Source organism: Lepisma saccharinum, chromosome 18 (assembly GCF_977018435.1).
Source record: "Lepisma saccharinum chromosome 18, izLepSacc3.1, whole genome shotgun sequence".
Classification (NCBI taxonomy): Eukaryota; Metazoa; Arthropoda; class Insecta; order Zygentoma; family Lepismatidae; genus Lepisma; species Lepisma saccharinum.
Window position 1 is genome coordinate 38,001,553 of NC_139246.1, and position 72,089 is coordinate 38,073,641.

At 39.5% G+C, this 72,089-nt stretch overlaps 1 protein-coding gene and 1 long non-coding RNA gene across 3 annotated transcripts; one reads left to right on the top strand and one right to left on the bottom strand.

Moving 5' to 3' along the window:
* Positions 1-1,630: 1,630 nt before the first annotated feature.
* Positions 1,631-22,472, bottom strand: LOC146001996 (uncharacterized). 2 transcript variants are annotated; one of them, XM_083139701.1, is made up of 3 exons: positions 22,459-22,472; positions 7,545-7,619; positions 1,631-5,458 (listed from the first exon to the last, which is right to left on the bottom strand). In XM_083139701.1, the coding sequence occupies exons 2-3, from the start codon at positions 7,596-7,598 to the stop codon at positions 4,919-4,921; spliced, it is 594 nt and encodes a 197-aa protein (XP_082995827.1). In that variant the 5' UTR covers positions 7,599-7,619; positions 22,459-22,472; the 3' UTR covers positions 1,631-4,918. The 2 variants fall into 2 exon arrangements, with proteins under 2 accessions (XP_082995827.1, XP_082995826.1); XM_083139700.1 differs by lacking the exon at positions 22,459-22,472 and adding an exon at positions 14,133-14,220.
* Positions 22,473-40,499: 18,027 nt separating this feature from the next.
* On the top strand, positions 40,500-43,405 carry LOC146001998 (uncharacterized). The gene is made up of 3 exons (XR_014443661.1): positions 40,500-40,536; positions 42,442-42,511; positions 43,088-43,405. It is a non-coding gene; the product is annotated as an uncharacterized LOC146001998 (long non-coding RNA).
* Positions 43,406-72,089: the final 28,684 nt, after the last annotated feature.

The following is a 72,089-nucleotide window of genomic DNA, read 5'->3' on the forward strand; positions in this document are numbered from 1 at the left end:
CCTCATAAGATTCTTGAGACTTGTGTCTCTAAGTAACCAAACCGTGTGCGTGTTTGCATCTCAGCACACCAATTCCTACATAACTTGTCTTATTTTACGCATTTTGCTCGCACTATAGGCTAATCGCGACGATGAGGAGGAATGACGAAATTGATGATGTTAGAGTGACACGCACATGCCGAGAGCGAGAGTCGAACTCGTCGGATTCTCCGTTGGTAGCGTGAGTGGAAGGCAACGCGTTCAGCCACCAAGGCCAAAAAACACAACAGAGCAAATATCGAATAAAGCTAAAGGGTTGCGATCACGTGACTCTTCTCTCCCACTGTGTATTCATACTCGATTCACCTTCTTACTTGTTCCTTAACCCTCTGGTGAAATGCATATTGTTGGATGTATTGGTGATAAAAATCGTAACACATAAGAGATGGTATTTTTACTTGTGATCCACTCCACACGTTTCACAACGAAAACCTTCGTTATTACTTCGTGGTTGCAACTTAAGCACCCCAAACCCCTTGCAATCCAAGGATCCCGAGTTCGATACCCGGTGGAGGCACATTTCACAGTGGTCCTGATCCCACTTTAAATTTTAGGTCCAGTACCGATTAGCCTTTCTGTGCATAAAGTGGACTTGAAACAACAATTCCAATCCAAGCACGCCAATTTTTTATGTATTAATACTTAAAACAGCCAGGAAGCCGGTTTATAAATTAAGGTGTTTTTAGTATACTTAGTACTTGTCTGAATTTGCTAATATTTTACATTTTATGCTCACATAACTCTATTTTCTGTGTAAATCAGTAATCTACAAATCGACCCCGACTTAGCAGCCATTTAAGCAGAGCATTTGAGTCATAATCATCTTACAGGAGGTGCCAACTTCCCTGACGAAAGGGTTAACACAGAGCCCTTCAACGCCAGACATCAAGGGTTCGAATCCCAATCTGACTGTCCCTTCATACTCATCACTCACACTCAACATGGAAATTAGCCAAAAATGGCAGAAAAGCGACGTCAAAGAACAAAAATTAAATTCAAACGTGTCAGGAAATACACATTTCAAAGATGAACAATACCCCCATGTCTTTGAACTAACCTCATATTTCTTTAAAACAGAAAAGTATTTCCCTGTGTTACATTCTAAAACAATAGATTATTAATGCGTTATAACCTGAAACTAGAATTTTCTTTTCATTCAAAAAACATTATATTTCTCTCTTCTTATGTTCTTTCTTTTTAAAACAAATGTAATTTTCTTGATTTGATAGTTACCTATATTATGTGTAGATAAATTTTGTGTTATAAATTACTACTATAATTATATAGCATAACACTTTGACGAATGTAGGGCACAAAATTGTTGTTTTTACAGTTAGAAAATCAGTATAAAGTACGTTCTAACATTAACTATAACCATTTTGTAAATAAAAATAATACATATATATATATAATTAATAAATGTCTTAATTTTTTTAATACGAAAGCAATCCATAATGCTTTTAGTTCGTGTGTGCGCTTAGATTTGTAAATCATTACATAAAGCTTATTCTAAATGGATAAATTAGAATTAAAATCCAAAGATTGTGTGATATATTTAGGAACATTTTTATTTACAATATCTATACAGGATTCATATGTTTGTCTTTAATATCTAGAGGTAATAACTAAGTAATTCCTTGGAACAATGTGTTCTGAAGTAAGAATATTTGTAACAAACATTTCTTCAATGTTTCTTTTCCTGGAAACTCAGTGATCATGTATACACCAGAAATTTCTTGCAAAACAGTTATTTGTACTGTAATACGTAGTTTCAAATATGTACGAGTATTATGAGAATTTATTGTCATTAGTTTATTATATCATCTTTAATCAGCATGCTTTCAGGTAATATCTTATTTTCCTATTAAGTTCTATTTATCATATTTTCGTTAAGATTTATAGTCAACGAATTTTTAATAGCATATTTTTAAAATGTTTGTAAAAGTTACGTTCAAATATTTAAATTCCGGCATTGATTTCGAATCGCATGTAGCATGGCCAGTACACTTTCTACTGCACTTAATCTGCCTTGTCATTTGCTTCAAACTGAATCAAAGAAGCAGAGAACAGATTCATTAAATATCATTCAGCAAACCTACTCTCTCCTACATTAAATTGGTCATTATTTTTTTACTAAGGCCTGTAACACTTTTCTCTAACGTGTTCTACAATTCACACATGTTTTCACTTGTTTTCTTGGAAAATTGACTTCATCCTCAGTTCGCTGACGTAACAAGCATTGAGGTTGTTCCTAAAGCACAAGTGTGTACCTGTAGAATGTATATTTTAAGTCCACTTGAACAAGACTTCTGGGAAATTATAGTAGAAGTCCTGATTCGAACGCCTCTTTACTTCAAAGAAAGTTCCGAAAGATCAGTTCCCTCTGTTACAGGCGTAAACAACCATCTGCCACGTCCGCGTTGAGCCCAAGTATATTCTCCCCTCAAACCTTTCCCACCAATAGCGTCCGTTTTAGGAACTGACAGCTCTTGTCAACTCCACGTGGAGTAAATGAGATGTTGCCATATCAGTTTGTTTAGAGATTTCTGAACGTGAGGTTCCGGATGCGTTATCTTTGCTAGGTTATGTTATTGCATTGTGCAATTTCCTTATACAATGTGAAGACCTTGGAAGTATAACGTCGCAGTGAATGAATGGATTTCTAAACGTAAAAGTGACAACAGCACTTTTCGGAGAAACAGGTGCTGGCTCGAAACAAGATCCTCTCCCGCTGTGACAAAGATGTCGAACTGGGGTTCGAAACAGGACTTCAACTATACCTTCCAGTTATCTTTAAGAACATACATTAGGCACTAATAAAGAAGTAAGTAAGAGTTGATTTTTTTTTTCTACGTTTGCCATCTTGAGATACGAGCACACATCACCATAGTCTGCACTGCACGCGTTTGACCGCAAAAATATTTTCAAACTGCGCTCGCTTTCCAACGTGGTCTTGTCATTGGTTCTAAGTTGAGAACACACTGTGCAACTTAGCGAGTGAACTAGAAACTGTGTGAGTTAACAAGGATACACCGCTTTTGGAACGTCTGCTGTGGTACACAAGAAACACTTCAGAAAATAAGAACGCACACGCAACAAAACAGTTGACATCCCCCAAAAGTTTCCCTGGGCATTCTCTACCTCCATTCCTCCTCCAGACAATTGGCGCCCACATTACTGTACGACCGAGATGACTCACCTAGTGGACGAATCTAATCCGATAGGAGAAGTTCGTGAGAAGCAACATGGGTGCAACATGTTGGTTTCGGATCATCATTTCTTTTATAAGCGTTTCCTGCTTGCCGTTGTTCGTTTTCTTGTATAGAAAACCCTTTGATGTGAAACAATGACGCTGTTAACGGAATCTTGTCTAGCCGTCACCCCCTATATTCTCATTGGATTCGTCCAATTAGCGCATGCGCGCTTGCGTTGATGGTATGCTTCTGAGTGTTTACCTGGTATCGTTCCCGCCATAGTTGGGCTGGAAGACATATCACGGAAGTGTTAAGCTCTGGCGTTTGATCTCTGCCAGACAGAACTCCGCGCTTCAGTGTTCGAAAGTGTTCTAATTCTTCTCTACAAAATGACTTGGAGCATTGTTTCGACATTCAGAGTGGGAGGTAATGTAAGTGTGATAAACGGTTTAAACTGCAACGCAAACGGACTGTGGCAACTATGTGTGAACTGGCTGTTATTTTAATTCCCCAATTCGCGGAAAGTATAAGAAAGGAATTTCAGATTATATGTTCTGCGAGTGAATCCATATTAGATCATAACACTGGATTCCCTTACACGTGCTCCACATTCGTTCAATTGTCTTCCAACGTTAACATATTTTATTTCGTACAAAAATAGTCTTACTTGGGGGCGAATGACAATGAAAGAATTTCGACTGACGTCAGAAGGCGAAGGGCGAGTTGTTGGTTGAGGCTTGTATTATGAGTGAAACCCGTATTCGTGACCATGGGTGCAAGTGCGCATGCGCTGACTGGACGAGTCCAGTGGTAAAATAGGGGTGAAAGGATGAGATAAACGGCTTCCTTGAAATTCGTCGTCTTCTGAAACATTGAAGTTTCACACATAGTAACGCTGCCGGCAGAATACCTTGAGGGGGGAATGTTACAAGTTAAAACAGCCAATATAAATACAACAATGAGGGAGCAATAATAAACAAAACAATGAAACACATACAAGATTGATTGATTCATTGAATTGGTGTCCACTTTATGCACAGTTAGGCTAATTTGGACTGGACCTACAGTTTAAAGTGGGATCCGAACCACTATATGTGCCTCCACTGATTATCGAACCCTTGGGCTCGACCCTGTGGCCGAGTGGTTAGCACATTGCGCTGCGACGCCAAGGGTCCCGGGTTCGAATCCCGGTCGGGCTTGGTTGTTCGTGAATGTCCATTTATCAATTTCATCATTTCATCACTCATCCCCATCTTCGCAAATTAGCCAAAAGGCACAAAACGCGAAGTAAATAAATTAAATCAATCAATCAATGATTATCGAACCCGGGACCACTTGATTACAAGGCGACGACGCTACCACTGTGCAATCGGGGAGGCCCTAAACACATACAAGATAATCACTGATCTGAAACCAACAGCGTTGTTTCGCTCATGTCTCTACCGATCCCCCCTTTCGTATGTAGACTCGTCTTGTCAAGTTAGTCTCGTCTTTAGCCTCGGGCACAGTGACGTACCCAGGATTTTCGTAAAGGGAAGTTACGGGGAGGTTGCATGTACATTTTTAAGTAGTCACTCCTCATCTTTTGCCATCTTTTCATGCCTTTTATGTTCTTTCTTTTAGAAATACATGACCACCTTTGGGCACGCCACTGGTTGGACAGTACAAGATCCTTGAGAAACGTGTCATTCTTCCTTGTCTAAATCTACTGGCGCCTCCTTCTCCAATTCTTCTGCCAGTTTTCCCTCTGGGTCTTCTAGCCACTTCAGAATCCTTGCTGCTTTGTTCTTCAAAGGCTTCGGAACACCCTCATCCTCCCCAACACCTTTTGCGTAATACTCTATCTGCTCCTTTAGGCTGGAGAACTTCTTGTCCTCAAGTTCCTTCCTTCCTCTCCTGTTATTCTTGATCCTTTTGAGGAAGCCGCCGAACCTTTGGTCCCCAGGGATAGGACCACCGTAACATGGTGGCTCCTCGTAGTCGTAAGAGTCGTAGGGAAGGTAATCGTAGTAGTCGTAATAGTAGGGATAGTCGTAGTAGAGCGGCTTCTGTTCTGCAGATTGTCTGTAGGGTGGTCTTCTGTAGTGTGGATATCTCTGCCCCTGCCTGTATCCGTTCGTTATGTGGTTGTACACAACGGTCTCCTTTCCGTCATCTTCGTTTTCTGCTTTGCTGTTCATGTAGGAGTAGAGAAAAGGTAGGAAGAACGTTGGCTTGGCGAATACCTGAAAAGGAGGGTGCGAGATTTTCTTACTCGAAATTGCGAATCGCTCGTTGGCATTGCTGGGTTTGAAAGGGTCTGTCTGTCTGCCTTCAGCCCCACCATGTCACCAATAATATGTATACATTGATTTGTTGATTCTAAGGGATTGGGTGAGAATTAAAATTTGAACGTTGTATGCAAGATCAGGATAGCTCGAGGATTCAGTTGATGAGAAAGGGCAAACATTTGGTGGAAAGGGTGTGCCCAAGAGTGAGGAGTGGAAATGTATATATTGAAAAATGAAGGATGTTGCTTACAATGTACAATAATATATATCTAGAAAGTAAAAATAATACTGTGACACTAAGTTATATTGAATCATTCTATGTTTACATTATCATAGAAGACATCCTCTGATGGGTAAGGCCTACCACTGGGTGACGTGTTGGTCAGAGTATCGTCGCATCGAAGCTGTTTCCTGCCTTTGGAGATCCGCTACTTTTTCCTTTCAAGTAGCTCTACAATTTTCCTCACGATGCTGAGTCAAAACCAAAACCTTTTGGGCCTCCATCGGGAGTCGAACCCGAAACTGATCGCACCTAGGACAAGAGCTCTAAACATTTGGAAGTTAAAAATAATATCCCAATAATGAAACTGTAAATGCAATTAATTTTCTCCCTCTAAATTCACTAATAAGGACATGTATTTTCTATTCTTCTTTGTGTCTTAACATAATTTGAAGTAACTCTGGAGGAAAGTTCAATTCTATGTGATACACAATGTCAAATGACCAAAAGATGTCAGACCTTTACCATTACAACAACCCCACTGCCTGTATATACCAGGTCCCTGTTAGTATCAATGACACGGACCTGGTATATTGAACGCCAGATTGGATGGCGGTTGGACGTTCTGCCATGCGTTTGAAGAAAGAGCGCTCTGTCGCCAAACAGAACGCCACGGGAAGTGCTGAATTTTGTTGTCTGCCACATTATGTGTATTTCACTGGCCAAATCCGGACTGGCAGCTGATATATCACAACACAAACTCAAACTAGCCAAAAACTGTGGAATCTTTATTTTCCCTCTTTCCCACCTCCCTCGCCAGAAACACAAATGAATATTAGAAGAAACGACTTGGGAGCTGTTCGTTGGATTCTCGCGCGCTTAACAAGAACCTTTCTGCTAACACAGTGGTTCTCAAACTGTGGTACGCATACCCCCAAATGATCGTGAACGTCTTCAGGAGGGTATGCGATCAGCTCGGAAGAGAAATCTCGAGAATACCCAAACGACAACATTTTTGCTGCAGGTTCGTAGAGCAGACTTCATAGCTTTAACAGTCAACAGGAAAAAAAGGCTGATTTTGTCACTGACACTTTTATCTATGTTTCAACGAAATACGCGTTCGAAATCTATAATAGACTAAATTTTGAGCCGTATCTCCACTTGAAAGTTTCAAGTGCACAAGCAGACATCAAGAAACTGTGTCAGGCTATGCAGGAGAATCCTTCTCACTAGAAACTCTGAGGGTTTACAATAAAAGCTCCAAAATTGTGCTTGACAATTTGTTTACAAACTTATATTTGTTCTTTACTTTCTTTTTCAACAACTCTGGGGAAAATATTTGAAAATTAAAGTATTTTATATACCTCCTAGAATGCATGTATTTCGTATTTTTATTCTGGTAACTAATCAAAAAGATTGTAAATTTAGGAACACTCAATATAGTAATAAACATACCATTCTAATGTATATTTGTTTACCATCTTTCCGCATATGGCCCGAATGCCATTTTGCTATGTTGCAGATACATATCAGAAACTCCGCATCAATCAGGCAGGCAAAATTCCCAAAACCCACTATTTGGAGAAAACCTACATAGACTTTAGTTTCGACTAAAGGGTACAATGAGAAAAAAGTTTGAGAACCACTAGTTGGCGTTTCTGTAGGCTCGTATTATGCCACCAGTTTGAAAAGATCACACCTCTGGAAATCACTTACAACTACTTACCGCAGAACAATTATGATGTAGGTAATAATGCAAGTCACACGGTAAAGTTTAATTAAACTATATCTCTTGTCTCATTGTTAGGGATTGTTACCTACCTTTGTTGCAGATAGAGTTATAATAAGGCAGCAGTATATGAGTCTCCACTTCATGTTAGGTTCTTCTTAAAATATCTGAAAGAAATTGAAGCAAATTTGTTTATAATGTGTGACATAATACATGAATTACACAATGATCAAATCCATCGATTCACCAAACAAGAACTGAGTGTGGTCCTAATAAAATTATATAAAAATCCCATTCAATTAGAAACATAGTACTAGGGACATTCCATTAACATTTTTGATATTAAAGTAACTATTCTACTGATACCGTAGTTAAGCAACATTTTTCTTGCAGTTTCTGTGCAATGAAATATGAAACTTAACACTGTTGATTAAACATAACTACCCTTAAAGTACTTTCCCAGATTTGTAGCTGTTATCACTGCCCCTTTACTCAATAAGAAATTTATTTAAATTTCTGTGAATTGTCAAATGATGAAAAATAAATTATTTTTGAATCATTTATAAATGATCTTTGAATATTCTAGTGGAGTTGAGGGGGAAATGTAACAGATAAAGGAGAAATTAATTGTTTTTCGTGTCACTGGTGGGACACAATAGGAAACAAAACCAAATCAAAAAGTTAAGATAAACGAACAATATGCAAAATGCCTTCTACCTTCTAACTTAATTACGTATAATACTTGAAATTTTATGGAAATAGCATTTTCGACTGAGTACTCACAATATAGAATAAATTTATTGATTCATTCATTGATTTACTATATTTATTTTAATTCGCTTTGGTGCCACTTTTGGCTAATTTGCGAAGATGGGGATGAGTGATGATATGATGAAATTGATAAACGAACACTCACAAATATCCATGCCCGGGCCAGGTTTCGAACGCGGGCCCCTGGCGTCGTAGCGCGATGTGCTATCCACTCCGCCACGAGAGCCGGCGATAGGATAGAGATACAGCATTGCATTTAATTTTTAAAATTGAGATTCAGGACACTTTTATGGAATTCCACAGTACTAATGTTTTTGAAAAATCTAAATTAACATATTTAAAAGTTCTTTAGGTTTTTCGTCGTCGCATTTCTGCTACTTTCAGCTAATCGAGACGATGAGTATGAGTGATGAATGGATGATATTGGTGAAGGGACACTCAGAAAGAACACCCATACCAATACCACAACTGGAATGCCGGAATTTTGTGATTTTATCGAGCGTCGATAGCTTAACTCGCGGGTCACCGAATCGGCACACACCGTCTTTAGGTGGATAAACAAAAATGTTATACTAGCTTCTCTGCCATATGTGCTGCCTCACTTTACGGCAACTGCAGAACTCTCTATAAAAACTTGTTATAGGGTAACTTAGGGTGAATCGGGTCAAAAAATCAAACAATGTAAATATTCCCGATAATTGTAATCAAATTTAAAAGTATCGGGAATATGGTAATAAAGGGAACCCCATAACTACAATTTTCACTAATTATTAATTTGTTAAGTTACCTTATTTTTTTGCCCGTAACATTTAGACTTCAACTCTAAATGACCCTATTCACCCTTAAGAGTTCGAGTGAATCGGATCACATCTGAGAGTGATCCTACATTGAAATATGCAGTATCAGTCTTTAATTTCCAATACAAACCTTATGTTTAGAGTGTAGGACCTTGTATATTTGCTCGCATATCTTCCACAAATAAACGTTACTCTCCCTTGTGCAGTAGCACATTTCTTGTGATAACCATCTTTAGACTTTCTTGCAACTGTAAACAATCAACCAATTTCACAGAAACATGGTCGTTGTATTAGTACTTCACATTGCAGAACCCACAAACAGTATTGTTTACTTCACCACTGACGTTTTCCGAATCTGAATATGATGATGATGATGATGTGAGGGCGACTTGGCGCAACCTTTCATCACCCATGGGTTCGAGTCAAAACCCACACGAACATAATTTTCGTAACTGCGAAACCAGTTCATCCTTCTGCTTCAAGGTCAAAGTAGCTTACCCCCTTTTTTATCAGGAAAATGTCCTGGCAAGTCTGTAGTGTCGTTCGTTCCTACGTTCCCTAAACGTCTTAATCGCTTTCTACATGTCCTCCTGATTCTACTACGTTGACCAATTATGTAGGAGACAAGTTAATTTATAACTCTCTTTAAGGGCAAATAGGCATATTATGTGTTGACCCTATACGTCAGATTTTCGTGACCCTATTCGCCAAAAAGTGCAACATTACCTTGTTCATCAGTTGGATACACTGTAGCAACGACAATGACGGCGGTAAATCTTATAATCTCTTCCACGACAACTAAATACCATGTTAGGCACAAATGGTCTTTAAAATGTCGCACGTAGTACAGTACAACAGTAATACATACACATAGCCATTTTTAAAACAGAGTTTTTTCTTCGTCTACTTACATTTAACACGAGTATTATCGTTTTTTGGCAGCTCCAAATACATTACTTCTTCTAGCTAATATGTTTAACTGATACTACAAGTTCCAAAAAACACTGCTAAAGAACACATGCATGTTTCATTTTTTCTTTATTTTCAACATCTCACCCCCTAAATTTGATTCGGCACCCCCTCGACACCCCTAGATGATTGATCCTGGCGCCGCCGCTGGTCTAGAGTGTCCCATAAGTCTGTAAAATAACTGGTTTCTCCAGTTTCATGAGCCCAGTTATCTTCATTGAATTCGTTCGTTTTTCAGTTTTTAAAACTAACTCATTCAATCATTGCTTAACACGAGCTAAAACTACGTATACTGTATCTGAGGACTAAAATATTTTTACCTATTAAAAGCTGAGGCTGCAAAGGAGCACTCGGCACACATAAGGACAAACCCAGGACAACACAACCCTATGGAGGATTATACTGGCCGTAGCTCCTGACGCCAGAGCCTCGTTGCCCTGAAACATAGCATTACTGTTCGACCAGCGATCAGAGAGTTCTCGAGTTTTCTGCACATGACCGAAGTAGCCGAGGCCATTCGTAAATGGATTCCATTAGTGGTGACGTCACAAGCAGACGACGAGCTGGAACTGAGTCTTCACAACGAGGGAACGTGTTCTCTTCCTATTCAATTCAATGTTATTTTCCTTCGGAAGGGGTAGCTTTAATTATTGGGACAGCAGTTATGAAACAAAATTATGATGCGTATCGTACATCAATGTAAAGATGAGATTTCGGAGAATACGACTATATATCACACATACCTTACAGAGAATAAGGTAAAGAATAACCGGAGTAAGAAAATCATGCATTTTCATAACATTCCAGTTCCGAGCACAGCCGAAGCCGACCCGAACTCACCCGATCCCAAGTCGGCTACGCTGCCGCCATGGATGATGGAAAACCAGTAGCCTCAGGCGATTGAACCAACGGCGCCCATTGGCTGACATTTCATTTGGAGCATTTGCTTTACTCGATTTCCTACTTCATTTATTCTTTACATTCTCATCTGCAAGGTACATGTTATATATAGACGTATTCTCCGAAATCTCATCTTTACATTGATGTACGATGCACATCTTAATTTTCTTTCATAACTGTTGTCCCAATAATTAAATCTACCCCTTCCGAAGGAAAATAACATTGAATTGAATAGGAAGAAACCACGTTCTCTCGTTGTGAAGACTCAGCTCCAGCTTGTGACGTCACACTATTGGACTTCATTGGGGTAGTTCGCGGAACCGCTTCTCTGAAGAGTGAGTGTCACGTGGGGAAAGAGAGCAATGTTGCCAACCGGAGAATATTGACACAAGATATTGGAAGTGCTCTGGCCATGGGCGGCGTGTTTGCAACAAAACGCGGAAAGACGTGAAGTTGGTTCGCGCGCGTGTGTGTAGTGTGTTTGTGCGGAGTTCTGTATGTGCTTTTGTAATGATGGAGGTAGTAACGTCACAACGTTCTGGCGTTAAACAGATGGTGCAAAATGTGCTTGCATTCTGCGACAAAGAAGCGTTGGAATTCCACCCTGATTCAAATATCGCCGGCTAAAATACGTGCGAGTGCAATAGCTGGCTTGTCGGAGGCGACTGTGAAGAGAATTCGCAGTGAAGAAAATGGCGAAGATAACCAGCAATTTCGATCACCCCTAAAACGCCAGAGAAAGACCATTATTGAGAATGTCGCTTTGGGTGATTTTGAGACTGACGTAATAAGAAGAGAGGTACATGAATTTTACGTGGTCGAGAAAACTGTGCCAATAATTCGTAAATTGCTTCCTGTGTTGGAAGAACGCATTGGGTTTCGTCGGAAATGTGAAACCTTAAGGAAAATTCTACACGAGATCGGTTTTTGTTTCAAATGGTCACAGAACAAAATAAAGTTTATCAAGGAACGAAATGACATAGTTGAAATGACGAGTGAATTATTTTCACACAAGGTATGCTATTTCACATTTTCTCACATAATCTTCTGAACAACGTCATTCAAATGTTTCTGTTTTTCTGTATGCTTAGACGGTCTATGTGTTGCACATCTTCTTTAAGAACATTTCACTTGCGACACGAGTTTATTTTGTTGGAATGAAATTTTGATCTTTCTGTTTTAATTCTTGCTAAAATCTTGGAGAGGATGAGACCCCTCGATCCCCATTTTAACGATGCCACTATAAGTGAAACTACAATTCTTTCCCCTACTATCCTTCTATTTTAAATTGGACGAAGAACAAACGGCATGGTTGTGATTAAAAAAACAAGTCCTTATCACAATCCTTTACTTCTGTGCATGTCCCTCAGTTTTCGTTAGTTACGTTCTGGTGGATAAGCATCCTCGCAGATTGGTAACACTGTTCAACGTGCAACTGTGAACGGCGTCCCCCCACCTACCTTCCCCTCAAAACCTTCCACTTTTCCTTGGCAATTTGCCGACGGGAGCTCTCCGATCCCTGGTCAAACAGTGCAGGGTGCATTACATTGACTTTTGAGTGACTTACCAGGTCACCCCTTACACCGCTCTTGAGAAGGTCGCCCATTGCACCCCGAGAACTCTTTGCCCACCCTCGTACAGTCCAACCAGGGAAGACAAAACTAGCTGGAAAAGTCTATTCTAAATGCGAGAGGGGAAGCAGGTAGAAGCACCAGCCAAACTACACTGTGATATTTAGTTTATATAGATTCCCTTGCTTTTATTTTCATTCTGAACCTTCCATAATTTGAAACATATCTCTATTCGGAAAGTATGTACCGAAAGGATGTACAAAATAAAGTAAAATAGTTTCGAACCTTTTTTTATTTGCATTGCATTCTACAGACCATAAACTATTTTCTACGTAGTTTCCGCCATTGTTCAAGCATTTGTCGTAGCGTGGCACTAGTTTTTGTATCCCATCATCATAGAATGTTCCTGTTATGAAAGCTATCTATCATTCACGAATTTCTGTGTCGACCGCACGCACCAAATCCTCGGTCACAACAGATGGCCGACCGCTCCTTGGTTCATCGTGAACTGTCTAACGACCTTCTTTAAACATCGAGACCCATTCCCGTACCATCCCTTCACTCATTGCACCCTCCCCATAGACGGGGGATGTCTACCCGTTTCACGTTTCTTGCATTGAAAAAACGAATCACAGACTGGACTTCACAGTCGGCGGGCAGATTGATTTTCTTGAACATTTCCAATCTTCAGAAAACTACGAAGAAAAAGCATGACCTGCTCCCCCGCGTGCCTGTGGCTTACTAATGGATGAAGGACGTCAGAGAGAACTCACACGGTCGCGACTGCAGCGCTACAGCGGCAATATTTGCCAACGGTACTTACTTTACGAATACGCCTCGTACTTCATTGATGTTCCCACAGCAAACGATTTTCATGGAACCCCTTTCTTCTCAAAATGTCATTGCTGCCACAGACCTCCAGGTACCAGACCGGCAATGTGAGCCTTTTAACATGTGTCAACTTTAAGCCAAAAATTTCGTATCGTGGCGGCGAGCATACCTTCATATTTCTACTTGCGACAACTAATTTGAAGATTGTGAGTCATTGCACCACACAACATTGTAAGACAAAATTGAGAAAGACGACACATTTTCTGTCCTAAATAACTTACCGGTTTAAATTTTTGTTTTAGCCATTGGAGTAAGATGAAATTCTATGCTCTCGTGTTAAAGTGTTGAACATTTCGCGTTATATTGCAAGTCAACTCTTACCACATACCCTTTGAGTTTTTGTTTCAAGTCACTTGATGCACAGATAAGATAATAGATCTACAGTTTAAAGTGGGTTCTGAACCACTATTTACCCAGCGGGTATCGACCCCAGGACCTCTTAATTACAAGGCGGCTATGTCACTACCAAGCCATCGAGGAGGCTCTTGACTAGATATCCTGAAGCTTATTTACATTTTTGGTAATACTATACCCTGTCTCAGTTATCTCTGGAGCAAGGCCTTGCATAGCGACAAAAAGGAGAGGAAATCGAGAGGGCAGAGCGAAGGCTGGTAACTGCAGTCGCTCCCTCCTCCCCCTCCACGCAATACTGTTCCCTCGCACGTGTTCATTGGTGGAGCTGTCTCGCACCATTACTTGCGCAGTTACTTGTTTCTGTTCGTTTTCTCCAGAGATTTGCTGGGACGGGGTATAGAATGCGTTTTCAACAGTAAACGTTCACCTATAAACACTGTGTTACGTGTAAGTCTTCGTCTGGAACTGCTGGGGTAAAATCCATTGCACCTCTTGTAGCAATATACTGAGGCGGATGAACGCTGCCAATCTTGGGAAAGTAAATAGGAAACTAAGGAACTATTGGGGGATATTGCAGGCATTGGCTGCCATATCTGAGGTGCGTGACTGATCTGTTAACATTGGGAACAAGCTTGATAAGTTGTGTCAAGGCGTTGGGACCTACATGCAGAATTGTAATCTTTGTTGTGTGCCTGGCAATTGCCTTTGAACCGGTCGAGGCTTGTCCGGTCTCGTTGAACGGGTTTCAATCTGTGTTAGTCGCTGTTGTTAAGATTGCGTGATATTGTAAAACTAGGCCTCTGTACGGTGGCTAGTCTTCTTACTAAGTCTTTAACGGGTTTCAGGTGATATCTAACACTGTGGTCCAAAATGTGTGGGATTTGTGTACATTGTAAAGACGGTTATATTTATGTGGGGTCTGGGTGACCAGAACAAGGATGCTGAAACATTACGATGTATCTCAGTCCAGATACTGGTACGCTATTTTTGCTTTCCGGTACCTAGTTCCGGTTCTCGGTTCGAGTCTAGATATCCAATTTTATATTCAGGATCAGGGGATTGGTTCTCCGTTCTGTCAGCCCGTCATTCGCTTCTGAGTATCAAATTTTCTGTTTTTAATTCGGGTACCCAGTTCTCGATTCACGATCTGGTACCGATTCTCGACCAGGATCCAAGTACAGTAAGACATCGTCAATCCGGACGAATGGGGGAGGATAAGTTGACCGGTTTAATGAAAGTCCGGATTAACTGAAATAACCTCAAGGAGCATTGGAAGTGCATTAAAACTCCATTTATAGCAACAAAACACGTTTACTATGGTGTATTTAAAGGGCATAGACATAAATACACTATACAGTACAAAATCTTCGGGAAAGAGAATTTCATCAGTGGTTAACTGCCTTTTCTTTGGGATGTTCTCTTGTCGACTTATAGCCACATTTAAAAGCTTGCATCTCCTCCTTTTTTTTTTTTTTTGCCTGTGCAGATTAAGTGAAGTCCCGCTTATCGGGGTACGGATTAACGAGGTTTTACTGTACTCGGTTCTGGGTGTGGATACCCGGTTTCTGGTATCGGGTACAGCAACGCGTCTTTGGGTTCCGGGTATCCGTTTCTCACTGGATCTGGATATTTTAATGGATACGATTTTTTAGCATCCATATTTTTAGCTTATTTCAGATAACGTGTCAGTACTTAAATGTTAAATCTATTTTCATCTGGTTTAAAGTTTACCTCCAACTTTCAACTAGTGTGTTATTCATTCTTACACCGAACGATATTATATAGCTATTAATAATAATAATAATAATAATAATCCTTTGCCCAACAGCCTTCGCGTACCTACCGACAGCCGGTCTCCCTCTCACGCTTTCCTTCGTCACCTCTAAGCGTGGAGATCTTCAACCAGTATTGGAATAGTCGGGGGGGGGTCAGCCCGACGTATTCCCAGCCGTTATAGTAGGTCGTCTCGACCGGATTACGCTCACTCACTCGGAGCTCCCCAATTTCCTCACGATGGTGGGTTGCCACCGGCCCTATACGTAGGCCGAATAAATTCCGACCAGAGCCGGATTCGAACCTACGCCCTCCCGCAGCGAACGATCTCAAGACGAGTGAACGCCTTAACCCGCTTTTTTTTTTTTTAAAGGAAATACCCCCTACACGGAGGTATCCCTCACCATTCACACTTATTTCACTTTTTACACTTTTCAATTCTTACAGTTTCTCAGTTTCTTTTCATCAGGACAAACACAAATACCCATGCCTTAGCCGGGACTCGAACCCAGAACCCCTGGCGTTGTTGCGCGCTCTGATAACCACTTCGCCACGGAGGTCGACATCCGCTCCGCAACGGAGGAGGACTTATATAGCTATTAGCATCTTATTAATTTGTACATTACATAAATTTAGATGAACACTTCATTCAAATTAACGTTTCATGCCAGTATTAAGTTTAATTACCGATGGTATTTTGAGCCCACTGAGTGGCTGAACACTTTAGGTATTCTACTTAAGGAGTCTCGGCTCGGATATGGATGATCTTTGCGAGTGCCTCTTCATCATTTCAATCTAATCATCACTTATCGTCATTGTAGCTATTTACCAGAATAACCAAAAATGGAAATACAATGACATTGACCTCCGTGGCGGAGTTGTCAGCGCAACAGGCTATGAAGCCAGAGGTTGTGTTGTGTTTGTTGCATCGGTTCATCATTTATTCTTATTCTTATTAACCAAAAAGATCGTAAAGCGACGTTAAATATCAGAAATAGAAAGAATGTTTAAGATGGAGTAGTAATTACAAGTAAGATTTACGTAGCTACTTTAAACTGAAGTACCTTTACAAAAGCTGAAGTACAGATTTGCGTCGTCCTTCACTATAGCTCCTTTCCACTCTTACGGCGGCCGGTCCTAGTTCTGGCAAGGGAAGTTGGTAGCGGGAATTACCCCGCAAACCAACCAGACAACAGCAGTGGCGCCGAGAGACACGACGCGGCGGGAAGAAGTACTACGTGAACCTAGTTCTACTGGCTGCTGCGTCTCTTATCGTGCTGGATTGGTCGCTTCCTCGCTCTCCACTTCCCTTACCAGCATTAGGATCGGCCGCCGTAACAGTAGAAAAGACTGTTCTGGAGTTCCTATGCTAAAAGCAATAGAGTATGGTTTAGTTGTACCACGATAGAAGCAGAGCAGCGTCCCTCACAATTACACCCTATCAAAACAAATCACTATTGCTGCTGCTTCACCAACGAAAGAAACACATGAAGGGAGCAGCCCAGCTTCGTTCCGGCCGTGACTCCAATGTTTGCTGGGATAGGGTATAGTTCTGTTCAAATTTTTAGCCAATTTTATAGCCACGCCCCCTTGGCCAAATTTCAGCCAACCAGAAATTAGCCACGCCTACGACAAAATGAGTAAAACAGCAAAATGAGCATTCTCAAGCCTTCAGTTATACTCGTACCTGCTACAGGCAGTGTTTAATAACAAAGATGTACTATTGGGTGCAGACTTCCTTTACACCTATTATTATACATAAAAACTATTTGAGTTTGTCTCTCCCATTATGTAGGGTCTCTCCGATGGCATAGTGGTAACGTCGTCTCCTTGTAATCAAGGGATCCCGGGATTGATACCCGGTGTAGGCACATAGTGGTTCGGATTCCCCTTTAAACCGTAGGTCCAGTCCCGATTAGGATTTCGGTGCATAAAGTGGACTTAAACCAAAAACTCGAACACAAACTCTCCAATTATGTAAATGTTGAAGGCAATAAATGCAGTAGCCAGCCCCCGCGGCGGAATGGTTAGCACATCGCGCTACAACGTCAGGGATCCCGGGTTCGAATCCTGGTCTGGGCATGGATGTTTGTGAATGTCCATTCATCAATTTCATCATCATCACTCATCCACATCTTTGCAAATTAGCCGAAAGTGGTAGAAAAAGCGAAGTAAAATAAAGCAAATCAATCAATCAATCAATCAATCAATGCAGTGCTTCAGACATACAATGTTTTCGTCTTCAGAAGTTATTTCCAGGACACCCTGTATAAAGGTATTCTCTCTAGAGTAAGTTCAATAGTGAAGTTAACAGACGTTTCTTAACAAAGACAAATTAGGACAAGAAACGAATTTGCAAACAATTATACAAATAACAATATTCTGAAGGTGACGCAAAGTCGTAAAGAAGTGTATGAAAGCCTGTTAGAAAGATTTTTTAAAACTGAATAAATTCACGTACATTTGATAATGATTGGAGAGGAAGACAAAATATGAAATAATGTTATACTGACAGTCGCAATAGTCACAATCGCTTCACAGGTTGGCCGAAAGTATGAGATTTCACCACAATCTTTAACCATCATATTTAGTAACAATTCGTTGAGATGACTTATTCCTGCAGTATAGAAGAGGCAGAAATTATGTTTAATACGGCATAATCTTTCTGTTGCGAGAAGACGAGCTCAAAGCATTAACACTGACAACTTCTCTTAATAATATTCAACTCCTTGAAACGTGGTTTCGACTAGGGATGGCCAGATCCGGATCCTGACGGATCCGGATCTTAAAATTTTTCGGATCCGGAATTTTCAGACCCGGATCCAAAACTTTCGGATCCGGATGCAGTTCTTTCCGTTTTGCTATCCCACATGCGCTTCTTTGCAAAGTAAGAATGTGTTTATAACATATTGTTACCTACTAATATACATATATATAATACACATACATACACATCCAATATATATAAAGCCCCAATCCCACCACTGACTGACTGACTCACTGACATAAATGTTCTCCATGAAGGAAGCCCCGGAGGCGAAAAACGCCCGATTACGACCCCCCATGAAATCGTCCCGAAAGGCCGAGAAAATTAAGAAATCGCTCACTTTGCCCTTCCTTAAGGGTGAAAATGCCATTTTTTCACGTCCTTAGCTACCGTCTCCACGGGCATTTCTTGCAGCACACATTGTTTCCTTCAATTCTTAATTGTCGAGATACATTATATTTCTCACAGATCTACAACACACAGATGAATCAACTCCTGGCTATGAAAAGGTGGCTTAAACAAGAGTGACATCTACATAATAAGGAGTTTCAGCCCACACAGGCTACAATTACGTATATATTGTTATACTCAAAGCGTTAATATCTACATCGTGCTTGTTTTAACTAAATGTTTATTGGGTATAAAGACATGCAATTCCATCGAGCTTGCCGTGCTTGTTGTCCATGGGAACGGACGTTGCTAGGGATCTTAAAGAAAGTTTATTTTCACCCCGAAAACTACTGTAAGTGAATTATACTAGACATTTCGTATTTCAAAATACGAGCGTCAGAATTTATTACAGAGGCAAGGTGGAATTTGAGTGGAATGAAGGAAAACAATTATTATCCAATTACGTTTAAAAATGTGAAAATGACAAAATACGCAAATATTGCATTTACAATTTAGAATCGCTATTGAATTCATTTTGGCAACACATCCAACTAATTTTCTTCAAAGGGTTATAACTTACTCACTTTATTATTAAGAAGTTAGACAATACTATTTTGAATATTTGTACCTTATTAGAGCCTATACATACATAAAGTTACTTTCTAAACTTTTCAAATTAGCGAACTTATACACTTGTTCCCCTTCATCCAGACGTTTTACCCTATCTATAATATGATTACGCCCACAACGTGGCCGAAGGTCACGCATGCGAGCGTACATGACGTGGCCTAAGGCCACGTCGAAAGTACGCGAGTATACTATATATAGTGTGTGTGTGCGCGCGTGCGCGATTTGTAATTAATTAATCCACTTACAAGGGAGGTCTAAGTCTCCCCCTCCGATTTCCATGAAACTTGGCAGGAGTATAGAGGGGCCCAAAGAAGAAATACATGTTTTGGTGTTTCAGCTAAAAAAAACTGTTTTAGGGGGCAAAACCCCCCTCAAAGGAAGGAATTTCTCCTCATCTTGACATTTGAGGAGATTTTGCCCCCTAAAACAGTTTTTAGCTGAAACAGAAAAACACGTATTTCTTCCTTTGGGCCCCTCTATACACCTGCCACATTTCATGAAAAATCGGAGTGGAACATAGGGGTCAGATCCCCACTTCAATTTGTCCTCATCTTGACATTTGAGGGGAGGTTGCCCCCCTAGAACAGATTTTTAGCCGAGACAAAAAACACGTATTTCTTCCTTTTGGCCACTCTATAAATTTGCCAAGTTTCATGGAAATCGGAGGGGGACACAGGGGTCAAGTGCCCACTTAAATTTGTCCTCATCTTGACATTTGAGGGGGGTTGCCCCCTAAAACAGTTTTTTAGCCGAAACAATAAAACACGTATTTCTTCCTTTGGGCTCGTTTATACACACACCTGCCAAGTTTCATGGAAATCGGAGGGGGACACAGGGGTCAGATCCCCACTTCAATTTGTCCTCATCTTGACATTTGAGTGGGTTTTGCCGCGTAAAACCGTTTTTTAGCTGAAACAAAAAAACACGTATTTCTTCCTTTGGGCTCCACTATACACCTGCCAAGTTTCATGGAAATCGGAGGGGGACACAGAGGTCAAATGCCCACTTAAATTTGTCCTCATATTGACATTTGAGGGGGGTTGCCCCCTAAAACAGTTTTTTAGCCGAGACAAAAAAAACACGTATTTCTTCCTTTGGGCGATTCTATAAATCTGCCAAGTTTCAATGAAATCGGAGGGGGACACTTAGATAACCTCCCTTGTTAGTCTTACACTTTGTAATTATATAACACTTCATATATTATAATGTTTTATTTTAATTTGTAAAACTGTAACTGTAGAAGAATTGTATAATTTTTGTATAACATTTCTATATTTTTATATGTGTTAAAGGTTTCATCCTGGAATGGAATGTCTCACATTTATGTGTGTTTCCATTTCCAACACATTCGAATGAATACATATTCGTTTCAATGGCATTTACAAAATCACCTCTGACATTTTATGTTAAACAAGTAAAATTATTTTTGTGCACGAGTGTGTTAGCCGATGCGTAGCAAAGTATTTTAGGAACAACAATTGAAAAAAAATCCTTGTAGGACTAACTAATGAAAAATTTCTTTGTAATCGAAGATCATAATATCTTTTAAGGTGTGGTAATATTATAATGGGATTGAGATACGAAACTCTCGGATCCGGATTTTTCGGATCCGGATCCGTTTGGCCATCCCTAGTTTCGACGCTACGACCCACTGCTTATTTCATTCTGTTTCTTTACAATGACGCAGTACAAATTCAAGGTTGCCATGGACATTTATTTTTTTTTTGTCAGAAAACGTAAAAATCGGCAGTATAGCTACCATGGAAATGGCATTATCCTATGTAACACGGCCTCTGAGGTTCATTTTGTTCCAGGTAGAAATAGGCAATACATTTCCCCCCAAAACAATGCTACTCTCTCAAGTAACACTGTCCGTGATTACATATCGCGACATACTGATGTAAATTCTGTCCATATTATGTGTATTGTTCACGCAGAACAATTATTTCTGTTCCTAAAGCACCTGTTACTTCACCGTATAAAATGTTTTGAGTTTCTACACGTAATAAAGTAACTCTGAGTGTATACCAAGTAACGTATCGCTCTCTATAACCTCGCATATTTTCTCGGAGACCCTGTATTATTCGCAGCTGTATACATCATGATATAATGTCCCACAATCCATTATAGGCTTTTATGGCACCATCACACGCACTATATTACTGGGCACAGCTGCTATCCGAACAGCCAATAGGATTTCTGAGAAGCCACGTGTATTTGTTGACATTGATTTCGTTGTTATCAGAGGGGCCAATAGCTTGTTTACCTCATGATGATGAAACGACGGCAGTGGCGGCGATTGGGTAGGGCGAGGGGGGTCCTTTTTGTTACTTTTGCCACCGCACTATGCTAAACCTTATCTACCTGTCCTTGCCCCCAGTTTAAGCACCCCCCCCCCCAGTTTGAAGCCAATCGCCGCCCCAGAACGACGGTAAGACGTGAATCGAATCGAATTGCAAATCTATGGGCTAGTATTGCAATATGCAGACAGGAAAAAATATGTCAGAAACAACATACGAAATCGAGCACACGAATGCACATTTCCTGATGTACGATGCTTTCTCTTTTGTAAGCTATAAACCCATGTACAGTTTATGGCTTGAGATAAAATGAATATACTGACAGATAGCTACTTATTATAGGGCATCCCCGATGGCATAGTGGTAACGTCGTCGTCTTGTAATCAAGGTGTCCAAGGTTCGATACCCGGTGGAGGCACATAGCGGTTCGGATCCCACTATAAACTGTAGGTCCAGTCCCGATTAGCCTATCTGTGCATAATGTGGACTTCAAACATCAAATCAAGCAAATCTACTTATGATGCATAATGTGCATTAAAAACTATTGCCCGATGTTCAAAACGAGCGATAACATTTTTTATTCTGTTTGAATATGTTATAATGTTAACACAACACCCTACAATGAAATTTGATGAAGTCTAGTAAGTATGTGGGTTTCTTGAGCCGCGGCCTATGGCTTTGCAACTTCAAGTTCCGGTCTATGGTAAAACTTCTTACAGAAAGATTGTTCTTGTTCCGGTGTTTAATGTCTGTATATTGCAACACTGTCGTTCCATACTTCACACGGCTTCACATTCATGGATACGGTTACGATTTTTTTTCCGGACACCGTGATTCTCGCATAGTAAAGCATTGTTGTTTTCGGGCAAAGAACATGTCTGGTGAATACTAACCTCAACTCCTTAAGGCTCCCTAAGTGCACACTGACTCACAACCTTGCCACCATGTCCAGCACTAGCGTTACAGAGGACAACACTCCCACAGAACTTTTGCACCAGCTTTAAATGCTTGTTTCGTTGTGTTTCGCAAGGGAAACAAAATCTTTGTAATCGAACGTGGAACACTTTCACCAACAAGGCCGTTGTTCTGTAATTTCCTGGTTCCCTGAAAAGTTGATAACAGTAGAAGACTGCACGTGCGAGTGGATAATGTCGTGTGCACTATCGCCGCTGTTATATGGAATTATTATATGTTCTTTTACTTCCGACCTTTGCGAGCGATAACGAAATTACAAAATTACATGGTTCTTATTTGATATTGGTCGAAAGCGGAAAAAGGCTGTTTTGCTACGAAGGGATTTCCTATGGTGGTGAAATAAGGTCGTTCAAGCTACTTTGCAAGATGTGTTCCTCTGTTGCAATCGTCCCCAGGGAGGCTGTTTGAAGAGTGAATATAATGTCCCCTATAGCCTATATGCACGGCGATGAAATTAGGCGGGTGGTAGAAGTTCGCGCTGTTGCCACGTTCGAGCACAACTCAGTGTGTTCGGAGGTTTAAGAGAATGAAAGATCTCGTTGTAAAGTTGGTCTTTGTAATCCATATGGAACAAACTGACAGTATTTGCTCGAAAGGCCAGGGATGACACAAAAGTGCCCCGGAGAGAGGTCGGTCTGACGCTCGAACTAGGGAACACAGCCTGGTTGACGTTGCCACACAGTGCGCGCGAACAAGATACACTCTTGTTCCGCTCTCGTTTTGCATGTCACATATGTGGCACCAGCGCAGTTCTGCCCCGCCGCCTATTTTCATGGCTGTGTGTATAGACTTCGAGACATGGGGTGCGGTGTTTGGCAAATTTTGCACTCTTGCCAGATTGACCTGTTCATAATTGGGTTTGTTCTGTGGTTTGCGTCAATGTATGTTCCTGTTCCGTGATTGAATGCCATCGGCATTGATTGGAAAGAACAAACAGGTAACCCCTTCTTATTTTTTACTTTCTTTTTTCTCTCTTTCTGCCTCCCCTACCCCCCGTTTTCCTAGCTCTTTCTTCGTTTCTGAATTTCTTTGTTACTTTTCTTTATGTTCTTCGTCCTCTCTTTCCAACGATTTGTTCTTTCTTTCTGTCCGAGGAAGGGTTGACGCTTGGATTAGGCAACACTGCATGGCGAACGTTGCCAGAACCAGGGATTCTTGATCCTCGTTCGCTTAAAACCGATTATATTCATGCTTTAAGGCATAGACGCCCGCAGGATATCTTCTATGGAGAAGCAGAGAAATATTTCATATACAGTAAAACTTCTCCTAACGGACAACTCTGAATAGCGAACACCTCTAAATTACGGACATTTTTAAATTTCCCGCCAGAAATAAATGGGGTTTAACGCAAATATAACTTCTCAATAACGGACGGGACACTGAAAACTCACTCCCCAACGCAAATAAAACTTCTTAATAACGAACAGCCTGAAAGAAAACGGTCGCAATTCCTGGAATTCGATACAACAATGGCCAGTATTTCGAACTAGCGCGCATTGTTTCATGTTACACCGAACGTATTTCTTTCTAAAAGTGCAGACAGCAGACACTATTCTTTGTGGTTATCTTGAGAAGTGTGTGCCACTTCTGCTACGATGTCGCAGAAACGCAAACTTTAGTAATATTACTCCGTAATAGTGCCCCTTCAAAAAACACCACTTGAGTTTAAAATTATCACGTTCCTTCATCCCCATTATAATAATTGATGTAAATTACTGTGACCGAGATCAATTTATATGTCTGAAATAATATATACTTTTAGGTTAACATTCATTTTCCGGAAAGGGGGCGAGTGCCGGCCGTCGTACTTACCCCTAGAGGCACAAAAGCGATGTAAAATAACCAGAATAGAAATAGATTTTGGTTTGTGATAAAATACAACCATCTAAAAATAGTAATGTAACAATAGCAATAATAATAATTTTAATTATTATTATTATTATTATTATTATTATGTCCCAACACAATTGAGTAGCGTCTGGTATAATTTGACAGTTCAAAAAGCACTTTTCATGGCTGAGTGGAGTTCCACGTACTCCATTCTACGTCTCCCCTTATTCACATCAAAATGCCCATGTAAGATGAGCAGGAAACGCGTTTTTGAGCAGGCCCTTGGTGGTTCCATAGCAATGGTTTAATAAAGAAATCTCTCGAGAAATCAGTAAGCCTGGCAACACTGACTCGGACTGAGCTGAAGTCTCCTCCCCGCTGCCCTCCCCCATACCCGCGAGGGCTGTGCTGTACTGCGAAAGTCTTTTTCCCTGTGGTTCCAGTCTAAATACTACGGGGAAAAAAATAAGAGAACATAATAAATTATTAGTTACTGGAAATTATAGTTAAAGAATCACTTTATTACCATATCATGCAAGGCTTCTGTTATCGTCATCCTTACGTTATGTCCTTACACAAAAATTAGAAGGTAGTGAAGTTTGTTAGGAAGATTATATATTTACAAATCATAGAAATTTTAATGTATTTAAATACTAAACGCACGTTCATGAAAATAGGCGGCTGGGCAGAATTGCGCTGGTGCCACATATGGGAAAAACAAAGCAAGAGCGGAACAAAAGTTGCTGGTTCACGCGCACTGTGTGGCAACATCAACCGGGCTGCCACAAAAATATTTAGCCCTCGGTTTGCGTGCTTGTAAAATTGTACTCCTTGGGAGGAAAAAAATCAAATATACCTCATTGGAAAGCTACAAGTGTCTGCTTTTAGACAAAAGCAAGAAAAAGTGATTTTACCTATCTCTGTTCTCTATTCAGAGAAAAATGTTTGTAAAAGTGTAATTTTGTCGTGTATTTTTTATATATATATATATAAGTCGAATTCAATTGTGTGTAGCTTACTTGTGATTGAAGCTTGTTGATGTGGAAATATATCAGCCACATATAATGGTACTAGCAGCTGTGGAACAGCCACAATTAATGAGTAATTATGATGTTGCAATCTTGGAAATGGCCAGTACAATGGTAATGAAATGCGTATCAAAATGATGGACGTAGAATAAAAATCAAATTTCCATGTTTCATTCTTTCACACTGTACGAATTGAAAACAAGAGAATTGTTTTTCTTGGCAACCGGTTCCCGCGCAATTCACATCGTTGCTAAGAAGAAATGAGCTTTGTTGCCAAGCGTCTTGCCCGCGTCCAAGCAGTTTTGACACGGGAAATGAGTCGAAATAATGTGTTGCGCAAGGGAAAGAATTGTAGAAATGCCTAAATTTCCTTTTGTTACTTCTGTGTTTACATTCCTGCCATGAATTATTGCCTGAATTCCCACATAGCCATGATAATTCTTACGTGCATTCTATCCAAGCAGTCGGCCTCTCACCAGTTCGCGTGTTTGTTCGTACGCACAGTATTGAGTGATTGCGATTCTGTGAAGTGATTAAACCAAGGTCTCAAGTGCACGGCCGAGTGTTTTTGGGGGTTACGTCAGCACAGTGAAAAAGGTATGTATAGAAAAAGGGAACAACAAAAATTTGCATCAACCCAATATTGGGCGAGTTTTTGCAAGATGTTGTGAAAAGAAAGATACACGACTTTTTTTAAAATTATCCAGTTCGACAGAATCCATTATGAACAGCATTTTATACTTTTACCTTTCACTCATTATATTTATTAAAAATTTATTAGTTTTTAGTCCTTCTGTCTCTCTTAATGAACCGCCGGCCACCGTGGTGGAGTGGTTATCACATCGCGCTGCGACGCCAGGGGTCCCGGGTTCGAATCCTGGCTTGGACATGGATGTTTGTGATGTCTATTCATCAATTTCATCATATCATCATTCATCCCCATCTTCGCAAATTAGCCAAAAGTGGCACAAGAAGCGAAGAAAAATAAATCAAATCAAAATCAAAAAAATCAAATCTCTTAATGAACCCACAACTCCTTGCTTATTACAAGAGTTGCAGCTGTGAAACAGACAAGAATATAAAAGCAGTATTTCAGGTGAAATGTATAGCAACACGTTAAATGGTGAACCCACCACCACTACTCGACACGATGATTAAATTAATTTTGCGAGAAAAAAAACACAATTTACATTAGTTTTTGCTCGAAATATATTTTAAAATATTAGTTGGCGTGAAGGCATCAAATGCGCATTTTTTTTAAATATAATTTTTATGCGTTGCTATCGCTAGTACGCACCTCGCACTGTTTCCCTTTCTTATGAAATCGCTGTACACAGCAGGTGCGTTATTATTGTATACAGAGAAGACTGGATTTCTCATCGACTTCATTCATATTGTCCTCATCGAACATCCTTGCACTCAATATATCTGTTTAAATGTGCGACATAAAATAATACTGGGAAAATAATGTTCATATAAAGCCGAGTTGAGTTATTTTCTATCTTTAAGTCTACTTTATGCACTGGTATGCTAATCGGGACTGGACTTACAGTTTAAAGTGGGATCCGAAGCTCCACCGGGTATTGAAGGAGACGACGTTCATATGAAGTTAACAGCAAAAAATAGACCCCCCCCCAAAAAAATGCAGTACAGCAGTACTCCATTTGCAATATGAGAAATATTTCATTCATTATTTTAAACTGTGACAATACTTTTGATCGGCTCGACGGAACGCACTTGCGTAATTCTCGCAGCGAGTGCAGCGAAACGGCAACGCTGTGGAAGTCGGTTGCAGCCCGCGAAGTCTGAGTTTGGCCGCAGCCGGCCATACGTCATGCAGCCATTTACCATATTAGGAGTGCGAAAAAATAATTAATATCTAGAACCATATTGGAGGTACACACGCCAAACTTCTGGAATTTGATCAAATGTGTTATATCAACAGTTTTTTGCAATTTCATTGAATTTGTAATTATGCATTTCAAGTTTGCACGTTTCCCTAAAATGCCAATTTTTTAAGTATCTAGTAAAAATATGCATTTGATTTTTTCTACAGAGGTGCAAAAATAATCAAACTTCAAGTACAAAAAATCTCAAAATTATATGTACAGTCAATTATTATGAACTGTATGGTGTTAAGTTCCCTGTTCGTGAAAATTGAAAGAAAAAACTACACTTTTTAGTGATTTTTTTATTATAGTAAGAAAACGAAGTTAAGGTTAATTTTCAGATAACGCTTATTAAAATGTAGATACTTGAAACTTTCCAATGAGGTATATTTGACTTTTTTCCTACAATGGAGTACAATTTTACAAGCGCGTAAACCGAGGGCTCAATATTTTTGTCACGGATAGTAGTTCGAGCGTCAGACCGACCTCTCTCCGGGGCATACAGGCCTCCCCGACGGCGCAGTGGTAGCGTCGTCGCCTTGTATTCAAGGGGTCCTGGGTTCGATACCCGGTGGAGGATCATAGTGGCTCGGATTCCCTTTAACCCTTTCGGCCTGCAGCCGCCCTCTTACAACTACGATGCCGGCGGTTGATTGATGACTTCTGACGCAGTATTTAGAACTTGTTTTGGAACCTGGCAGGTGCTGCCACTTCATCTTTGAAGTTAGATAATATATATTGTGATAGGTTGCAGACATGGCAGGTGCTACTCCTGTTAAGTCCTCATTTATTATTATGAAAATAATTTATTTATGCAATATAATGTGTATATATTCTAATTTCTATGTTTGCTAATATTCTTATTTTTAGAATCTTTACATAGTTTTCGGTTTCATTGATTCTGTTATGTGTAGGGGAGACCGGGGCTACTTTTTACAAGGGGCAAGTTGTTACATAGAGTTTTCGGTGACTTCCGCTAGGGTAATCAACTAGTCCCGGTCTCTCCTACTCACACAGTATTTGTTGACGTACACAAATGTGCACATCAGGTTTTTAGAGATGTCCTGTGTGCTTGTAAATAGAGTAAAGAATAATTTGATTTGCTCTTGTTTCTTATATTGCCGGGTGCTAGTAATACCTAGTAAATACTAATTTGATTGGATTTTGTGTTAGACATTTTCGATTCAAAGGAATATGGCCACATATACGTATGTTGTGCGATGGAAACACATATGTTAACAAGATTAACTGCATTTATTACACAAACTCACAAACAACGTAACACTTTACATTATAACGAAACTACGTTCACCATTCCAGGTCCTGTTTGCACAGACTCTTGTCTAGCAACAGTAGCTTGTTTCTTCTTCCTCTAGGAGGCAGCACTACATTCCTCCCAGAGTTACAAAAAAAAAATTAACAAGGGTACCCGTATCTGTCAGGGGGTACCTTAATCCTGGCCGATCTTCTAGACACATGAGGAGTGAATGTTGGTCGTGGAGCAGCGTCAGCGTCTTGGGGTTGATGGACATCAACGTCTGGTTGAAGTGGGGTGGTTTCGGAATCCGAATTTCGATTCTCCGCCGCGCCTTCTGGTCCGGGTGGACTATCATCATCCCAGGTTTCTGGATGGTTTTGTTGTCTGTGTGTCCTGTGACGAATCCAACGTGAATGTACCACTCTTTGAGTTCCATCGGCAAAGCGCACTTTGTATAAGTGAGTTCCACCCAACCTTTCTACAATATCTGCCTCCTTGAAGTTAGGTGACAAGTGCCTCGGTGATTGAATCCATACGGTTTCGGTAGGTGAAAATGTTCTGTATGATTTGCTGTGGTTGCTCCTAGGTTTCAAGAAAGGAGGAGCTTCTGTCCTCTCGGCATCTCTATTATGATCACCACGTATACAGTTCCACTATGTTCTTGGACTGAAGGTGAGGACTGAGGCTGCAGGAAGACTACGTTCCTCTCCCAACCGGGAATTCCTCAAAAACAGCAGGTACTCTGCTAACTTTGCATCGAACTGTAAAGAAGTCAGATGTGTGTGTTCATGCAACACCTTAAACATGCCAGTCTTCACCGTGCGTACGTACCTCTCTGCAAGCTCGTTGCCAGGACTGTGGTACGGCGGTATTGTGATGTGTTCGATCCCGAACTGCTGGCAAAAAGAACGGAACGTGATGTTGCTGAAAGTTGGACCATTGTCGGAAACTATTGTCTGTGGAATTCCGAGAGTCGAGCATGACTGAAGAATCCAGCGTATGGTCTCTGGTGTATCTAACGACGATACTGGCCAGACATCTATCCAGTGACTGTAAGCATCCACAAGCAACAGAAACTTCCTCCCAGCCAAGAAGAAATAGTCTACGTGGAGTCTTTGTCCTACGGATCTAGCTTCTGGCCACCTATTACCTGAATCTTTCTTGACTTTCGGACTTGAGGATTGACAAGTTTCCTCTTCAACTGATCTTTTCTTGATATAAGACAATCCGCTATTCGATGAATGTGCAGCATCTTCACTTAACGGCACGTGTATGGTGTTCGATATCGGCTTCATTACGACTACACCAGTGTTACAAGAAATGACTGGATCTGAATTCGACTGCGAGTGTTGAAATTGCTCAATCTCTGTAGATATCCCTAACATAGAACTTGCCGACTCTGAGCGTAACAGTAGCGTTCTCCAATCCGGAGTAACGATATCTAACCAGGTACGACCTATGAGTGGATAATTTAGATGTTCCTTGCACAAAATAACAGGAAGTGAGTAAGTCGATCCTGAGTGGGTAAGTTCCAGTTCAACCTGTCCTTGCACTGAAAGAGCATGTTTCCCTACGCCATATATTTTCATAGAGGAATGGTTAATATCAGTCATTGGAAACCATTTCCTGAATGAATCCGCTTGGAACAGAGTTACGGCAGAGCCTGTATCGAGCTCACATTGAATAAACTTGCCGTTAATAAGTAAATCCTTTAACATTGGATTCCTTGATAAAGAATAATTGGACGTAGGTGACCCGATGATGTGTGAGTCACAACTGTATGAGACGACACTAGGTAACCATGTTGTTTGCTCATCAAGTGAACTTTGAGATGTTGACATCTGTAAATTTGTGTGTTTAGTAGTTTGCCCTACGTTATTACTATTAGGTTTCCGTTTAAACTTCTCCCTCTTCCTACACCGCTTTTGCCAGTGACCACGTTTCCTACAGAATGAACAAACAGAATCCTTGGCTGGACAGTTGTATTTAGAATCATGTTTGTACGTACAGTTAGGACAGCTGTAATCAGTATATTTCATTCCGTGAATCGTTGGATTAGGCGAACTATAAGTATGTTGTTTTGTATGTTTGTCCCCTTGCACTGGTCTTCTTGGAAATTGGGTTGAGGTGCGTGAAACTGCTGACTCTTGTTTTACACTTTCTGATCGTATTAACAATCGGGTTTCTTTCTCTAACATTTCATTTTGTAATGTCAGTTCCTGACATTGCTGAAAGGTTAATGACTGTACTGAAAGTAACTTTCTTCTAGTAACTTCAGATCGTATGCCCAATACTATCTGTTCAACTAAAGCTTCGTCCAGATAATTGCCGTAGTTACCTTTTATGGCTTGTTGCTTCAGCCTTATGACATAATCAGAAACGGTTTCACCTTCCTCTTGTACACAACGTCGAAACTTATATCGTTCAACAAACTTATTAGTTACAGGTTTGTAGTGTGACAAAAGACTATCCTTTAGACGAGAATACGACAGATTCTGTACAAGGTCTGGTGCGACTACATTTTTCAAGACTTTAAATGCCTTTGCACCTATAAAGGCGATGAGTATAGGAACTCTCTGATCATCGCTGAACTTTTGAATGATACACAACTGTTCGAAACGTAATAGATAATCTTCAATGTCCTCTGAATCTTCGTCGAAAGCGTTAAATATCATGTTTGTGTACATATTTATGACTGTATATCCAAACGTTTAACCTAACAACTATGAAAAGTGAGTTTTCACTTATAATTATACTTGATATGCATCGGACCACAATCCATCTATGAACGTGACAAAGCCCTTGTACGTTTCATGAATATAACTTGTTTCCACGTTAGAAGAAATCTTGATATATATATATTTACATCACACTATTTTTGTAAGAATTAAACAATGTAGACGGTAATCCTTAGCGTGTTATGTCAAATTGCGTCAAAGCAACACGTTTACGATTGCTACAACAGCTTGTTATACGAATGAGGACAGTCAGTCCGAGATGAAAAAAAACTTACGGAAATGTAAGGTTCTTGCAAATCCTGCAATCCATGAAGAGTCAAGTTCTTTTATACCGACTGCGCCATAATGTTGTGCGATGGAAACACATATGTTAACAAGATTAACTGCATTTATTACACAAACTCACAAACAACGTAACACTTTACATTATAACGAAACTACGTTCACCATTCCAGGACCTGTTTGCACAGACTCTTGTCTAGCAACAGTAGCTTGTTTCTTCTTCCTCTAGGAGGCAGCACTACAATATACACAATACCAACCCACAAGAAGGGATATATTATCAGATATTATTTTGTAAATTTGGATTGTTCACATGTTGGACATAAAAATGACTATTGCATTATCCTATTCTAACTGCGTGGGAGTCTATTACCCATTTGCATATCGTCTAAAAATAAAAATATAGAATATAGGAAGATAAAAGTGCACGGAGAATATTCATTTTATATTTCTCTACTCTATTCTACTCTACTCTACTACTATTTCTCACCGCGACACGTTTAGAGGATGTAGAGGTAGGGCCCAACACATTCTCGATCTCGGCCATTTTGAAGGTGATGCCATCAGTACTGCGCTCCGGTTGCCTTTATTCCCCAGGGTTGCCCCCAGGTACCCCCATTCATTTGAGACTGGGTGAACCCCAAAGCCGCTTATGCGGAAACAAACCAGAAAAATTCCAACCTTAGATCAACCACCGCGGGAATCGAACCCGGGTATCCCATGTGGTAGACGCTCAACCGACTAGACCACCACATTTTCGAACTGGAGATAAAATAAGTTATAAATAAAATACATTACATATATTATTTGGATACTAATGTGAGTTAAATTTTACTTACAAATTAAATGTATTTTTATTCCAATTTGTTAGGTAAGAATCAAGAGGACACCTGCAGTAAACTTTAACCCTAATGTGTATCTGACACTGTGTAAGGAACAAATTAAGTAAATTATATATATTTTCTTATATTTCAGACCCTTCACATGACAAAAAACATCGTGCCTCCCCAATGGCGAAGTGGTAGCGTCATTGCCTTGTAATCGAGACGTCCCGGGTTCGATATCTGGTGGAGGGACATAGTGGTTCGGGTCCCACTTTAAACTGTAGGTCCAGTCCCGATTAGCCTTACTGTGCATAAAGTGGACTTAAAACACCAAATCAATCAATCAATAAAAAAAACATCGTGCTAAACCAAAAAACTTTCTGAAAGAGAAGGAAATGGAATGCCTCTTGAACTGCTTGGAAAATGGCAATTTTCAGACATTGATGAAGATGCTCTTTATGAAGCTATATTGAAAGACAGTGAATTGGGTAATTACGATGAAGTCGATCTGAATGGGCCACATAGTGATGGAGATTATTCGCAAAAATATAAACTATATTGCATGGCTTATAATACTCAGAATACTACTACAAAGAATTACCATGGAGACCTGTTGTACACAAAAGTGCACGTCTTGTATTTCATGAAATATAATACTTTGAACAAAAAATTCATCATTTTGTGTTTCCTTACAGCAAAAAGCAAGTTTTTAATTATGGTGATTTTTATTTTTATGAAACCGAAAAATCAGGGCTGAAAGGGTTCAAACTGTAGATCCAGTCCCGATTAGCCTTACTGTGCATAAAGTGGACTTAAAACACGAAAGCAATCAATCAATCTCTGGAACATACGGTTGTCATCCCTGACCTTTCGAGCAAATTCTGTCAGTTTGTATCACATGGATTACAAAGAGCAACTCTACAACGTGATCTTTCATTCTCTGAAACCTCCGAACACACGCGGTTGTGCTCCGACGTGGCAACAGCGCGAACTTCTGCCAGCCGCCTAATTTCATGGCTGTGCGTTTAGTTCTATATACACAGTGATTATGTAATAGCGTGCAGAAAGGAAACAGGAAATAGGTGAGTGGTGACTCCACCACTGAACAGTTGACGATAGGGGACATAGGTCACTGAAGCCAGCGAAACATGTCGAGCGCTAGATAGCGCTTACAATCGTCGATAGGAATCACCAATAAGTGGCATGTATGCACAGGTAGTCACACTACTGACGTACTATAAACTTTGATTTACGCGTACAAGTTACCTGCTTATAAAATTGGAAATTAGTGCCTTAGCATTGACAAGCTGTTAACACCGTTGAATTAGGCACCTCTCAACAGTTGTTCAAAATGACAACTGCCAACCACAATGAAACATGACAGTGGCGTACGAGATGCTGCCACACCCTTTCAAATATCATTGGTGTGTTCCATTCATATCACAGTCGGCGACAATCCTGGCAACTAATTCCATGCCCGTTTCATGAACATGTAATTTAAGTACGTAGAAATTTTCAGCGAAAAATACTGGCTCGACCATGTCTCTAACCCGGGTCTCTGGCATACCGTGCCATTGCTCTAACCGCTGAGCTACCGAGCCGGCCTGGTCTTGCCTGATTTTTTGCTATCGCTGTTTTACCTGCGTGAAATTGTCTCTGCCAGTGCTACCGCAACGGAATCTGTTACCTTTGAAAAACAGTAGACTTCGACGTTGCTGGTTCCTCCCAGCGTAGAAATGTTAAATATTGTAAATTATGCACACACAGGAGATGTACTACGTAGAAATTTTCAGCGAAAAATGCGGGCTCCAGCAGGACTCGAACCCGGGTCTCTGGCATACCATGTCATTGCTCTAACCACTTTTTTTTATTTATTTATTTATTTATTTATTGCGTCTTGTTTATCATGGCGAAGTTAAGGCTTTGTAGCCTTTTCTACCACTTAACTATGTTTACAACAACATTTAAACCATTACATAGGAAGGTAAATTTTAAAATATAAAAAGAGAAATATAAAATTACAAAGAAAAAATTACAGAAAAAAATGATAAGAAAAAAAATACATATGGGAATAAAATCCTAACCTATACACACGAACATACAACAAAACACACACATACACACACGCACACAATCAGATATTCATGACAGTAGTCAGGGATTTGAAATATTAAGGTGAATAAGGATTTTCAGTGTTGTTCTGCGCTTAACTGTATGCAATTTATCACTAAAATATAATGTGCTAACTATTTGTGCCCAATAAAAAATGTTTTAATTGCGTCTTAAAGACATATACTGAAGATGAGTTTCGGATTTCGAGGGGCAGTGAGTTCCAAAGACGAGAAGTAGAAACGGTGAAAGATTTTGAATAAAAATTTGAGTTATGAAGGGGGATGAGTAGTTGAGTTCTCCCTCGCGATCTGGTGTCAAGGCTGTGTGATTCGGAAAGCATTGAGAATCTGCTCGAGAGATAAGCCGGTTCCTTTGAACTGATTGCCCTATAGAGAAGGGTGAGGTTGTGTACCTTTCGCCGATCAATTAATTTGAGCCAATTTAGCTTTGTAAAGAAAACGGATAAATGGTCCCTATATTTCAGATCGAAAATAAAGCAGACGCAGGTGTTTTGTACTCGTTGAAGACGTTGAGCGAGATCATCTGGTAATTCGGAAAAGACAGAATCGCAGTAATCGAAGTGTGGAAAAACAAGTGCTTGCACCAGTTTGATTTTAATGCTAACGGGTAGAAAATGTTTAAGCCGAACAAGAGCGTGTAATGCAGCGAAGGCTCTTTTACTAGTTAAATTTACGTGATCTGACCATGAGAGATGCTGATTAAACATTACGCCCAGATTTTTGGCTGTTTTACTTAATTTAATAGCTTTCCCTAAGACCATTATGGGCGGGAGGGAAGAAATTTCAAATGCTGAAAGCATTTTTTGTGAACCTATAATAATAGTTTGGGTTTTAGAAGGATTAATTAGTAGCCCATGATTAGCTGACCAAGTACTGATTTTGTTCAGATCATAATTTATATCGCGAATTGAATTTTCAATATTCTTTGGAGGAAACGACAAATACAGCTGAACATCATCTGCATAGATGTGATATTTGCAGTGTTCGAGTGCGTCAGGAATATGGTTAATGTACAGAGAGAAGAGGAGTGGACCGAGGACGGTTCCCTGGGGGACACCGGCGCTGATTGATCGCCACGACGATTTCTCACCAGAGTTGAAGACGCATTGTTGGCGTTCATTAATATACGAACGGAACCAAGCTACGGTTGGGTCAGAGAAGTTGTACAGGAAGGATAGCTTGGATAGCAGGATGTCGTGGTCAATAGTCTGAAAAGCTTTACTAAAGTCCAGAAGTACAAGAATAGTTACTTCTTTAATGTCCATGGCGTGTCTTATGTCGTCCGTCACGTTGATGAGCGCTGTGCAGGTGCTATGGTTGCGCCGGAATCCCGATTGGAGGGGATTCATTAGATTGTTTCGTGATAAGAAATTACGCGTTTGGTTACTGACAACGTGTTCGAGAGCTTTGGACAGAGCCGGAAGAATACTTATCGGCCGGTGGTCGCCGAGGCTGAGAACTTTCTTTGTTTTCGGCAGAGGGCGAACCTTAGCCAGTTTCCAAATCGACGGGAATATGCCGAAGGACAGGGAGAAATTAAAAATGCCTGTTATAGGAACGAGAACGTACGGGAGAATTTTTTTAATCATTAGAACAGAGATTTCGTCTATTCCCACAGCAGTGGATTTTATTTTATTGAGAGCTGACTGAACATGTTCTGGCCGAATGGGCGAGAAGAAAAATTTTGGTGCGGTTCTGTGAACGGTGGTCGAAATCGTTCGTATTGTTTCTTCCCTTACATTATTGTCCAGTGTTTGAACTTCGCTGAAATATTCGTTCAACATTTCTATGGAGAAGTTTAATTGATCGTTCCTTTTTTGTTTACCAACCCCTAAAGTTTTCAGTTTTTTCCAAATAACATCCGACTTTTTCTCATAATTCAGAAGATCGTTCGCGAATCGACGCTTTGCTTTCCTGACCTCTTGGTTACAACGATTTCGTAATATTCTGAAACTTTCGAAACTGCCACTTGCCGACTGGCCGCGCTTTACGTCCCTCCGATGTTTGCCGTAGGCTCGATCCCTGGCTGCCATGAGCTGCCGCAGGTCGTCCGTCAACCACGGACAAGGGGGGCGAGAGACGCGTTTCTTTTTCACCGGGGCGTGCTTGTCGTACAACTGGAGAATGAAAGTGTTAAGGAGATTCACCTGTTGGTCGAGAGTGGGCAACGTGCTGATTACGTGCCATGGGAGAAGGGCGGCGTCGGCAGATAATTGCCCATCGTTTATGTTTTTAATGTCTCTGTAACATACAAGTTTGGCTTTGTACTTGGGAACGCGCAGCTCATAAGATAAAAATATCATGTCATGGTAAGAGATTCCGGGTACTGGGGTTTGTCCGTGACTTACTACGCGTGATGGGCTGGAAATAAGAATTAAGTCGATCCACGATTCAGAGGTTGGAGTGTGGTGAGTTGGGTCGAGAGGACAGATGGAAAGGTTCAGAGCAGACACCGTATCCCGGAACGACGTGACTTCTTTCTTTGTGCAGCAGAGATCGATATTAAAGTCCCCCAAAATTATCGAATGTTCATAGTTGGGCAAGAAATTCCCGATTTCATTTTCGAAGTTGACGAGGGAAGTGCAAGGAGGTCGGTACACTACGGACAAAAGAACCTTTTGTTGTCTTACGGTGACTTCGAGAATGAGGAATTCCGAAGAATAGTTATATTCTCCGTGAGATTGTCCTATTACTTTTGCGTTAATGTCTTCCCTTAGATATATTGCTACTCCCCCGCCCCTTTTTCCGATCCTGTCTCTCCTAAAGAGTTTAAATCCCGCCACATGCACCAGATCGCTCGAGAGGGACTCTTGCAGCCACGTTTCGGAGATTAAAAGAGCATCGATATGTTCGAGCGTGGAAAATATATTTTGGATCTCGAGGAAATGTTTGAGGGCGCTCTGGGCATTTATGTGCGCTACATTGAGGTTGCCGGCGGCGAAAGTTGACCTGGGTTTGGGAAAAAAGTTTACAATCGTCTGCCGTGAAGGGGGTGGGGAGGGGTCGGTCACACTTCTTGGGGAGAGGGACAAGTCTCCGAGTTCCGCAAATGGGCTGGATGGGGGCGTTGCCAAATTTACAGTGACCAAATTACCGGTTCCAGCCATCGCAGAGAGTTGAATTTCAATTTATTGGATGATCCGGAAAGGCATGCTATGTAAGGAATTATAAGTCTACTTACCAAGGCGGCAGAAGAGATGATGTTTGCAGAACACTGAAAACCCTTTGCAACACACTTAAGCACACACACACGCAGATAAACATATACACTAACACGGAAACACATAAAAGAATAACAAATATATGTAGAAAAGAAACTTGCACAATGTATGTACAACACAGTTTTAAAATGGACGCTGAGCTTTTTTATGTCCATGTCTCAGGGTGTCCTTTCCCCTCCACGTTCACTCGATTTTTTGCAAGTCCTCCATCGTCGTGACCGAGATCTTATGCCCGTTGCTACGAAGTATAATGATCCTTCCATCCTGGGTCCAGACGTTCCTGGGGCCGTGTTGGTCCTTAGCCCTCTGCAGCACCTGATGTCGAGCGGCCGTCAGGGATTCTGTCAGAAGGAATCTTGATCCCTTCAGAGCTTTCTTTCTCTTCCATATAGAATCTCTCGTACGGTAACTGCAGAGGCGGAAGATGATGGGCCTCTTCCCGGACTTCACTGCGTCCGCCACTGTTCTCCTCTGGGGACCGATGCGGTGGGAACGTTCAATCTCATCGATGCTGATGTCCTGCATATTCAGGTTCTTCCGGATCACTTGAAGAACGAGCTCGTCCGTGTTCTCGCCGGTCGTTTCCGGAATGCCGTGCAGCAGGAGACAGTTTCTCCTGGAGTACATCTCCAGATCGTCGATCTTCCGGGCGTTCTCGTTCGAAGATCTCTTGAGAGCCTCGATGTCCAACTTTACGGATTTCAGCGTTTCTGCGGCCTCCTTTTTGAAATCCAGGAAGGCCGCGCTCAGATCTTGCAACGCCGGCTGGACTCCGGTGTCGGCGCTACCAAGGGGTGTCTGCTGTCCGGCGATGTCCCGCAGGCGGTTCTCAAACTCCCGAAGTCGCTCCTCCACGCTTTCCACACGGTTAGACACCACATTCAACGAGGGCTTCGGCTTTGTCATGGTAAAAATGCCGTAAAAAGTATATTCATATGATGTTTACGTCACCACTAAGAGGCTTGTCGTGAACACTGACAATGCTGGTACTTGATTATATGGAAGATGGACTTTGATCGTTAAATGTACCAGCCTAGTGGAAGGAAAGATATGGGAGCTCTCGCTATCCTTGCATCGTGCTGTCCGCCCCTAAGCGGAAGCTTCCCCCATCACACTTCATTCACTCACATCATTTCATTTACATTTCTATTTCAGGACTTTTCAGGACATACAATCACAAATATCCATGCCTTACCCGGGACTCGAACCCGGAACCCCTGGCGTTGAACCACTGGGCTACCGAGCCTCCCTGGCCTTACCTGATTTTTCGCTATCGCTGTTTTACCTGTGTGGAATCGTCTCTGTTAGTGCTACCGCAACTACTTGCAAGGCATTTTTCGCTGAAAATTTCTACGTAGTACATCTCCTGTGTGTGCCTAATCTACAATGTAATTTGAGATATTCCCAGTTGAAAAATCGTGATGATTTAGGTAGAGTGACCTCGCAGGCAAGATAATAGTACGTCCCCGTCCAATCCAGGGAACAGGAAAGGTAGCATCCAGATGATTGCGGTCATCCACACTGAAATGAGGTGGTGCTCTGTATCTCGGTACGGTGGCTTCTCCAACCCTAAGTTCCCTATCGCAAACTTTCCACTGCTACATCAACTATCTCCTATTTCCTTTTCGCACGCTTTTACTGAATGAACCTGTATAAAATATTTTATTTATGCTTATGAGGAAATACTGGAAAACGTATTAAAAATTCATGAAAAAGTAAAACTTTAGTAGAGCCAAACATGGAACAGAATGCAATCAGCAAGTTATTGTTAATAATAGTAATAATAATAATATTCGATATCGGTAAGTATCAGCTGGAATTAATAACCGATACCGGCCCATAGTGGTTATATTTCTTGTATACTGAATCGAATTATAATCAAAACATGAACGTGTGTATTGAGACAAAGAGTTGAGTTTGCTTGCTTAAGTTGGTATTTTAATTCCATATTATGCACAGAAAGGCTAATCGGGACTGGACCTACATTTTAAAGTGGAATCCGAACCACTATGTGTCTCCACCGGGAATCGAACCCGGACCCTCTTGATTGCAAGGCTACGACGCTACCACTGCACCATAGAGGAGGCCTATATTGAGTCAAAGAACGGAAATAATAATCATAATATAATAATAATAATATGCATATCTTCCCTAAAAGATAGTACAAATAAAAAATTTGTGTACTAACACCTGTATCCCACAATGAATTTTATTCCCCCGGATCCCCCCTTCTTCCCATTTCCAAAATAATTCTTGAATTGCAGTGATCCTACCTCTCATAATTCTTCAAGAATACAAGGCAGTCACATTCATTACACCTTAGTTTGTCCGTACAGGAGCTAATGAACCGTTACCAGCATATTATGAACATCTTCACAGCTATCTCTTCCTTGAAATTAGTAATTATATAATGTACAGAACACAATATATTATCTCACCTTTCATTTCGCATTGGAAATATAGAAGGAATGTTACTAAACGGGTCCTGTATCAACTGGAAGACCATGATCTGGCACACTGTCATTAGTTCAACGGTTGATTACAGGTGACACTAGTAGCGGAATCTTCATGGTAGTAGAAGGTGCCAAATCTGTGCCAAGGACAGAGAATTACTTTCGGCCAGTTTGCTGTAAAAAATCTTGTTCCCAATATGTTATCTGCTTGAATAGCGCGAGGAGTTATTGTTAGGTAAATGACTAATTCGAAACTAACTACCATATGTATGGAGCCCGTATAAAAACACTGCGAATTCAATCGTCCTTAACATTCTCTCTCTATCTATCCAACAAGGAAGGTGAGTTGAAAAGTGTCCAAAGTTATTCATTTGAAATGTGATTTGCTACGGTTATTTGTTCATGCGAAGAAACCTTTTTAATATCGCGACAATAATGATCCTGTAATTCTATTTCCTGAGAATTTTGTGCAATACTTGGAAAATAGTGTGTTAATTCAAACTAGTATAGGAGAACGCTATTTCACAAATACTGCTCGATTCTCAGACGCCTCTCTCAGCTCTTTCCGTAATAATATGTATTTGTAAATTCGTTAATTGCTGTTGTTAAGAACTACCCCACAAGAAACAAGTATTGCATTGTAACACAGATAAATTTTCATCCCTTCCAAGGATGATTTTATTAACTTCATAATACTAATATAATAAAAAGTTGTTCATTGATCAAGATTCGCTTTCAGGTGTCAAATATCAGTGTGGCCGTTGGCAATGCCATCTGTGCTGTAAAACTGACACTAATAGATAGAAATGCTCAATATTTAAATAATGTTCATTGTTTTCTGAAAAGTAATATATTAATCCTAATTGCATTGGAAAACGTTTATGGAACTGAAGAATATATACCATTGAAAGTCGTCTTGTTTCGTTCTGAATTATTGCACAAGACGATTAAGTTGAATTGTGTCTGGAAGTTCTTTATTAAACTTTCCTTAAGCAATGATATATATGAATTTTTTGTCTTTAGCATCGCTTTCTGCACTTTTCGCTAATTGCGACGATGATAATGAATGAATAATTAGATGAAATTGAGGAAGGGACATTCTCTAAGAACAGCCATAACTCGAACCCGAGAACTTCGGTGGTCAGATTGAAAGCTGACCATTTAACGCCCTCGGCCACCGAGCCGGCAAATATTTATTTAATTGAAATATTATAAAAACAGCTAATTAATTTTAGATCTGCATATTTTTCGAAGGTAAGAACCGATGAGAGGCTTAGTTAAATGTGGGTATTTGCATTAAATCGTTAGAATACCGGTTATCGGTAGAGGTGATATGAGGTTAGTGGAACATTTAGTGCTGGCTGGGAGATAAGTGGAGTTAACCAAACTGGAGACATGGCGATCTTGGTAGTTCTTGAAGCGTCAAGCCCTTGTATCTGCCTTGCCTGTATTAACCCTCCAATTTCCTTGTTAGCGTTGTTTTTAAACCATATCTAGTAATAAGTATTGCAGCAGCATTTTTTTGAAAGTACAGGATGTCCGTAAAGTTACTTACTACAACTTTGATGCCATGCAGCACAACTTGTAATTGACATAAAGAAGCATATCATTCCCCATTTGATTTACCAACGCATGAAGTTTTATTGTGTATTAGACCACTTCAACATGCGCACCTCTGAAGGAGCGTACATCTAATCGAAATTCTAACTGTCTATACCCTCTCTCGTATATCCCTGTCAACTGTGGCAATGGAATTCTTATTCTGGCCTTCAAATCAAGATCAGTGACAGGAGTTCTATACTCTGTGTCTTTGACATAGCTCCACAAAAATAAGTGCAGGGGTAATGTCAGGGGATCTAGAAGGCCAGGCAAATGGACAATCGCTTACAATCCAGCGTGCTGGAAATGTCCTGTCCAGGACATCTCTCACGCCTAAGGCCAAGTGTGTTGGTTCACTTCTTATTCAATACCTGACAAGAAAAAGACTTCAGGCGTTGGTGAATCACCTACAACAAAGTATCTATTCCTCTATGTCAATTACAAGTTGTGCTGTGTGACTTCGAAGTTACAAAATACCTTTTGAGACAAGGGTGTACTGTTATAGGAGTTGCAAATTAGAAATTGTATGCTTCGCTGATCGTTTTCCACATTAAGTACTGAAATCCTAATAATAATAATGCAATCCTAATATACCACAGGAAAATCATGGATGTATTTTTAAAGTTGATTTCTGCATTATCTTTCAGATACCCCAAAGTCATCTCAACAATGGCCTACTATAGGATATTCCTTTGCGTTGCCCTTCTCTTGTGCTTGGTAAGCATGTTTAATGTGTATTGATATTATCATTCGTGTTGGGTCTCCACGTTCAGCATGATAGGAAATTACTTCTAAAAGTCAGGCATTGCAAGAAACTTTAGTTTCCTCCCATAAGTAATACGTTAAAGTTACTGTAGTATTCTGCATTGATCTAATTATAAACACAAAAGAATTTCAATTGATCCATTAGGAAAGTAAGTTCTGTAACCAAAACGGCAGATAATCTATATTTGTTGCAAATTCATTATAGTCAGAAACTTTGAACAGTTGTTAAATAATTTTTCATATTACGATAAACGCAAGTGTGTATAGACCTTCGTTGAAGGCATCTGCCGCCTATCACGGCATCTGCACGGGAAAAACCAGAAGCACTCCTCTTACAGGCCAGACCTGACACTTCTAATCTTTGAAGCAGTTCCTTCCCGAACAATCTGAAAGAACATGGAAGATTTATTGGACAAGGTTATACAAAAGCTTGTTTCCTGGTATGTTAAGTGCCTTTACCATTTCTGCTGGTTCTTCTCCATTCATATTTACAAAAGCCTTACTTTATTCCCATTCTATTACTTGCAGGTGAACTTGAGTGTCAGCCAAGGCATGTTCAGTGGAAATGACAACGAGAACGATAACGCAGTGACGAACGAGATCAAGGCTGAGAAGGGTCCAAGCAAGAACATGCAAACGGTCTTCTCCTACTTGGCCGGAAGCCAGGCCGCCAACAGCCAGCACGACGAGCCTTACTGCTGCGGTTAAATCTCCACCAACAACTCCTTCCTATTAATTTATATGGCGCTCTGTGGTTCTCCGTGCTCTTCCATTGGGTCGATAAAATGGCTGTCCTCTTAACCTCAAGAATCTGAAATTTGTTTAATAAAGTACTCTTGCATAAATATATAAGTTTGTGTTTTGAATTCTCCTTCTACAGAGTGTTTTGAAAGTAGTGTAACATGAACATCATAATATATACTAGGTGTTTCAGATATAATTGAGGGGTCACAAAAATGTATTGCAAGTAAACTATTGAATGTTAATTAAACCAGACCTGAACGATCGAGGAACGCAAAAAGTTTGTGCGCTTGTGTTTTGTTAAGCTGGGAGTTCACGTCTCTGACGCTAGGCGACACTCACATCACTCACAGCGTTTTGTGTATGGTCCCCAAGATCACCGGAACTTTTTGACTTATTTTTGTAGGGTTCCTTCAAAGACAGGGTATTCTTCTCATCAATGTTGCGCGACAGGGATGTCCATCGTCCCCAAGGCCAATGGCGCATCCTCCCCAAAATCATGTCATGCATCCCCCCCAAATCAAATCATATCCCCCTTAAACCATATCGTAATACCAACAAAATATTTAATTACGACAGCGTGTCTACCGAAATTAACTTTCTCCTCAGCTTTACTGAACATTATAATTGATCTGCCCCTTCTCCCTAAACAGGGGTGCCATCACTCAAGACCACCCCTTAAATCGTTCATCATATTAGCGAATATCGCGTGGATCCCACTTTAAACTGTAGGTTCAGTCCCGATTAGCCTTAGAGTGCATAAAGTGGAAACACACATCGTAGCAACAAACCATTGCAAGCGAAGGTAGCAAGAAAATTTTTACATCCATTTCTTTGCAGGCCTTGAAGAATATTAATTTAATGGAGTGTCAATACTTCCTTAAGATTCCGAGATATTTAGTCTTTTTCATTTCCAGCTTTTCCTTTGGCACATTCGGGGTCGAAAACGTGTGGATTCCTTATCGCTAAATACAGTCTCCAAAATGTAATGTTCCATCTCTCTCTCCACTACAAAAATCCCTTGACTATCTAAGATTTAATACTTTATCAAGAGCTTTCTATCTCCCCTTTAAATGTCATACTCAATCCTACCACCAAAATTTCCATGCAATTTTAGACTTACTGTTAATATTGAAGAGTGGAAATTGCTTCCTCTAAAAAAATAATTCTCAGTCTCAACACCAGAATTTCCGCAACAGTCTAAGACAATAGTAATACACAAGAATTGGATACCCCTTTCAATTTAATGCTCAATCCCGTTCTAACTAAAGCACTCGCCATAATCTAAGACCTAGAGTTGGAAACTGTCCCCCCCCAAAAGTTTAATTCAGAATCCCCCTCAGAACCCACGTGTCAATTAAGGCCTAATATGTACGAGTTCGATACCCCCCCCCCTTTTCGATAATGACCTAAACACTTTCATTTCTTCATCTAATGGATTAAATATGATGCATTTAAGGTGTAAACTTTTTACATATATTTTGGAAAAGATATAAATGTTCAATTTTATATTATTTGAAGGGAAAAAATCCCTTCAAAATCTCGATGGCGCAACCTGCGCCATAAAATTCCCCTATGGGCACCCTTGTTGCGAGATATCACAGCCCTGAGGGAGCGTATCATCGCAGGAATAGGCACTATCGAATGGCCTATGTTGATGCAGAGTGTGGTAAGAAGTAGGCTATCGTGTAGATGCGTGCCGTGTCACCCGTGGTGTATACAATGAACATTTGTAGGGGTTAAAAAAACCGGGTTCCTCGTTCGTTCTGGACTGGTTTCATTAACGTAAGTTAAATACTTTACTTGCAATAAATTTCTGTAACCCCTCTATCATTTCTGAAACACCCGGTATTTAAATCGGCCTTTCTACGTAATGGATTCATTGATTGAATTGGTGTTTTAAGTCCACTTAATGCACAGTAAGGCTAATCGGGACTGGACCTACAGTTTAAAGTGAGATCCGAACCCTTATATACCTTCACCGGGTATCGAACTCGAGACCCCTTGATTACAAGGCGACGACGCTACCACTCCGCCATCGGGGAGGCCTCTACGAAATGGAGTATCATCCACTGAGATATGTTTAATGCTGTTTGTTTGATTTGATTCCACACAGGGAATTCTAGGAACCAATTAATGGCTCAATATGTGGTATTTGTTTTCCAGAATGTAAATTTTCAATGAGAAAACTATGTGAGAAATCGTCGATTAATCGAAAGTTTTGTGCCTGGTGGCATGTTAACTATGTTAACCAATAAGGACTATTCAAAACTTGCTGGGTTCAGGAATAGCCTAGTGATTTAATGGGAGAAATGGGAATGTGACATTTAGTGGGTTTTAATCTTGGTTGGCAACACTACCAGCTCATGATTTTAGTGGGGTGTTCACGACGAATAGTTGTACGTAGAAAATTGAATAATAGATGTTCTAAGCTTCGAACAGGACATCAAGAAGAACAGCTTTTCTTCGTAACGCTTTGCTCGTTGACGCCTCGTTTCGATGCTACGAGCCCTCGAAAAGCAGTACCTACATTCATTCAACCAAGCAGCTTAAATTCATGGTTGCCACTGCCACTTATTTTTCTGGCTGAAAGCGGCAATGTTCAGTGCAAAGTCGCCTTACTTTCGAGAAAAATGCCCCCCCCCCTCCCTCCCCCATGAAGCGAACTTCGAAAGAGTGAAGATGTTGTCAGACCTTGGCATTCACATCATACCGGACGCGCTTTTTCTTTTTCCAGTTAACTTGTGATTGCGGGTTCATTTCTTGCTCTCTGATTGGCTGTTGGAAAGTTACGGTGCTCTGATTGTGAGAATATCTTATTTGCGCTTTACGTTAGGTTAGGTTAGGTTAGATTAGATTAGAAAGCAGCAAATTTGCGCTGAAAATAGGAAATAAGATATTCTCACAATCAGAGCACCGTAACTTTCCAACAGCCAATCAGAGAGCAAAGAAATGAACCCGCATTCACAAGTTGACTGGAAAAACAAAATTCGCATACCGGACATGGGCATGTTTAAAGCATATCTTATATTTTATTGTATTATGATGTATTTTATTGTATTGCTTCCGAGTATTAGTACAATTTTTTAGTCATAAAAACGCCTAGTAAGTGTATAAAAATATGTTGTGTGTCCTTGAAGCAATCCTTCTATAAAAAATACTGTGTACATTACAAGCAACCCCATGTTCAGGGCCGCGATTGGGTTACAAAACTGAGAGGGTAAGGTGCTAAAACCCAAGAGGGCAAGGACAGTTTATTTTCGTTTGGTACATAAGAATTAGCATAGTACGGGGGTAAAAGTGACAAAAAGTGGAGGGAGGCAACTGCCCCTCCCCCCCCCCCACTTAATCGCCGACATTGTCAATGTTAGTGTTAAAGAATTATAATTTCATGTTAGGGTTCCACGGTTAATATGATCTAACAGTAAACAAATAAAAACATCTTCGCGTTGCTCCCTGCAGCTACGATAGAATTTCAACCTTATTGGTTGTGTCTAAATTGGAATTTCGGGAAAGACATGGACAAATGTTTTTATTTCATCACAATTTTTATTTAAATGTCATCTTCAAATAACGCTATAGCGTGGAATGCAGAAGTAACAATTTTCACAGGTGGAGGCACATCCCACTTTAAACTGTAGGTCCAGTCTCAATTAGCCTTTCTGTACATAAAGTGGACTTAAAATTTAAAAAAACTCAAACAATTTTCATATTTGTTTTAATAAGAAAGAAGCTCTCATAATAATTACTACCACAACGAGGCGGCTGAATTTGGATATAATAGTTCTGTAGTTTTGAAAAATGTGCAGAAATATTGAGCTGAGCTGAGTGGTTAGCCGTATTTAGGAGTTCGCTTTCTACATGTAACTTTTTCTGTTAGAATGTTTTAAAATGAGATTTTCCTGTTATTAATTTGCATATAATTAAGAACCGTGAGGGACTGGAAGGAATGCTTCAGCTTTAGATCCATCCACTATATGCTCAGATAGGTAAATTGAGATGGGACACACAGTTTAATGTAGGATCCGAACTCAGGACACCTTCATTACAAGGTCACAGCGAAACTACATGCCATCGGGGCAGTGGCGGCGATTAGGGGGGCGAGGGGGGCAGTTGACGTCACTTTTCGTCACTTTTGCCTCCGCACTCTGCTAAACTGTATTTACAAAGGGAAATATACTGTCTTTGCCCCCCAGGTTTGGCACCTTGCCACCCCCGGTTTTGGAACCCAATCGCCGCCATTGCATCGGGGAGAAAATATCCAGATAGAACTCACTCCAACAGTGGCATTAGATCATAACAGAAGACGCGGCTATTTAAGAGAGGGACACACGGTTCGGTATTATCATAGTGTTATTACCTGAGGGTTAAATAAACAGACAGAAATATTTGAGTCGATAATACCGGGTTCGAGTCCACACATGGTCATAGGCGTTATTTGTGTGTCTCTTCACCTATGTCTTCTATTCATCACTCAGCCTCATCATCGCAATTGCCAACAATGGAAGAAAAACATTGCTAAATATTCGATACATTTTCAGAAAACATCGTTGTTCTTCACTGAGCTAGTTCTCTTGACCCAAATATGAAAAATTGTGGAATTCAAACTACATCTAAAGTTTCGAAGTGCTATGAATGGAAGAACTCCATTGTGGAAAAAGTCAGCCGTGACTTACTGTATTGATTTTACATCGCTTTCTAACTAGTCTTGGCTAATAGTAACGATGAGGTTGACTGTTGGTTAGATCAGGGTTACTGCGATTTCTTGATTTTGAAATTCCCTGACATTTCCAGGTTTTCCAGTCCAAAAATGATTTTTTCCAGACATTTTTACCATCATGATTTTTTGCTTTTATACCATGTGTTTTAAAATTAAATATATAATCCGTTAATTATTATGAAAATTCTCTTTCACAACTTTTTTTTTAGCAAATTTCATTCTACACACCCACAAGAACACGTGAAAATTTGAAGAGTAAAATGTAAAATTACAATTGGTATCAAATGTATTGGGTGTCACAATCACGTGCATCTAGCCTTGGCTAAGAAAACAGAGATGCATTATTTCACCATAACAGATCTACACAATATAAAAACAACCGAGAAAATTCATAAACCATACACAATTTTACATTTTCTGGCGGATTTACAGTGTCCTAGAAAATGCTGCTTTTATGTTTATAAGTACACAGCATCTGGAGAAATTTTTGTTGCATATAGAAATTCTATAGGAAATGCCAACAAGATTAAGATCTATAAAACAATAGACGATAACCTCATCTTCACGAACCCTTCCGATAATTATGGTCATATTGTCAATGTACTTTAGTTATCAATCAGATATCTGGACTGCAAGATTTGCTTCGATATTCTTTCTAATATCTAGTATTATAAAAGTGAAAATTTATTACAGAAATTCGAAGGAACCATAATTTTGTACAAGACTGAGAATCATAAGAACGATAGAAACAAGTTTCTAAACTGAGTCTTTTTTGGGAGTGGAATCACAGGAACCGAACCCAGAAGTGGAAGTGAATTGCTTGTTCATTTTGCAACTTTTTCTCTTTTTCGTTGCAAACTCCAAAATGCACGTAAATTCAAGACAATCTGCAAAATTCCCTGACATTTCCCTGTTTTTCAGGTTTTCCAGACGCGTAGCAACCCTGTTAGATAAAAGTAATGAAGGGACGAAACACAAACACACATGGGCAAGATACAAAATGCATATACCACAGGGTATTATCTTGACTGTGGTTTCAGTCGCCTGATCCTTGTTAGGCTGCAAGAATACAGAGGTTGATATGAAGGCTTCAGAAAAAGCCACCTCTTTACCGCCGAGCATTACCTTGCAGCTACAATGATCAACTGTTGATGCATTTATCATGTCTAAATCGCTTTCTACAAAACGTAAACTATTTTTCCCCTCTATCGCAATGTATGTTTCAGTCGAACCATGTAGCCATTCAACCTCCCTCATGAGACCAAGACTTGCTTCAGTTATTTATTGCTTTTCGGTGATATTTGTAACGACAGGATGCAACGTTGCAGATGGGATCAAATGTTATGTTGGATTGCAAGCATATAGGCAGCATAACGGTCTCTTTGAAAGCTCGTAACGCCGAAACGACACACCAACAAAAATGATACTGATAATATTTGTTTAAATGTCTTCTGTAGGGTTCTGTGGTCCACGGGCCCTATTTTTATGACACCCTGTATATTGAGGAAGGTAGAGGAATGATAGAAAAACAGAGCTGAGAAGGAATGAATAAGAATGCATAAAATAGTAAAGAGAAATTGAAGAAACTATGGCGAAATAAGTAATCGGAAGTCAAAAAGAGAGAGAGAGAGACGGGGATAGTAAATCGAAATATGTACATAAATGAATTACTAATTAACTGGAATAACTCAAACCACACGGGAGACCCTGGTTCGATTCCTGGGTGGGTGATCTATGGTCGGAGTTTTTCCGGCCTTGCCCCGCATAAAGCGGCTCTGTGGCTCATCCAGCCTCAACTAAATGGTTACCTGAGGCAACCTTTGTAAGTAAAGCTGCCGGAGCGTGGTGCTGATCACATAGCCTCCAAAATAATCGAGATCAAAGAATGTGTTGGGGGCCTACCTCCGCATCCCCCTATACAATATGCCTCATGGCATATTGCAAAGGCATAGCATAGCGCACCTGTAGTTCAGACTGAGGGGCAAAAATATCTGTTTTTTTTTTTACCCATTCCATGCATCAGTCTAGGACCAGCCCTGTACATATCATAATAATAGAGTAGGCAAATGTTGAAATTCGTAAAAATAGAAAGAATTTCTAACACCAACGTAACGTTCATTCTGGCAGATTTGTATCAAAATCAAAGATCTAGTAACTCATGTAGTACAAAGACTCGCCGCGAGAGGTCAGGATCTGTTGTTCCGCAACAGTGCTTGCGCGTTGTGCGATCCCTCTGTAGTCCAAAATTTGTACTAAGTGTAGTTGCAGTGGAGCCAAGGATATTATTCGTAATTGATTCACTGATCTTGTTTATTTTGCTTCATTTTTCTGCCACTTTTGGCTAATCGCGAAGTTGAGGACGAGTGATGAACGGACATTAAGAAAAAACAAGCTCACCGTATCTAGACTGAAGCAGTTACAGGGACCTTGGAGTTTCCATGACCAATTTGATGTTTGTTGCGATTTTTGGAGAAGTACCAGAATACACGACTGATTAAGTGCAGGATGTATTGGACGGACAGGTTGCTGGGCAAAACCTATCCTATATGTTGTAGCATTCATAACGAATCAAATTGAGGTATGTACTTTTCGTAGTTGTCGAATTGTTGGTGCTTTAGTGAAGTGATTGGAAAAACGAAATAATTGGTTGAACGTTTGTCACAGTTTGTGCGTACTCTTCGCTGGTTGAAAATACAATCTTTTAAAACACTTATTTTGTGATTTGTTTGCGTGGAAAAGGCTCTCGATATCCTCGTAACTTTAAAAAGCACGTGAACAGTTGCGTTAGATTGTATCAACCTCCTTACGTACTTTTCCTAATGCAAAAGGATAACAAATAATAGGCAAAGGTAAAATGGCGCGCAATCATGAGTTGCAATTGACTACAGGTCATTTCTCCCAGAATTCGAATAAGTTGTTCAAGTAATCCTTGAGTTTAAGAGCACCAGTTGTCAAAAAAATTAATGTTGTTTTTTGAGTTGAATGGATTACCAACGCAATCTTAAAGATAATGAGGCATTCTATTAGCTTTTATAAGGTGCCACTCTGCATAGAACTAACCAAGATTTGCAAGTTGCCAAATGTACTGTATTAATGTGGTCAACTATTAATGAGCTTGTAATTTATTGAATGTTTAATTGGAATTATAATATTGGACGCAGGTCGTCTAAATTATTCTATTATTGATGTATTTCTTGAAACAATAGTCACACTACGTTGCGCAGACTATTATAATAAATTTGCCAACCAAACTAAAACGAAATTGTAAATGTTTGTTATCCTGAACTTGATTGTGGTACATTTATCAAGAATAGCTTAGAATATAAACCCAGTTTAAATTCACGAATGGATGTATTGTTTGAAGACTATGCATTTAAAATATATAAACGCGAATATTAATACCTTAACTTGCCTATTGAATTGTACGCGTGCATTGAGCACATTTGATGAGGGTTACGTATTTGTACATTTATCTTGAAAGATTACGTTTTATAATTGTTGTTGGAATTGTAGATACATCTTAGATTAAGAAGTCCCAGAGATTTTGATTCCGGGTCAAGGTTCTCTCGTAGAGGCTGAGGCGACGTGCAAAAACATGTCATTAGCTTAAAAAAAACTTAGAGACTTCGTTTTGGTTGGGATAGGGTATATTTTTTGATCCACGACCTCAGACGCAACTTCCCAAATAGCCAATTATTAAAGCTCACCTATAACATTACACTGTTGAATACATTATCATTATTTCCGCCTAGCCCAATCTATATAATTTGTAGTGCGTTTCCTCTAAGTTTTATCAGATACTTTTAATGGTATCTGAGAAGAGGCGGCGCCAGGGGGTGCGAAGGGTGCTCGTGCACCCATTTATTTTCTTCTGCACCCCTTTTTCAAAACCTATTTTCAACCTAATGAAAAGTTATACTTAGAGCCCGGATTTGTATGTAATTACATATTCTTCTTTCTAGATATACACCTTGAACAGGAAAATGTCAACGAATTATATAACTGACTGACATGCTTTGTATACGTTTCATGTTACATATTTTTACATATTTGCCAGGATATTACATATTTGCTAATTTACTTTACATAAAACAACATATTTCGGTAATTTTTTCCTATCGTGATCCTTTTTCCTATCTTTTCGGTCTCTGAAACATGATGAACAAAATTTGTAGCTCATGTGATGTCATATTTTCTTATCATTGAGATGCATAGTGCTTACAGTCACCTAAAATTGACTGCCAAGTCGAAAGACAGGCTGAAGACAAAAGAAATAAAGAAATATGTACGGGAACTGTTATTTATGAAAATCACTCGGCGCTAAGTTGGGGCTATACGCCGGGTGATCAAACACTTCCCATTTAAACTGCTCCAGAAGGTGTTGGGTTACAGCACCGAGTGATTTTCATCTCTTCCCTGCATTGAAGAACTGGCTAGGAGGCCAAAGCTTCCAAACTAATGAGGAGCTTCAAAACAATGTTCAGGCCCATCTCACATCACTGGCGGCAACGTTCTTCGCAGAGGGGATCGGAAAGCTCGTCCCACGAGATGACAAATACCTGTATCATAACGACGATTATGTAGAAATGTAACCAAGTATGTACATAACTTTTGGTAATAAATTCATTTTGTAACTTACATTTGTCTTATTTTTATGGTCCATCGGAGGTTGAAAATAAATGGCCCTCGTACTTTTCCTTTTGTTTGCTTTGTAATATGTTGTTTGTTTTAACGTTGTGCAAATACTAATCATGAATGAAGAATCTCCTTGGGAATGGACGATGTACATGGAATCTCTACAAGAGCCCTAAAAAGAGATTGATCGCAAAATCTACCTGTATATAAAGATATACCAAATTGATTGATTGACTTGGTTTCTATTACTTTGCTATTCTGCCACTTTTTGGCTAATCGCGAAGATGAGGATGGTGATGATGTGGTGAAACTGAAGAAGGGACAATTACACAGACCACCCAAGTCCAGGTCAGGATTCGAACCCGGAACCCTTTGCATTGCAGTGCGCTGTGCTAACAACTGCTCCACGGAGGTCGACATGTACGAAATAAGAGCCGGCTCCAAATAAGGCCCACCCTCCTATACTGAGGATATCATTGGAGTTATTGAGAAAGTTTCTAGTAAATCTGTAAGCTCCCCACACCCGGAGGACAGGGCAGAGTAGCAGAATCCAATATCACACTCATATGAGCTAGTGTGCAGCCAATTAACCTGTCACGAAGTAGAAAATGAAACTGTTCTTATTTGTAAAGTACGTGTATTTGTCATGAAATGCATGCTTAATGAATTATTTTATGCTATAAATATCGTAAGTACAATCAACTATGTCCTTTTAGTTGATGTCAATTTTACAAAATATATTTGTTTGAAGAAAAAAATGCTCTGCAAGCCAACTTTAAACATGACGTTCCCAAAGAGCATGACAATTCAATCGGCAAGTTAAGGTATTAATTCATAGTCTTCAAACAATACAACCATTCGTGAATTTGAACTGGGTTTATATTCTAAGCTATTCTTGTTAAATGTACCACAATCAAGTTCAGGATAAAAGACATTTACAATTTCGTTTTAGTTTGGTTGGCAAATTTATTATAATAGTCTGCGCAACGTAGTGTGACTATTATTCCAAGAAATACATCAACAATAGAATTATTTACACGACCTGCGTCCAATATTATAATTCCAATTAAACATTCAATAAATAACAAGCTCATCAATAGTTTTGACCACATTAATACAGTACATTTGGCAACTTGAAAATCTTGGTTAGTTCTATGCAGAATGACACCTTATAAAAGTTAATAGAATGCCTCATTATCTTTAAGATTGCGTTGGAAATCCATTCAACTCAAAAAACAACACTATTTTTTTTTTGACAACTGGTGCTTTTAAACGCAAGGAAGGACACTGCAATTACTTGCAACTTATTCGAATCCTGGGAGAAATGACCTGTAGTCAATTGCAACTCATGATCGCGCGCCATTTCACCTGTGCATATTTTTGTTATCCTTTTGCATTAGGAAAAGTACGTAAGGAGGTTGATACAATCTAACGCAACTGTTCACGTGCTTTTTAAAGTTACGAGGATAGCGAGAGCCTTGTCCACGCAAACAAATCACAAAATAAGTGTTTTAAAAGATTTTCTTTTCAGCGAGAAGTACACACAAACTCTAACAAACGTTCAACCAATTATTTCGTTTTTCCAATCACTTCACTAAAGCATCAACAATTCGACAACTACGAAAAGTACATACCTCAATTTGATTCGTTGTGAATGCTACAACGTATAGAATAGGTTTCGCCTAGCAACCCTGTTCGACTAATACATCCTCCACTTAATCAGTCGTGTATTCTGGTACTTCTCCAAAAATCGCAACAAACATCAAATTGGTCATGGAAACTCCAAGGTCCCTGTAACTGCTTCAGTCTAGATACGTTGAGCTTGACTAGACAAGACGATCCAAACCGGTTTCTTCTTCTTCTTGCGAAAAGACCATTTGCTTCCCAACAAAATGCGTCAAAAATGGTCGGATGATCATTTCTTCCAAAAGAAAACAAAAATCAACGTAGTTGCATACGTCAGTTCAAAACACAAGCCTCGTATAACGTTGGCATTTGAGGATGGTAAAGATTCAAAAACACAATTAGAAGTACATATTGTTTCATCACAAAATCTAGAAATTGAGCTCAGTCAAAAACATTGTAACTTCTACGGTTTCTTTCCTTATGCGTCACGGAACGGTCTCTTCTTAACACGTTGCTTCCTCAAGGCTTCGTGCAACATAAAAAACTAACTCGCTTCCATCACACCACTGCCAAATGCGTGAAAACGGGGCACAAGTCAAAAGCAATCCATACTGTTCCACGACGTTTCGAGAGAGGTAGGGAGCACTTACGTAACTGCAAGTCAATTCCGGCGAAGTTACTGCGAGGCGTGGTCTGTCAGTTCTGAGTACGCTCTCTGTGCCTGTTCACTGAATGTTTTTCCGAGAGTTCTGCCGAGTGCGCTGCAAGTCTTCTGCCGAGTGTACTGCGAGTGAACTGCGAGTGGTGAAGGGGTCTCACTTATCGCACAACACTTGAGCAACCTTGTGTTCTGACGTCACGGGAGAAAGCTTTTTTAATTTTAGGATAAATGCCTACGTTGTTAGGTTAGGCTAGCTAGGTTTAGTTCTCTTAGCCTAAATAATATTTTTTCATTGTATTATGCTAATGGAACCTAACCTCGTAGGCATTCCTCGTCTGACGTCAGAACACAAGGTTGCAGAAGTGAAGTGAAACAAGGCAGACCCGTGGTGAAACGACGATAGTAGACTGTATCCCCCTAGCGGCGATTTTTAACATTAAATGCTCCCAAACAAAAAGAATGACGCACAGCGTACCGAATTGCAATGAGGAAAGTTGTGAAATATTTCCCGCGGCAATAAAACTGATTGTTTTAAAGTTCATTAATAATCGGCGGAAGAAATATGTCACAACAGGCAATCCATTGGTCCTGAAAGATAAATCACATTTACTTTCCTGTAAGGGCAGCGATCTACACAAATCTCAGCGGCTGTTGTCTTCCTTTCATCACCACTGTTGTTAAGAATTGCTTGCACTTTTGTTTATTCCGGTGGCGTTTTCGATAATTGCCTGTAGCTCAGTGAGAGTTGTTTAATGTTCTTTTTTTTTAGCATTGTTGATAAAATGTTTTATTTTCCGCCCACTTTTTCTTCCTTTATTTTCAAAATCGCACTACAACAAAAAATTTAGTTGTTTTCTGTAGATCATTCAGGCTGTGCCCGGCAAATTATTTAACGCGAGTTGTATCGAGCTGGTTGTTTCTTTGTTGTTGTTGTTGCTAATGCACACTTCTATTAATTAAGGGAAGCAATCTGATAATTATAACTGCATAAAATTATTGACTACATGATTTCGTATTTTTTCGTGTTATTTTATTTGCAAATTGTTGAGCTTCAGGTTGCATATCGATTTTCTTCTACCAAACGCACACAAATTGAACACTCAGGAGTGGTCTCTGATATCTGTGCATAGTGAAAAAGTACAAAAAGCATCAACAACAAAATGTTAGATGTGTATAGAAATGATATAAGGTGAATAGAGTTGCTTTGTAAACAGTGGACGCAAGCCTGAACTTAGCACCAACGCCAAGTATTTTCAATTCAATTTTGAATTTAATGATTTTTACCTAGGTATAACAACAGCAACAATAATAAAGGTTAAATATAAGTTCCAGGAAAGAAATGAAATCTTACTCGGGCCTCTCCCTCGGCTCTAGAGAAAAAACTCGTGCGGGTGCTCTTCAATTCATGTTTGATGTTTTCTATATTTTCAACATCGCACCCCCTAAATTCCATTCCGCACCCCGTCAGCACCCCTAGATGATTAATCCTGACACCGCCGCTGCTGAGAAGGATTCCACAGCCCTCCATTTTGGGGCGGGTGAAATCGGATGATATCAAACCAATAGGTGATCCTGGAAGTATTTTGAATGATGATCACTCACATGAAATCCATTTTCCCCCATCACGTCAGGTTTTTTCACCATTTCACAATCAAAATTCTCATATTCACCATTCCATTACACTCATTACAGAACGCAATGAAATAAAATTAAGCAAGGGAAATTTCGGTTGTTTACAAACCAATAGGTGATGCTTGAAGTATTTTGAATGCTGATGACGGATATGACACACATTTCTTCCCATTACGTCAGGATTTCCCCCTAGGTCAGGCTTCATTGGTCATTCGTTAAGTTCAATTAGTTCACCATATTAGAACATTGAGTTGTGGAAATTTTTATGAGGGATTAGAAAAATGGAACTTACGTAATCAAAATTTACAATTTTCATGCCCAATGTGTCTTGTGAAGAAAGAAGGTGGATTAAATGCTTGTTATTCTATGTGCATTTATGTTCAAAATTGGAGGATTTGTATTATAGAAAACCAATATTTGTACCACCATCTAAACAGAGCCATCTATTGAGGAAATGATGAAACTACACATTTTGTTGTGAAAATAAGGCAGTTTATATATTGCTGTTTTTTTAAAAACTAGACGTGATGGTTAAAAATGGATTTCCTTTTTGCAATCAGCAGAAATTATTCAGAGGCGACAGTCATCTGCGAGTCATCCAAACCCATGCTGCCTGCGTTATTTGTCTTTCTCGGTCCGACGGAGAGCCAGATCGGAATAACGGATTTAGCTATCATTTGATAGTTCTATTATTCCATAATAGTTTTCTTTTATAGTTTGCAGAAGTTTCCGAAATACTGCTATGTCACAAGAACGGACGGACAGGAGTATCAGTGTAACTTGAAAGCTTGTTTTCAGGTTCGAATAATTTTGGACACTCAAACAAGATTCTGGTCAAAACTGTCAGATAGGCAGGAATCAGTTACGCCACCTGGGAGAATCCAAACATGATATGCTCAAGACTCTTATAACAAACCGTGGTTCACCGAGTACAACGACAAACAATCATTAAGGTAGACACGCTCCCAAGCGCCTCTTGCATCAAAATACAAACAGTTTACGTAAGCAAATCCTTCATTATACATACGCATGCAATGCCGGGGCTCAGAAAAAACCGAGATGGTTGGGAGAGATAAATAAAAGGGTAATAATTATGCAATTGAGGAGTCATGTCTCTCACGTGTGACGTACGGAGATTGTTTTTTTTGTTTCCTAACGCGCTTCGTGGGTCTTTCCTCGTCTGACCTTCACTCACTTGAGGGCACTTGAAGGGCAGAGGGCGCTTGAGGTAGCCTCCAGGACAAGTGCTGCCACGTAGGTTTTACGCTGGTCTCTTCTTGGGTTTTTCCTAAAAGGACTTGTAAATAAACACTACTCTCTTGGTATTTATAATTTGAACTGCTCGAACGTAAAAGTACAGACTTGGTATTAATTCACAGTGGAAAATATGAACTATTCTGCACAAGGACGTCTGGAGTAAGAGGGGCCAGAGGGTACGTCAACCCCCAAGATATTTTCCATCGTTCATTTCAATTTACAAAAAAAGAAGAAAAACTCAGGAAGTTTCTTATTTTTATTGTCCGTATAATAAATAAAGTTCAGTCAGTTGGTATTCGACTCCCGCACCGTGGCTGTACGGTCTAAGGCGGAAGCGTAACAACTTTTCCCCTGAGATTTCGGCCTGTGTATGGGACCGGTAGCCACCCACCATTGTGAGGAAATTGGGGAGCCTCAAATGAGTAGCGTCACCCAGGGGTGTCCACAGGGGAGGATTATGGAGCAGGCTGCGCCATCGAGATTTTGGGGAGGATTTTTTCCCCTTCAAATAATATTAAATTCGACATTTATATATTTTTTCAAAATATATGTAAACATTTTACACCTTAAATGCATCGTATTCAATCCATTAGATGAAGAAAAGTAAGTGTTTAAGGGTATGATCGAAGGCGGGCGGGGGAGGGGGGAGAAATATCCAACTCTTACACATATTAGGCCTCAATTGACACGTGGGTTCTGGAGGAGGGGATTTTGAATCAAACGCTCGGGTGAGGGACAGTATCCAACTCTAGGTCTTAGATTATGGCAGGTATTTTAGATAGAGGGGGATTAAGCATTAAATTGAGGGAAGTATCCAATTCTTGTGTATTACTATTGTCTTAGACTGCGCGGAAATTCTGGTGTGGAGACTGAGAATATTTTTGGAGGAGGCAGTATCCACTCTTCAATATCAACAGTAAGTCTGAAATTGCCATGGAAATTATGGTGGTAGGATTGAGTATAAATTTAAAGGGGGAGATAGAAAACTCTTGATAAAGTGTTAAATCTTAGATTGTCTAGCGATTTCTGTAGTGGAGAGAGCGACTGTATTTAGCGATATGGTATGCACACGTTTTCGACCCCGAACATTCTAAAGGAGAAGCCGGAAAATACATAAATTCTCGGGATCCTAAGAAAGTATTAACACCCCATTAAATTAATATTCTTGAAAGTCTGCAAGAAATGGATGTAAACATTTTCTTGCTCGCTTTGCTCGTAGTGATGTGTTGCGAGAATGCATGTGTGGCGCTTTACTGAGGTGAATGTGAAGTTTTATACTATATAGCTGCATTACAAGATATAAGCGATATTCTCAATATCATTAACAACATCATTTTTTAAATATATAATGCTTGGTGTTGGTATACTGCTTAATTTAAAGCAGGGGCATTATTTTGAACAAAAATCGAATCCGCATTTCTAACATCTTGTCACAGGAAAATTTTACTTTAACAAGTTAAATTTGCACTGAAGATAAAACCCACGTAATTATTGTTATGCATTACTAAATTAATTATATATACCACAAATAAACTAGGGGTGAGTTCTAGAAAGAGCAACCGTATTATATTATAGCCCTGAGTTTATGAATTACTAGCTAGGGTTCTATAATGTCTCGCGAAACAATAATTGAATCGATCATACGGCGGGGGCATGTTATTTGGTTTGCCAAGGTTGAATTTTCTATCTTCATCTTAAGTTGGGTAACAATTTGTGTTAAATACTCAAATTGTGAGTTTTATAAACCCACTTAGAACACTATTTATATTCATATTTAAATAATTTATATTACTATTATTGTTTCAACTATTGAAGTTTTATCAATGGCCTTGACACACACCTACAAAATTTTATGGTGACGCCCCTGCCTGTGCAGGAAACAGCAAATTGTCCAACAGCAATTTTAATCATTCTGTTTTCTGCAACGTGGAGTTCAATAATTGTAGCAAAAAAGAACAAAAAGAGAGGCAACTTCTGCTCCAACACGAGTATAATTCCATTCAGTAAAAATGCATACAATAGAAAAGGAAAAAGAACACACATATGGACAATTTGCCTACTGTTGTCTTTGTTGCTGACTAAATCATATGCTCCCCATTCTTCACGAAAATAAAACCATGTTTACTCTAATCTGGGGTTATTCAACATAAATATAAAACTATGTTTGCTGGAGTATGGGGTTATTCAGCGTAAAAATAAAACTATGTCTACTCGAGTATTGGGTTATTCAACGTAAAAATAAAACTATGCTTACTCGAGTATGGGGTTATTCAACGTAAAAATAAAACTGTTGATGCGAGTATGGGGTTATTCAACATAAAAATAAAACTATGCTTACTCGAGTATGGGGTTATTCAACGTAAAAATAAAACTAGGCTTACTCGAGTATGGGGTTATTCAACGTAAAAATAAAACTATGCTTACTCGAGTATGGGGTTATTCAACGTAAAAATAAAACTTTGCGTACTCGAGTATGAGGTTATTCAACGTAAAAATGAAACTATGCTTACTTGAGTATGGGGTTATTCAACGTAAAAATGAAACTTTGTTTACTCGAGCATGGGGTTATTGAACGTAAAAATGAAACTATGTTTACTCGAGTATGGGGATATTCAACATAAAAATATAAAAATAAACTATGTTTAATCGAGTATGGAGTTTATTCAACATAACTAGCCAACTCGAACAGCATGGTATTCACTCTATTATGTACAGAATAGAATAGACGAAAATAATACGGTCATTATATTGATATTTGCAACTCTTATTCAGTGGATGACAGTTATAGTGTGTGAACTTACAGGAGGAATAGTAGTCTGCGAGTTGGGTAGAAGTTTCATTTTCAGATATGTCACGTTGTGGGTGACACGTGATTGAATGATTCATTGAAGTAGTTCATATCACTTCCCTTTTTTACCACTCTTGGCTAATGAGTATGAATAATGACGAGATTGATAAGAGACATCACAAACACACAAGGACAGTACAAAAAACTATTCCGGCGCCAGAGCCTCGTTAGTCTGCGAAATGCAGTCCAGGGTGTACTACGTGGAAGGGAGGTTGATATTTCGGTGTCTTCGGAAAGGATCCCCTCACACCCCGTAGCAAATATCCTCAATACGCCACTAGTTGAATGGCATATCTGGGATCTTGCAAGCAACGTATTTCAATGAATGTCTCCACATTAGACATTCCTGTGACAGACGTAAAGCCACGTACTTACAGTAAGAAGTTTCGTCAGTGGTCACGTGATACTTTATCTTCCTATAATTGGTTGCTTTCTTTCACCAATCACTTATTCCATTAAATATTTACCTACTAACATTGCATCCTTTTTATTTATTTTCGATCCTCGCTGCGGAAGAAACTACACTTTTGCGTATACGATGCGCGCTTGTTTCGTCACGCGTTCAGCGTTCGACACCTCGAGGAACGAAAGTAAACGATGCCAGCCGAACACAAGCGAACCCATTGTTGATTCGTTGCTTTCCAGCGGCCAGTTGAAATGGCGGGCAATATAATTATAGCAAGGTGTTGAGTGACATTTATTTTATTTGTGTACATGTCAAACAGATTACTAATAACTACCCTAGATCATTGAGCAAATTTTTAACTGGGGACTATAAGAGAACCTTATAGCCTGACTATGTGTTACATATCTGTTAGCGTCAAAGTTTGGCCGGATCGTTAATGCACCAGATTTTTAAAATCGAATCTTAATATTTGTCAAATATGGTGTGCTATCATCTTGAAACACTACGCCGTGTTGAATTTCTCACATGTATGTTCTCCAAGCTCAATATTTGGAGAATCATTGCACCGATATTAGCAGATCTTGTTTCAAACTGAAGCTTAAATACATGTGAATATATTATATTTTATATAATGAGTGATTTTGTATATTTATTGCTCTTACTTACTGGACATACACGAAACTGTGTTACTTTATTGAAATTCTTCGATAAGTTCTTAAGATAGCACTGTGTAAGAATTATTTTCAGGTTGAAATAAGATATTTGGTTATAATGACAGGAACAAGCCGTTCTATTTATGGAATGTGTATCACTATAGTGTATTAAGTACCGTACACGCTCGCCACGTTAAGCAAGAATTTCTCAGGGCATCTTATCCTCTAATAAGCCAGGAATCTCATAATCGGTTATTAGAAGTTTAGAGATAGTTTCCCCAACGCTAAAATGCAATTACCTCGTTCCTCGATAAGGCAGCCATTTTTTCTTTCCAGGTCTTCAATCTTCTCCAAGCTGCGGAGCGGTATTTGGTGTTAAAGGTGATGTGCAAGGAAGCGGTAATATAGGAGAAAAAGAGAACTCAGAACACCACATGACGTCACAATGGAGTTGTAAAAGGACCTGCACGTGTCAAGCATTTTGAAGCGACCGACAGGACTCGCTATGGGGAACGGTGAGTACATACAGTGTGTATCATAGTTCGCTCCCAATCTTGAAATTGCATAATAATCAGCCACATTGCTTTCTGTTTAAGAGCCATTCTAAGTGGAAAAACAAAAATAATTTATTTTATTATGTATGAAATTAAAGGGAAAACTATGCAGAATTTGAAAGTATTAAAACAAACATTAGTTTAATGGCTTTCAAATAACATTGTTTCAAACCTATTACTTTTTATGGTAGAAGTATGATTCTTTTGTATGGCGTTTCCACTAAATTTAGTTTCATTATGATATAGTATTATACCATAAGAAAACTAACTTAATTCTAATTTCGTTCTAATTATCTCATTTATTGTTTCAATATCTTAAGCTCTGAAGTATCCCACTTCATTTCTGAAACAAATCTTAGTTTGAAGAATCTATTTGTGATAATTTCCATAGCCTTTGCATTGTTGCATAATACTTAATGTGCATGATGTCATACCCGCCTCAAAATTTGTCACCCGTCACAGGCAAAAAATGTTTATAAAAAAGGTATGTAGTAATATTCATTTAAACCAAAAGCATATAAATGTCGAGTAAAGTTTGCTTTGTGAAAATAAAATGAAATTGTTTCAGTAAACCCGTAGGATAGTTTTCTGAAAAACTGAAGCCATGTCTCAGAAGTCTCACAGCCGTCACAATTACAAAGAAATTGTATTTTCTGTAGCTGAAAACTGAGATCAGGGAGGAATATTCTGAAATTAAATAACTTTCATCAAGGAAAAATGAAATTACATGAATTTATAAGAGTTACATCATTGAAGTTGCTAAGGAAATATTTTTAAAAAAGAATGTAAATTTGTCTGAATGTCACACTCGTCAGAATGGAATTGTCCTTAAGAATATCTTGCACGTATCAGCTTGCATTGCAGAAAGATGACTTCCGACTTTCTGAGCATGGAGTTAGTTCTGTTCGCCACTCACTGGTGCTTATGTGTTAGGTTCATTCCATGTGAAATCAACCAATGAACAGTCACTTTTCAACCTAACGTTTTTTGATTCATTTTAAATTTGGCATAGTGAAAGGACCACTGACGTAGGAAAATATGAAAAGTTGTAGATCCATATCTTTCGTATTTCCGAAATTACAGTGGTGCAATCTGTGCGATTTTGATCATTTTTTCAAGATTTCGTCAACTTAAAATTGCAATATTTCAGCAATCAGGACACACATAGAAGAAGGACTCTTTTACACGAGATTTTGCATATCTATGTCCCAGAGTAAGAAACAATTGAATGTGGTGTAAAGAAAATTTTCGTAGCCATTTTCTGGAAAGCGGATCCTTATTTTATTTGTTTTAAAAATTGTCATACATACACTATCCTCAATAACTGTACAAAATTTTAAAATGGGACGTCAATTGAATCCGGAGTTATGTTAGATTTAGGTTAGGTTAGGTTAGGTCAAGTTAGGTAATACATGATAACATATTTTGATACACGAATTACAGTAGATAGTCGTTTATCCACACGTCAATTATCCGCAACGTCAGTTATCCGCACACTCAAAAAAGCAAGATTCAGTTTTGAACAAATGTAATCAGTTTCTTCAATTGTATATTAGATCTAGATGTGTTTTAGGATTTTAACAACCTGTGTAACGGTCGGTGTACGTATGTCTACGAGAGGTAGGTGAGAAGATGGGTGTACGTTTTCTCATGGTACGTAATGACTTTCTTGCATGTACTGTACTCAAGGTCAGAGCTGAAACATAGGTTGCGTAGTATAGAATAGAATACAATCGTCTTTATTGAGTGGGCGTGGGCCTCCCCGATGGCGCAGTGGTAGCGTCGTCGCCTTGTAATCATGGGGTCCCGGGTTCGATACCCGGTGGAGGCACATAGTGGTTCGGATCCCACTTTAAACTGTAGGTCTAGTTCCGATTAGCCTTTCTGTGCATAAAGTGGACTTAAACAACACTTCAATCAAAATTACACAGTGCCAATTTACCATCACTTACTATGTCATTTTAGACGTACTATTCCAGTACTTGAAACATTACATTTTGCACTTCAAACGATTATTACTAGATGTTCTTTGAGCATATCTCATTCTAATTATTTTTATATTGTAGCTAAAAAAATGTAAGAATGGGTTACAATAAAATCAGCCTTCTAACCTGTAGTCTTGTTCTATTTTTAGGTGTTCTACAAAAAGTATGTCATTTTAGGCCAGTTTTCCCTATAGTAATTGTGGTTCTAGATTTTACTCTGTGTAATCAGTACATTAACAATTTATATTTCTGAGTATATGTCAACCATTTTTTTCTATATTTTAACTTTTCCACTGTGAAACTGATTTTCAGAAAGTGTTGTGCAAAATATCATTTGCAATATGTAACATTACTTAACAAGGGTTTCTTACAAGAGCGGCCCGCTACTACGAAACCTATGTTTCAGCCCTGACCTTGAGTACTGTACATGCAAAACCGTCATTACGTACCATGAGAAGACGTGCATCCATCTTCTCACCTACATTATTCGTAGTCATACACCGACCGTTACACACGTGAACATTTAATTATAACATGTTGAACTTCAAACCTTGATGAATTAATTTCCCACCCTTGAACTGGCTGTCCAATGAACTTGGCCAAGGGAGAAATTCTAGAGACCTTCAGCTACCAACAGTCCCAGAGGAACATGGATGTGGATATTTTCATTGTAGTTACGACAGACAAAGGTGAGATCCGGTAATATTCATGTAAGAAAATATGTTTTCTCACAACAATTAACACCTTTATCTTCATATCTTCTCTCAACTACCAGTTTTAATGGCTTCAATATGCATGCAAACCTTTCGGTTACATAAATCGCGAACATGTTTACTTTGCAGCACTAGGATACATAGGTGTGCGCAGACCCTCTGGTTACGGGGGGCAAAGCCTTGATAAATGTTCAGTCGGGAAAGAAAAACCTTATTTCTTCTCACTAGTAATTATATACATATATATATATACATTATATGGTCTAATGTAGCAACATAGAGGCACCATAATGAAAAAATAAATTGTCTCTGAAATCTGCTGCGCTCCTTTTCCTTCAAACAATTGTGTTCAATTCTTCTTTAATTTTAAAAATAACACAGTGGTTAGAAGTCTAAAACTAAGAATGAATTGTGTTCATGCATTTAAGACAAAACTGTTTAGCAGCAAGAGCCTGAAGTAGTTGTAACTTCTCTCTCTCTGGTAATTTACAATGCATTACAGAAAACAACCAAAATTTTTAGATCCACATTTTTGCAAACTGAAAACAATATTGATTTAATATGGCACAAACAATTTCATGGGCCGCCATGTCATTCTTTTACAGTTTATTTTCATTTCGGCGCCCAGGACCAACTACCGCCGCCCCTAACTACGGCTCTGAACTTGAAAAGACTGTAAGAAAAGAAGACAGTGCGAGCGAAGCGAACAAGAAAATTTTACGAAATTTATTTTTATTCGTACAAAATTTGATATCAAGGGGGCAATTGTCGTCAGAAAGATATAATGCAAGAAAGACGAGCAAACAAATTCCATCTTGAGTATATTTTTGTCCTGCTACTCTTAAATTCTACTAGCCTTGCTTTCTTTTACTTCAATTTTACTCACCCCCTTGCCCCCTAGAATTGATTTGCGTCCAAGGTTGGGGAGGGGCAATAAGTATAATAGCCTATCATTTAATAACAGTGATGAGATTCCTCTACATTAAATTTCTAGGTCAAAGTATAAGAATGTAGGGACATAGACGTCTGAAATGGTCATACTTGCTCCTTAGAAATCGAATGTCAACCTAAAAGTATATATTTCACACGTACCATTTGATTTCAGTCATAGCAATTTACATTAATGCGATATTTTCAAATTCAAGTGGTGTTGAGAGGGCAACACTATTATCGGGGTAATATGCCCTATGGAAAATACCTTGCTTGTCCCTCTGTGGAACAAAATCTGCGGTCGTCCATTGCCCCTCTTGCCCCCCGTGCGCACGCCTATGCTAGGATATCTTATAACATTAAAGAGTGATTTTATCGTTATTATTTTTATTATTAGTATTGATTTAGCTTTGCTTTTTAACTACAGTTCCGTTGAGATAAACTGATTTCAAATATTTTTATAGATTTTAATGTTTGAAGGAAAGAATAACGAATTGCCTTTACTTTTTTCTATTACAGAAGAAAACTAAGAAATAACTTCACAAAAAAAATTTAAAGGTTCACACTGATTCGCTGGTGATTCTTGGTTTACATGAGTAAAACCAATACAAGAGTTGACACCAGTACTTTAGATTATCTTGGTAAAATAAATATAAGAAAAAATCACTCTTATATATATTTATAAAAAAGAACAAATTTAACCTTTTTTACCCACGATTACATGGCCGGCCTTTAGAAAGAATTAGCGCTTTTCAAACTTTAGTGGGATTTTTTCATCAGAAGATCAAGCTTGTGGGGATTAAAACAAGAGAGCTCTCGACACTGGGGACCACTTCACTAAAATCCTCGTTATTCCGTCTTCTTTTTCCGACGAACCTTGGTGTCTTGTCGCTGGAGAAAATCTATTTGCATGAGACAATATGTCAACTTTTGTCCTATGTCATGGTAAGGACTAAAGTGAAATCCTTTAATGGTTGTGAGGAAATCATGTTCCTGGGCCAGTTCCTACGTTATGCGGTGGTGGTGTGAGGAGGATATCCGGTATTTCGGATTGTCTAGAACACAATATTATGTCAGAGTATATCTCTGATTTTACCAGAATGAAAGTGTGCCCTTGAGAGAATGTTTGTAAAAGTCCTTTTGCATAGAGCTGATGGCTAAATTAAGCAAATTGTGGCTATCGAGTAAGCAGTCGTAGTGAGGAATACAAGAAATGCTGTACTATCAAACGTGAAGATGGTGTGTAGGGGCAAATTGCTTTAGGAAAGATCTTGAATATTACTATATGCAGACGACATATCTGACTTGACCAGAATGAAAATGCTTGAGTGAAAGTTTGTAATTAGAAATGGACTGTTCTAGAGTCCGTTTACTGTGTTCCTTATGACTAACGTAGATAGATTTTAGCTTTCCAGTAATGGTTTCCCTGAGTTCTTTAAAGTACAGTGAGTACTAGAACTAACTTGTAACGCTTTCCGATTTCCATAGTTCGCGTTTTGATTAGCATCTTCTCAATCCGCATTTCTTTATATTAATAGGACTGAACTGTCTCAGAACAAAATATTTTATTATAACATATTTATATTCTTCAAGTTTCTTTAAATGTAGAAATCTTTTCATGTTCTAAGTAAGGACAGCCGGCGCCCGTGGTGGAGTGGTTAGTACATCACGCTATACACCAGGGGTCCCGGGTTAGAATCCCGGCCTGGGCATGGATGTTTCTGAGTGTCCATTCATCTTTGATGAGATTTAGCCTGTATATTTCCTTGTGTGTTTGTGCCCTATCACCTATTTAATTTAATCATCACTCACCCTAATCTTAAGTATAGACAGCAGGATAGTGACATAAGATAAGAAAATAGGCTACATTAAAAGGTGTATTTTACTTTGAATTTGAATTTTTGTTATTATCATATATTTTTTTCCACTTTGGTTAATCGCTTCTATTACGATTTTGACTATTAGCGACAATGATGATGAGTGATGATATGGTGTAATTGTTGATATGACACTTACAAGAACACCTGGTTGGTTCTGAACCCTGAACGTCTGGACTCGGAGCGCGCTGTCCTATCTACTCCACCACCGAGTTCGGCAGATGACAATGTAATCTTCTAGTATATAGTAGGGAATGATATTAACAAACAAGCCATCTTTTCGGTGTAACATGCTACATGATTTTTTTTATGTCTAAATGATCGCAACATTATCTTATCTTGCGGTTAATCTTGGAACTAATCCTTCATATTGCTGTCTATCATTAAATAATATACTGTCTGTTGACGTAATCTGTGGATAATGTGAAATAATCGCTGAAAGAACATTTAGATGGGATAATTGAGGCAGGGTTTACAGTGCATACAAAAACAGGGTTGCAAGGACTCTAAACAAAACTCTCTTTCATTGAAAATACCAGACAGCCTAGGAGGTGGTCAGTTATGAGACCACTTAACGCGATTGGCCACCGAGATTAACCATTTAAATTCATCGTTTCGATCAAGCATACAGGTTGAAAATCTACGTACAATAACATTTTTTTAAAAAAAAGGTATTACAACTAACGTGAGTACATATACAGGGTGTTTCTAAAAGTCGTTTACAACGCTTGGGAGGTGATTCCTCACACGATAACAAGCAAAAAGTGTGAGTTCCATTTTTACGACTGAGGCTTCGTTTCCGAGATAGGAGCCTCGCAAAAGGTGACAAAGTGAACGTCACACCTAACTGGGACGAATACTATCACAGATAGAGAGGCGGTTCCAAGGGAATCATAAAGGAATCGTATGTGCTCAGTCCGGAAGTCACTATGAAAAGTTCACTGAACGCATGCGCAATGGAGTCCTCAAAGGAATTGGGGATTTCCAGCAAGAACAATGCATGGAAAGGGTATGTAACGCAGCAAAAAGGACCGTGACAATGAGAAATGCGTTAAAGACAACACATCCCGACCTCAAACATCAAAACATGAGCACGGAACACAAAATCCGAAAAGTTGAGCATGGTTGCATACCCCAGTTACACGCGAGGAATGAACGAATCTTGTCATGTGCCATACGAGAGACACATTACTCCACCAGGAGGAGGGAAAGAAAAACACAATATCAGATGATTGCGACAACGTGTATTTTTACACGCGACAACTACGTAATATCCCCCCCTCCACACACACACAACAAACAACAAATGCTACAAAGTCTTAAGAACAGACAGTGCGTGTCACTGTACACCAACTGAAGATGTCACTTTCACCACACAAAGGGTGTGGGGAGCAATACCAAGAGTGTTCTCACTGGGATTTGCCGAGGGCGATAATCACAGCCGGTTTTGAAAATGTCTGCCGTTCACTTCTACGCAGAGGTGACAGCGACGAATCAAGGATTGTCGAGTACGAGCAAACAAGCCAGGTGTATCTGCTATCGTCGCGGCGGCGACGTTGATGAGACCAACGAGGTCCTCAGCTGATGTGACAGGTGTGTCGTATACGAGGGTTTTCATTTCTCCCCAGAAGAAAAAATCGAGAGGGTTGAGATCTGGCGACCTCAGTGGTCAAGGCACAGGCTCATTCCCACCAATGAACCTATTGCGAAACACATCATGCAGGAAATGTACTACATTACGATCGAAATGAGCTGGTGCCCCATCGTGTTGGTACCACATTTCTTGCCGCAGTGCCAAAGGCACGGTCTCCAACAGTTCCGGCAGAACCTCACTAAGAAATGCATGATATGTGCGAAAATTCAGGCAAACAGGGAGAATGTATGGTCCAATTAAATGATCACGTACTATCCCACATCACACATTCACTGAAAACCTGTGCTGGTGATGTCGGTTGTCAAAGTCCCAGACATGACTGTTTCTACTATTGAAGACATCCATCCTGGTGCAAATGGCTTCATCTGTCCACAATACCTTTGCCCCGAAGTGAGGGTTTGTGTCCAGCTGATGCAACAACCATTGGCAAAACTCCATACGAGGGCGAAAGTAACAGTAACAGTTCTTGTACTTTCTGCAGTTTAAAAGGGTGCATTCCTTCCTCTGACAACACTCGCCAAACATTCACATGAGACGTGTTTCGTGCCCGAGCGAGTGCCAGGATGTTCTGCGACCGCTGCTAACACATCTTCTGCAAACTGATGTGTGCGCACACTTCGGGGTCTTCCAACTTCTTGCCGCGGTGGTAACAATTACCCTGTTTCACGCAGTCGACAGCCCACTACCTGAAAGAAGGCGTGAGACGGTAAACGTCTATGTGGAAAGCGTTCTCCATAAATACGCCTTGCCTCACGGCTATTACCACGTGCCTCCCCATACATGAGATGCATGTCTGCTAGCTGCTGGGTCGTATACGCAGCCATCTGTGTAATATGGAGCTGGAACTGCAAAGTATCGTTTTTGTTTAACACTGGCACACTGCACAAATTGGCCGTATCACTGTACGAACACCACAGGCCAAATGTTGCGATACTGGACTTGCCCACTCTACCACGTCAACTTCTTTCAATACAACATACTAGTACTCTTCAATGCGTATGACAACCTAGAGCGAACTGCTGACATCTTCAGTTGGTGTACAGTGACACGCACTGTCTGTGCGTAAGACATTGTAGCATTTGTTGTTTGTTGTGTGTGTGTGGAGGGGGTATTACGTAGTTGTCGCGTGTAAAAATACACGTTGTCGCAATCATCTGATATTGTGTTTTTCTTTCCCTCCTCCTGGTGGAGTAATGTCTCTCGTATGGCACATGACAAGATTCGTTCATTCCTCGCGTGTAACTGGGGTATGCAACCATGCTCAACTTTTCGGATTTTGTGTTCCGTGCTCATGTTTTGATGTTTGAGGTCGGGATGTGTTGTCTTTAACGCATTTCTCATTGTCACGGTCCTTTTTGCTGCGTTACATACCCTTTCCATGCATTGTTCTTGCTGGAAATCCCCAATTCCTTTGAGGACTCCATTGCGCATGCGTTCAGTGAACTTTTCATAGTGACTTCCGGACTGAGCACATACGATTCCTTTATGATTCCCTTGGAACCGCCTCTCTATCTGTGATAGTATTCGTCCCAGTTAGGTGTGACGTTCACTTTGTCACCTTTTGCGAGGCTCCTATCTCGGAAACGAAGCCTCAGTCGTAAAAATGGAACTCACACTTTTTGCTTGTTATCGTGTGAGGAATCACCTCCCAAGCGTTGTAAACGACCTTTAGAAACACCCTGTATATTTATTTATTTACTTATTTACGACTTTGTTCACTTGGTGAAGTTAAGGCATTAATGCATTTTCTTCCACTTAACCATTAATTACAGTGGTCATTGTTTTTCTTTACAATTAATTACACACAATTATAAAATGAAAAAGATAAATTAAAAATAAAGTAATAATAATAAAGGTAAAATAAAATGAAAGTAATGACAGTGGTCATTGTTTTCTACTAATACAATGAAAAGAAAATAGCTGAAGAGTAAACTTAATAATAAAAGCAATACGAAGACCAAAGGGAAAGAACCTGCTTTGTTTATTTCCTTAAGTTTACAGAAGAGCACATTATTTCCTTGTTATGAGCATGTTCTTTTCCTGTATATGCAGCCAAATATTCTTTCCAATGGATAGGAAAAGCAAGATCTACTATTGCTAGTTAGAAGGACTGTTCACAGAGCTATTTGACAGCACCTTTACCTCAATTTGGCTAAAAATGGACAAAACACGTTCTTTTCCTGTAGTCATCATACAGTTTCTACATGTGGACAGTTTCTACAAACACACATACTCACATTCACACACTAATACGTACATACAGAGAAAGTAAATAACATGAGCTAAAAATCTCGCTGTGCACATAAGATAACGTAAAAAAAGTCTGAAGCTAAGTTAGGGCGAGATATTTTTCTATTTCCCAAAATTCTCTTTCATAGTATTGCTTCATTTTACTGTTCACATTTTCAATGAATTTCAAAATTATAAGTAATTTCAATAAATGTCTTGTAACGGGGTTAAAATCTCGACATGGGTTCGTTCTATTTAAAAAATATTGTCTATAGTTCTCCTAAAATTTGCAAAATTCTTTTAAGTTTTTTTATATATAATTTACAGAAGTATATCACTCTATTCTTAAATATCTTACTAATCTATTCCTGTGTATTGAATTATTTACCATGTACTGATCATTCTGTTT

What these genes read in the sequence shown, in the direction of transcription:
- LOC146001996 (XM_083139701.1), bottom strand. Translation starts at nt 7,598, where the DNA reads ATGAAGTGGAGACTCATATACTGCTGCCTTATTATAACTCTATCTGCA. An exon ending in TAACTCTATCTGCAACAAAG is followed by an intron (nt 5,459 to 7,544) that starts GTAGGTAACAAT and finishes CCTCCTTTTCAG; the next exon opens with GTATTCGCCAAGCCAACGTT.